Source organism: Heterodontus francisci, unplaced genomic scaffold, assembly GCF_036365525.1.
Source record: "Heterodontus francisci isolate sHetFra1 unplaced genomic scaffold, sHetFra1.hap1 HAP1_SCAFFOLD_571, whole genome shotgun sequence".
In the NCBI taxonomy this organism is placed as follows: domain Eukaryota; kingdom Metazoa; phylum Chordata; class Chondrichthyes; order Heterodontiformes; family Heterodontidae; genus Heterodontus; species Heterodontus francisci.
The window spans coordinates 371,397-443,485 of record NW_027141237.1 but is presented as its reverse complement, the minus strand read 5'-3'; the positions used below and the strand labels follow the sequence as shown (position 1 = coordinate 443,485).

Below are 72,089 nucleotides of genomic sequence, written 5' to 3'. Positions count from 1 at the left end.
TGTGATACTTAGAATAAATCCAGCTGGAGAAGATTTCCACAATGAATGGATAGGTCCCCTCATCACTCTTCCCAATATCCTTTATTTGGAGGGAGTAGTGCCCTTTTGCAAGGCTGCCCCTGAGCTCAGCTCGCCCACGATAGTTAGAGTGCTGTCTGGATGGGTCTTTCGTATCATAGATGTTGAAGCAACGGGGATTATCAGGACCAGGGTCCCTCATTAACCACCTTCCATGCAGGTTGATGACCTAATCTATATTATTAACCATACAGGGGATCTTTGCATCTGAACCCAACGCTGCCGACACAACTTCTGGCATCACCATAGAGAACTGAGCCCTGCACGTAACTGAGAGAGAGAACAAAAATACACAACCTGTAAGAATTCATTCAAAATCCACTGCAGCATTCTGAATAGCTATGACACATATTAAATTGACAAATAATTGCCCTTCACGATTGTAATTTATGTATCATTTAATGCATTTTCTGACCAAGTAAAATGTTCCTTTAATTGCAACCGCAACCATAGAAATGTTTATTGGAATACCTATTCGATCACTCTTTAGGGGCCAATTATATACATATATACTCCTCATCTACAAACAGAATTCGTGTTCACTGAAAAACAAGTGAATGTCCAATTAAAATCCTCCTTAAATATACATTAAAATTGCAGTTAATTAAAATGAACGTTAAATATCCATTGCTGCTCATTTGAATTACTCACTAGATATGAATTAGTATTTATAAATGTGAACTGCAATACTAATGAAATTTAATTTGAAAATCAATATTTAAATATCATTTGAAAAGGCAACAAAAGGCGATAAAACATGTGCAAATCATGCGTTAATCACTCATGTTATTCCTGCTCACCAGTTTTAAAATCAGTTACCACAATGACGCACTGTCCTGCTCAGTTCCCAAAGGATAGAAATCAAGTGTTTAGAAATTGCTAAAAACATAAAAAAATTGACCTTCTGTCATTGCCATGAGGGAAACAAACACGCAAATCCACATGGCTGGAAGCAATTGTTGATTTCCCTGTCAAAACGACGAGCTAGTTTTGTCATGCAGATCATTCAATTTCTGCATTCTTCTTTCCAGTCTCTTCTTGTATCCCTTTGTTAGACATCATCAGAGTCTGGGGGAAGTCAGGTATTCGGTACTGAGCTTACAGATGCTGCTTCTCTGGCTGGTGAGGTGGACTGCAGCATATTTTGCACATGCAACGTCTGTCACCGACTCTTAGTGATTATGACGTTGTGCTTTATATAATATTTGCAAAATAATATTTAACATAGAAATAGCGTGTATCTATCTATGTCAAACACATACACACAAAATGTGCCGCGATATATGAATATACCATAGTGGAAGGTGCATTAGTAGGGCACCCCCCACGCTTGCAGACAACTCTAACTCACATGTTACACATACTTAGCTTTCTGGCAGCTAATCCGAGATGAATGTTGTAGACTTGTGACCACAGTTAATTTGCTGAAGTTGGTAGCCGTGTGGTTTCAAGACCTTAGTTATTTTGTGCTCCAATACCCATTTATGACCTCAGAGATAGTAACAGCTTGACATTAACGGTTGACATTGTGGTAAACAGCATGTGTTCTCACTAATGTAACTCAATATATTCACAATTGAGCTCGCCACATTTTGTGAAATTAATCGAATTTTTACCTTATTTGCTACAGGGCTTCTTTTTCAAGTTTTGGTATGAAGTCAGGCATGTGTAAAATGGTTTACTGGACTAAGACCTGGAATGGGCGAGTTGTCTTATGAGGAAAGTTTGGACAGGCTGTCTCCTATCCCTTTCTACTGAATTATGTACATTCCGCACGAAATCTCAGTCTCAGAACAAATGGTCATTGAAATCCTTTTCTCGTGGAGTAGAAACCAAAGATCAATGAGAAAAGGTACATTCTACACAAATTCCATTTGGCCCATTGTTTGTCATCTTTAGAACTAAAGGTTATTTGAATGTCCAAAATGGAAAACATGTGAGATTTCATTAGAAAGAATATCAGTGTCATGTCAAATGTGATCTCCAGTTATTAATGCTGAAAATGACAGAAAACTCAAACACAACTGCTGCTGAAACAGAACTCAGCACGCAAGCTGCAGAAGCACACGGGGAGAAATTTGAAAAACCCCAATGAATTACATTTCAATTTCAAAACTAGCGAGGAGAAAAATAGAAGCCATCACTGTCATGGAGAACTTGGATTCTATTTGCATTTTATAAAGAAATTGACTGAATGAAACATTTTTGACATCTTCTACGTTGTTACGGTTCTAAACGCCTCAATTCCCAAACCAGAAGATCCTCAGACACGGTTGCATTGGTTTGTCACTTCCGTTTCAATTGAATGGATAAATCCAGAGGGTAACGAATGAAGTCCACCTCGTGACCTGCATCCTGGTGTTATACCGGACCCATTGTTCTCATCTTGACCAAACCAGCAAGGTCATTGGCAATAGTGCAGTTCATGATGAACGCAGGATGTCTGTATACTGTAGTGGGAAGGCTCCCTCTTTGTGTCAGTGACGGTTTACAATTACATAGAATTTGTGACACTCAAACTGGCCATTCTGCTCAACTGTGCTTTACCGGTGTTTTGTTCCCCCCATGAGCCTCTCCTGCTCCTTTTCATTTCATCAGATTAGCATAACCTTATATTCCTTTCACTACCGTGTACTTATGAAGCTTCCCTTTAAATGAATCGATACTCAGCGCCTCAAGTACTCTTTGTGCTAGCGAGTTTCACATTGTCATCACTCTCGGGGGAAAGAAGTTGATCCAGGGAAGATTTGTTGTGAATATTCCCTTTGGTCTCATCAAAGAACAAAGAACAGTTCAGCACAGGAACAGGCCATTCGGCCCTCCAAGCCAGCGCCGATCTTGATGCCTGCCTAAACTAAAACCTTCTGCACTTCCGGGGCCCATATCCCTCTTTTCCCATCCTATTCTTGCATTTTTCAAGATGTCTCTTAAACGTCGCTATCGTATCTACATCCACCACTTACCCTGGCAGCAAGTTCCAGGCACTCACCACCCTCTGTGTAAAAAGTATGCCTCGCACATCCCCTCTAAACTTTGCCCCTCGCACTTTAAACCTATGTCCCCTGGTAACTGACTCTTCCATCCTGGGAAAAAGCTTCTGACTATCCACTCTGTCCATGCCGCACATACCTTTGTAAAGCTCTATCATGTCGCCCCTCCAACCCGTCGTTCCAGTGAGAACAATCCGAGTTTTTCCAACCTCTCCTCATCGCTAATGCCCTCCAGACCAGGCAGCATCCTGATAAACCTTCTCTGTACCCTTTCCAAAGCCTCCATGTCCTTCTGGTAGTGTGGCGACCAGAATTGCATGCAATATTCTAAGTGTGGCCTAACTAAGGTTCTGTACAGCTGCAACATGACTTGCCAATTTTTATATTCTATGCCCCGACCGATGAAGGCAAGAATGCCGCATGCCTTCTTGACTATCTTATCCACCTGCGTTTCCACTTTCAGTGACCTGTGGAACTGTACGCCCAGATCCATCTGCCTGTCAATACTCCTAAGGGTTCTGCCATTTACTGTATACCCCACACCTGCATTAGACCTTCCAAAATGCATTACCTCACAGTTGTTCAGATTAAACTCCATCTGCCATTTCTCCGCCCAAGTCTCCAACCGATCTATATCCTGCTGTATCCTCTGACGATCCAGATCACTATCCGAAACTCCACCAACCTTTGTGTCATCCGCAAACTTACGAAACAGACCAGCTACATTTTCCTTCCAAATCATTTATATATACTACAAACAGCAAAGGTCCCAGCACTGATCTCTGCGGAACACCACTCCATTCAGAAAAACAGCCATCTACTGATGCCCTCTGTCTTCGATGACCGAGCCAGTTCTGTATCTATCTTGCCAGCTCACCTCTGATCCCATGTGACTTCACCTTTTGTACCAGTCTGCCATGCGGGAACTTGTCAAAGGCTTGATGGAAGTCCATACACATAACATCCAATGCCCTTACCTCATCAATCATCTTCGTCACTTCCTCAAAAAACTCAATCAAATTAGAAAGACACGACCTCCCCTTCATAAAACAATGCTGCCTCTCGCTAATAAGTTCGTTTGTTTCCGAATGGGAGTAAATCCTGTCTCGAATAATCCTCTCTAATAGTTTCCCTACCACTGGTGTAAGGCTCACCAGCCTATAATTTCCTGCATTATCCTGGCCACGCTTCTTAAACAAAGGAACAACATTGGCTAGTCTCCAGTCCTCTGGGACCTCACCTGTAGCCAATGAGGATGTAAAGATTTCTGTCAAGGCCCCAGTAATTTCTTCCCTTGCCTCCCTCAGTATTCTAGGGTAGATCCCATCAGGCCCTGGGGACTTATCTACCTTAATGCTTTGCAAGACACCCAACACCTCCTCCTTTTTGATAATGAGATGACTGAGACTATCTGCACTCCCTTCCCTTGGCTCATCATCCACCAAGTCCTTCTCTTTGGTAAGTGCTGATGCAAAGTACTCATTTAGCACCTCACCCATTTCCTCTGGCTCCACACATAGATTCCCATCTCTGTCCTTGAGTGGGCCAACCCTTTCCCTGGTTACCCTCTGGCTCTTTATATATGTATAAAAAGCCTTGGGATTTTCCTTAATCCTGTTTGCCAATTACTTTTCATGACCCCTTTTAGCCCTTCTTATTTTCCTTCCTACTGTCTTTATATTCCTCAAGTGCTTGCTTATTTTCCTTCCTACTGTCTTTATATTCCTCAAGTGCTTCATCTGTTCCTGGCCTTCCAGCCCTTACAAATGCTTCCTTTTTCTTTTTGACTAGGCTCACAACATCCCTTGTTATCCAAGCTTCCAGAAAGTTGCCAAACTTGCCTTTCTTCCTCACAGGAACATGCTGGGCCTGGATTCTGAGCAGATTGGGGTTGAGTACAATTCTGCTGCTGTTGATGGCCCACAGCGCTTCATGGACGCCGAGTTTTAAGTTGCTATATCTGCTTGAAATCTATCCCCCGTAACACGGTGGTATAGTCACACAACACTGTTGTGGGTATCCTCAATTTGAAGACAGGACTTCGTCTCCACAAGGATTGTGCGGTGCTGACACCGACGAATAATGCCATGGAAAGCTGCATTAGCGACGGACAGATTTATGAGGATGAGGTCAAGTCGTTTTTTTTCCTCTTGTTGGCTCCCTCACCACCTGCCAAAGGCCCCGTCTAGCAACTATGTCCTTTCAAACTCGGTCAGCTCGATGAGTAGTGATGCTAACGATGGTGATGGACATGAAAGTCCCCCACGCAGAGTACATTCTCCGCCCTTGCCACACTCAGTGCTTCTTCCAGTTCGTATTCAACATGGAGAATCACTGATTGGCGGGGCGCGGGGCTGGTGGGGGGCGGCGGTGGGTGGTAAGCAGAAGGATGTTTCATTTCCCATGTTTGGCCTGATGTTATGAGACTTAGTGGCTTCCCAGAACAACTCCTTGGCTGCTGTGCTGCTACCGCAGTGGGTCTGTCCTGCTTGTGCCTGGGTTGATGCTAGGTACTCTGTCTGGTTTCATTCATTTTCTTACACTTTATAACAGTTTAATACAACTGAGTGGCTTGCTAGGCCATTTCAGAGGGCAGTTAAGAGTCAACCACATTGCGGTGGGTCTGCAGTCACAAGGAGGCCAGACCAAGTAAGCACGGCAGATTTCCTTTTCTGAATTACATTAGAGACCCACATAGGCTTTTACAACAATCGACAAAGGTTTCAGGTCACTATTACACTAGAATTTAATTCCAGTTTTATTAATTGAATTCATATTTCTGCCATGGTGCCACCCCTAGGCATCCGGATTTAATGACATTACCACGATGCCACTGCTTCCCATCAGCTTCAAATCGAATAACCAAAATTATTTACATTTGATATTTCCTGACCACCCACCTCCTCCCCCCGCACTGTCGCAAAGATTGTAAAAAACATAACAGATTTACTCCTGTCAGTGTTATGAGAGAAACAAACATGCAACTCCATGTGGCTGGACACTGCTGCCCATTTCACTATCAGAATGAGGAACCACTTCATAATTAAGGCCATTCAGCTTTCTGCATTTTCTGGGCAGTCACATCTTGGATTTCTTTACTGGCTGGGATTTTGTGAGGGAGGGGTGGAGGTGGAATGTTCAACAGCGAACTGACTGCAACTTCTGAATGAAACGCATGCACAGATCAGCCAGAAGTCCTGAAGTTGGGGTTTGTCCTTCAGGAGTTCGCACCAAGTTCTGCTGTGATTATATTTTCCACTTTTATTTCCTTGTTGTGAAATCCCTTTCATATGATTGGCTGCTTGGACAGATTGATGCTATCACTCCAGCACCACGCTGAAAATGCCCAGTAAAGAATGGTGCAATCAGTTGCATTACCACTGCATGGAATCTGAGACAGAACAGCACCGCCCACGCATGTGGACGCTTCTGAATAACATTTCACACATACTTAGCTTTCTGGCAGCTAATATAAGATGCATGTTGAGAGTAGAAACTACACTTAGTTTAGGTTCTGCATATCTGTATACGGGTGACTATCAAACCTTAGACTTGCAATATGCATCGTTCGCGTCCGAGATCGACCCTGTCGCATAACAGCTTTTTTTCTCATTGACTTAACTCTTAACATTCACACTCAAGCACTCGGTGTTCTATTTTGTTCGAAGGTTAACCAATATGTTATCCATTTTTCAATATTTATTGTATGAGGTCGGGTATGTAAGAGACAAGAGACAGGTGCCTTAGTGGTAATGTTAATTGACTAGTAATTCAGAGGTTCAGACAAAAGCTCCGGAGACACGTGTTCACATCCCACCCATACAGCTGGTGGAATTTGAATTCAATTAATTAATAAAGAATGAGATATTAAAAAGAAACAATTCGTCTCAGTAATAGTGACCAGGAAACTAATGGATTGTCCTAACAACGCGCTGGTTCACTAATGTCCTTTCGGGAGTAAATATGGCGTCCTTAACCCCTCTGGCTTATTTGCGACGCCAGACCCACAGTAATCTAGTTGACTCTTAACTGTCTTCTGAAATGGCCTAGCAAGTCATTCAGTTGTGTCAAATTGCTACAGAAAAATCGAAGCAGAATAAAACAGACGGACACCTAGCATCGACCTGGACTCTGAAAATGACAAATCCACTCCCTGCCCGGTCGACACTGCAAAGTCCTCCTTACGAGCATCTGGGAACTTGTGCCAAAGTTGGGAGAGCTGTGACACAGCTTAGTCAATCAACAGCCTGACATAGTCATGCTCAATGGATCATATCTTACATGCAATCTCCAAGATACCACCATCATCATCCTTGAGAATCTCCTGTCAAAGCTGCAGGGCAGACCCACCAAAGGTGGCAACAGCTGAGAGGGAGTTGCAACATTGGCTCTGGACTTCAGGAAGTCTCATGGTGTCAAGCCAAACATGGGCAAGGAAACCTGCAGCTGATTAGCACCTATCCATCCCAAAACCCCCCGCCCCCCAGCCCTCCCCACCCCCCCCACCCCCCCACCCCCACCACTGCTCGCCCGCCCCCTCCTCCCACCTCTGGCTGATGAATATTTACTTCTCCATGTTGAACATTATTTTGGAGAAGCACCGACAGTAGTAAGGGCACAGAATGTACTATGCTTGGGGGAATTCAAATCCCATGACCACAGTGGCTTGGTAACACCACTATTGACCGTGCTGACCGAGTCCTGAAGGCAATATCTGCTAGACTGGGTCTTCTAGCAGGTGGTGAGAGTATCAACAAGAGTGAAAAAACTACTTGAACTCGCCCTCATCAATCTACCTGTGACAGATGCATTTGTACATAACAGTATTGGTGGGAATGACCACTGCACGGTCCTTGTGGAGGCGATGTCCCGTCTTCACATCCAGGATGCCCTTCATCGTGTTGCGTGGCACTATCACTGTGCTAAATGGGGTAGATTCAGAACAGATCAAGGATCTCAAAACTGGGTATCCATGAAGTGCGGTGGGCCATCAGCAGCAGAATGTGTACCACTGCAATCTGTAACTTGGCATATTCCTGTTGCCACGTGCTTGTGAGTATAGGAATAGGAGGACAGAGAAGATGAATGCGTGGCTGAAGAGATGGTTCAGGAGGGAGGGCTTTAGTTTCCTGGATCACTGTTTCTGTTTCAGGTGAAGGTGGGCACTGTACAAGTTGGATGGGTTGCACCTGAACCGGAATGGGACGAACATCCTTGCAAGGAGGTTTGCTAATGCTGTTGTGGGGGATGGGGGGTTAAACTAATTTGGCAGGGAAATGGGGTGGAGTGGAGGTACCGTAGAGAGTAATGAACAGTCAAATATAGAATACAAACTGAATCAGTCTGGAAGGCAGAGCAAATATAGACATGTTAAGGCACAAGCGAATAATGCAAGGCTGGATTGCAGTTATTTCAACGCAAGGAGTCTTATCAGTAAGGAAGATGAATTGAGGGCGTTGATTAGCTTACGGGCTTATGATATGATTGCTATCACAGAGACATATTTGAGGGAAGGGCAGGACTGGCAGCTCAATATTCCAGTGTATAGAATCTTCAGACGTGACAGGGAAGGTGTAAAAGAGGAGGTGGCATTGCATTGTTGATCAAGGAGTCAATTATGGCAGTAAGGAGGATGTTATCTTAGACGGTTCTTCAAATGAGGCCATATGGGTCGAACTTAAAAACGAAAAGGGGGCAATCACTTGGTTGAGAGTGAACTACAGGCCTCCAAATAGTCAGGGAGAGATAGAACAGCAGATATGTTGGCAAATCTAAGAGGGGTGTAAAAATAATTGGGTAAAAATAGGGGATTTCAACTTCCCCAATATTAACTGGGATAGTCTTAGGGCAAACGGCCTAAAGGGGACAGAACTGTTAAAGTGCATACAGGATAGCTTTTTGAGCCAGCGCATAGAAGGTGCTATAAGAAAATGGCCGCTCCTGGACCTAATCCTGGGGAATGAAGCCAGACAAGTGGTAGAAGTGTCAGTGGGGGAGCATTTCGGGATAGTGACCATAACTCTGTCAGATTTACGGTAATTGTGGAAAAGGACAAAGAAGGACCGGAAATACAGGTACTGGATTGGTGGAAGGCCGATTTCAATTTTATAAAACAGGATCTGGCCAAAGTGAATTGGGAGCAGGTACTTGTAAGAAAGTCTACATCAGACCAGTGGGAGTCATTCAAAAAGGAAATAATGACAGTTCAGGGCCAACATGATCCCGTAAAGGTGAAGGGTAAGACCAACAAGTGCAGGTAAGGATGGATGTCAAGGGATATAGAGGATTGGATAAGGAAAAAAAAAGAGGCTTATGGCAGATTCAAAGTGCTGAAAATAACCGAGGCCAGAGAGGAGTATAGAAAGTGTTGGGGGCTACTTAAAAAGTAACTCGGAGAGCAAAAAGGGGACATAGAAAACATTGGCGGGCAACGTAAAGGCAGATCCCAAGTCTATTAAGGGCAAGAGGATAATAGGGAAAAAGTAGGGCCCAATAGGGAACAGTGTGGCAGTCTGTGTGTTGAGGACATAGGTGAGGTTTTAAATGATTACTTTTCATCAGTGTTCACTATGGAGAAGGATGATACATGTCAGGGAGGGGGGTTGTGACATACTTGAACAAATTAGCATTGAAAGGGAGGAAGTGTTACTGTTTTATGGGGGCTGAGAAGTGGATAAATCCATGGACCCAGATGAGATGTGTCTCAGGCTGCTATGTCAGGCACGGAAAGAGATAGCAGGGGCTCTGACACAAATGATCAAATCCTCTCTGGCCACAGGAGACGTAACAGAGGACTGGAGGACAGCTATATGATACTATTATTCAAGAAGGGTAGTAGGGATAAAACAGGTAAATACAGGCCAGTGAGTCTAACATCAGTGGAGGGAAACGATTGGAAAAAAAATCTGAGAGCCAGGATTAATCTCCACTTGGAGAGGCAGGGATTAAACAGGGATAGTCAGCATGACTTTGTTCGGGGGAGATCGTGTCTAACAAACTTGATTGAATTTTTCGAGGAGGTGACCAGATGCGTAGTTGAGGGCAAGGCAGTTGATGTAGTCTAGATGGATTTCATCAAAACGCTTTTGATAAGGTCCCGCATGGGAGATTGGTCAAGAAGGTAAGAGCCCACGGGATCCAAAATTTGCTTAGTGGCAGGAGGTAGAGGGTGATGGTCGAGCATTGTTTTAGCAAGTGGAATCCTAGTACCAGTGGTGTACCGCAGTGGTGGGGGGAATAGTTTGGGGTGGAGTATTTGAGGGGAGGGGGGAGTATTTGCCGGAGGGAGTATTTGCAGGCGGGAATATTTGAGAGGGCGAGGTGAATATTTGTGGGCTAGGGGAGGGGTAAAAATCCAGAAAAAGAGAAAAAGCCGCAGAGAGAGAAAGCCAAATGAAGCTGCCTGTGGATATTGCAGGCCAATCATTTCAGCCCCACGACATTGCTGCAGGAGTTATTCAGAGCAGTTTCCTAGGCCAACAATCTTCAGCTGCTTCATCAATGAGTTCCCTCCATCATAAGTTCCTAAGTGGTGATGTTCACTAATAATTGCAGTTTTCAGTAGCATTCACAAGTCTTCAGATATCAAAACACTTTGTACCCACATGCAAGAAAAATATTCAGGCTTGGGCTAATAAGTGACAACTATCATTCGCACCATGCAGGTGCCTGGTTATGAACATCTCCAACAAGTGTGAATATAACCACCACCCCTTGACATTCAATAAAATTAATATGTTTGTATCATTCACCTTTAACATCCTTGGCGTCATCATTGACCAGAATTATAACCATACCAACCGCATAAATACTGTGGCTACCAGAGCAAGTCAGAGGCTTGGAATTCAGCAGGCAGTGACTCACCTCCTGATCCCAACGCCTGTCCACATGATATGATATTCTCCACTTACCTGGATGTGTGCAGTTCCAACAACACGCAGGAAGCTCGACACCATCAAGGACAATGCAACTCGCTTGATTCTGATCCCATTTACAAACATTCACTCCCTCCACCACGAACACACAGTAGCAACAGTGTGTACCATATACAAGATGCACAGCAGCAACTCACCAAGACTCCTTTGACAGCACCTTCCAAGCCCGCGACCGCTACCATGCAGAAGGGCACGGGCAGCAGGGGCATGTTTCCCTCCAAGCCACACACCATCCGGTCAGGTGATATCACCGTCCCTTCACTATTGCTGGGTCAGCATCCTGGAACTCCCTCCCTAACAACACTGTGGGTGTACCGACCCCACACGGTCTACAGTGGTTGAATAAGGCAACTCACCACCACCTTCTCAAGGGCAATTAGGCATGAGTAATAAATTCAGGCCTGGCTAGTGACACTCACAGCCTATGAAAGAATAAAACTAGTCAAAAGTAATGTTTCATGTCTGTGAACCTTCATCAGAACTAGCAAAAGTTAGAAAAGTTAAGCATTTGAAAGGGGGGTGCGGGGGTGGGGGGAGGCGGTGGAGAAGGACAAGAATGAAGGACTATGATAGGTCGTGGCGGGGGAGGGGGAGAGAATAAATGACAGAAGTCATGGAACAGAATGCAAATGGAGTGCTAAATAGTTGTAGCAAAAGACAAAGCATGAGTTCAGAGAGAGTGTTCATGGCTTTGTCCAAAAGCAAAAGCATGAATAATAAGTTCGAGACTAACGCATGGTAAAAACATAAATACATAAATAATAAACAAATAAACAATGGGGCTCTTGGTCTGAAATTATTGAACTCAGTATTGAGTCCAGTAGGCAGTAAAGTGCCTAATCAGAAGATGAGGTGCTGTTTCTCGAGCTTGTGTTGTTGTTCTCTGGAACATTGCAGCAGGCCAAGGACAAGAATATGGAATAAAAACAGGAAATGCTGGAAATACTCACAGGTCTGACAACATCTGTGGGGAGAGAATCAGACTTAACATTTCAGGTCAGTGACACTTCGACATGGGAACAAGGCAGATAATTAAAATGGTAATCAACCGGAAGCTCGGGATCATCCGACCCATTCCTTAAAATTCTGCCTCACTTCTTCCCCTCCCTCCCAGTACCGCTACAGGGTTCCTCTTGTCCTCACTTTCCATTCCACCAGCCTTCACATTCAAAACGATCATGCTCCGCCGTTTCTGCTACAACTATTTAGCCTCCATTTAAATTCTCTTGCCTGACCACAGCCATTTAATCTCCTCCCACCCCACCCGCACCCCAGTCCATCACAGTCTTCATTTTAGAGATACAGCACTGAAACAGGCTCTTCGGCCCACCGAGTCTGTGCCGACCATCAACCGCCCATTTATACTAATCCTACACTAATTCCATATTCCTAACACATCCCCACCTGTCCCTATATTTCCCGACCACCTACCTATACTAGGAGCAATTGCTAATGGCCAATTTACCTATCAACCTGCAAGTCTTTGGCATGTGGGAGGAAACCGGAGCAACTGGAGGAAACCCACGCAGACACAGGGAGAACTTGCAAACTCCACACAGGCAGTATCCAGAATTGAACCCGGGTCCCTGGAGCTGTGAGGCTGCGGTGCTAACCACTGCACCACTGTGCCGCCCTTTTGTTTTTGTCCTTCCATTTGTCCTTCTTCCCCTACCCCCTTTCATTTGCTCAAAGTCTGTTACATTTCTAACTTTTGCCAGTTCTGATGGCAGTTCACTGACCTGAAACATGAACTCTGTTTCTCTCTCCATCGATGCTACCAGACCTGCTGAGTATTTCTGGCACTTTCTGTTCTCAGTGCTGTTGGAATGTAGATGTTCGAAGGTGTTGGAAGAACCATGCCTTAGATCCCTGCTCAACATTGCTTAATGTAAACGTACCAATTATGAAAAGCGGAATAAAATCCTGTAATTCTGTTTAATGTGGATAAAACTCACCATCCACTGCCATGTGTTCAATATGTGGATAAACCATTTGAAAATCATTCAGTGTGGAAATGGAAAAGTAGATCTATAAAATGGAGAGCTACAACATTGCTTTTCTCAATTCTATCCATTCCTTGCGTTTATGTTTGAGACCATCGCTCACTAGAAGTCCAGCAATTGCCACTAACCAGTTCTCCTAATGATGTAAGACTGAAGGAACAAGAGATCCTTGAAAACCATAAATGCAGAGAAATTTTTGCAACCAGTACCCACTTAGCATCTGCAAAGGGCCGCAGACTGGATTTCACCTTTCGAGCATCATCAGGCCAGATGAATGGAAGTTAGGTGTTTTATCAAATTTGGAAACAAAAATAGAGAGACAGAGAAAGAAAGGCAGGGGAGATGAAGTAACAGATGCAACAATCACAGAAAGGGGTCGGTTCCATGACTTTCATGCAAATAGCTAAAAAATTATCAGGGAGATTGAGACACAGGAAGAGGGTGTAGCCCAACTGTGGGACAGAAAGGACAAAGCGGAGTCCCCACACCCTAAATTGTAAGAACGTAAGGAGGGACAAGCAGTTAATGGGGCAGAAATAATACTATCACGGTAATGCTCATAAATTGTTTAATCACTACGATTTTATAAGTTGCTATTCACAAAATCGCAAACGGATCCAAACCTTCTAATAAAAGGTGAGGAAATCCTATGAATCTTCCAAAGTTATTGTTCCTCAATTTAAAAATATGTTTGTTTCTATACGAGACAACATGTATGCCTGCTTGTTAAATGGTTTTGTCGCAGTTGTGGGTCAGACGTGCTGGAACAGCACCTCCCCTATAAAATGACTCACTGTCTGCCAAACGATGGAGGTGATCCCATCTAAAAATAAAATGACCAAAATATATGACAGCATATATTCTCTCTCTTTCCCGCCAAGCACTAACTATTGAAATACCCCAGGAGACTGGGGTTTATTTTCTGCTTGCCGGGTATAACGCAGTTCAAAGCCACTTTGATGCAGTTACATTTCATGGTCTGCTGAAATAACAAGGAAAGATGTTACTGACACAAGCAACTCAAAGCAAATATAAGCTTTACTGGACAGAAATCAAGAAGGGCAATAGATCAGCCACAAGATGAAGCACCAAAAAATAATTCTGTTATTTTATTAAAATACAAGTTGCTCACTCCGAGAAGCGCTTTCAATGCCTAGGGAAAACTATCAGCTATGGTTGCATATTGTGGCTGGCCCTATCTCCAGCGGTGTTCGGAAATGGCAGTTCGTAGATGGACCAGGCACTGTAAACTAAGTGTAACATGCATGCGGCTGCCAGTATCCGAACACCTTTGGCATTGCGTGTTGAATGCTCGGCTCACGCTGTCGTTGCTGGGGTCTGCAGACGTGTAGTGTGTTCTCTGCAGCCACCAGTGTGTGGGTGTTTGCCTCTGTTTTTCGGCGAGATGACCTTTGCTGTGCATGGCCCACCAGTTTCGATGAGGGCAGCAGTCTTATTGTAAATGTCACTGTCTCAGCTGAGGTGTGAAACCGCACAATGAGTAGAAATAAAACCGCAGGGCTGTTAAAAAAAATTGCTCTTGATGGATTGTGGCACATCTTTCTCTGCTTTCTCTCTGAAATTTGCAACGGTGCTGTTCGCACTTGCGGAATAGAGCAGAATTAAATCAACTTTGCAAAGAACTATTTGCTCTGAACTGCCATTACACCTCTTCCATTGAAGAATCGAAGACCGGTTTTCTCATTTTTAACATGACTTTATTGGCGTGGATTTCTTCCACATGCATTGCTCTTCTCTCTGGTAAGTTTGCACACAATTTTCTGTGTGATGTACTTATTTTAGAAGATACTTCTAACTTCTTACTTCAAGGTTCAAAATATAAGGGACGTCTCCTGTGTTCAACAGTCCTGAGGCTCCCAGTCATATCAAGCCGCTAGCATTATGGTAGAAGAATATATTCAATAAGTTGTAGTTCCCAGTATCTTTCTGCGCTGCCAAGACTCATTTGTGATTTAAAATGTCGCCAATAGCGAGGCAGAAATGTTGACAGGCAGAGAAAATGCCCAAGTATGTGATTGGCAGGTAGTTCACCATTTCAAACGGTTAGAAGTGATAAAAACATACATCATCCAGCATAGAAGGAAGTCATTCAACCTATCAGTTCTTTTATGAGTGTTCATCTCGTACCAGGGTCCTGCTCCTTCCTTTTAGAAGTTCCATTTTTCAAGTTTTTAACCAATTCCCTTTTGAAAGTTACTATTGAAACTGCTTCCACCACCCTTGCAGGCAGCACATTCCAGACCATCACAACACACTGCGTCAAAAAAGGAAAACTCCTCAAATTCCTCTCTGGTTCTTTTACCAATTATCTTAAATCTGTATCCATTGGTTACTGACCCTGCTGCCACTGAAAACAGTTTCTCCTCATTTACTCTATCAACATCCTTCATAATTTGGACACCTCGAATAAATTTCCTCTTAACCTTCATTGTTTTCGAACCAGAATTCTCACAGGTTCTCCAGTCTCTAACGTAATAAAAATCCATTCGGCTCTTGTACTCACTAGCTACACCCGCTCCATGGACTTGACAGACATCTTAAAGTCTGGTCCCAAACATGAACACAATACTACAGCTGAGACCTAACCAGTGATTTATAAAGGTTCAGTATAACGTGTTTGTTTTTGTACTAGATGTCTGCATTTATAAGGCATGTATCTATCTATCTATCTATCTATCTATCTATCTATCTATCTATCTATCTATCTATCTATCTTTCTATCTTTCCATCTATCCAAACATCCATCAACCTATCTATCTATCTATCGATCTATCTATCTATAATGAAATCTTAGAATCATATAGCACAATAGTTGGCCATTCAGCCCATTGTACCTGTACTTTCTCTTTGAATGGGCTTTCAATTCTCTTTCACCCTGGCCAAGTAATGTTTTCCTTTTCAAGTATAAAAATTTAGCTACTTTCCCCACCCTTCAGGAGCGCATTACAGATCTTAACAAATCACTATATAAAAGGAATTCTCCACATCTTCCCTGCTTGTTCTATTGCCGATGATCTTAAATCTGTTTCCTTTTATTATCGAGCATCCTGCCACTGCAAACAGCTTCTCCCGATATACTCTGAAACAAACAGTCAGCATTTGAACACTGCTATTCAGTTTCCCCTTAACCTTCGCTGTTGTGACGAGAATAACCCCAGCTTCTCTCGTCTCTCCACATTAACTGAAATTGCTTATCTCTGGTATTACACTAGTAAATTTCCTCCTCACCCTCTCCAAGGTCTTGACATCCTTCCCAAAATTTGGTGCCAAGAAGTGAACAGAATACTAAACCGAGGCTGAACCAATGAATTATGAAATTGTAGCGCAGCTTGTTGGCTTTTGTACACTGAAGATTTCCACTCATAAAGCAATAGGATCCCGTATGCTTTTAAATCAACCTTCTCAACTTCTCCTTCCACCTTACAAGATCTCTGTTTGGTAGGTTCTGGGTCTCCCGGTTCCTGCCACCCCTTTAAAATTGTACCAGTTGAGTTTGTATCTGATCTGCACATCTGCTTTTGACAGTTCAACATCGTTCACCTCTCTGTACTAAATTGTATCTGCCATATTCCTGCCAATTTCACCCGAGTGCCAATTTCAACTTGAAGTCTTTTGCCATCCTCATCATTGTTTCCTATTTGCCCGAGTTTTGTGCCAGCTGCAAACTTTGAAAATATGCCTCTTTATTCAAGTCTAGTCATTCCCATGTATCCAAAGGCGCAATTAACCTAATGAAGACCTGGGGGTCACTGCTGCACAGTTTCCACAACTCTGAAAGGCAACGGTTGACGACCACTATCTATTTTAGGCCTCTTAACCAAGATCGTCCCACAGTCCAAATACCCCATGGTATTTTAGGCGCTTTATGGAAATGTTTCTGCTTCCTCACTTCCTGTTTGTGAATTTAAGGGGCATCTCCGATCTTGAACAATCCGTGTCAGTCCCTCGCAAAACACTATGAATATACCATAGAAAAATATTTACTTTAAATAGATGGCAGTTCTTAACATTATTCCATGTTATCAAGGCTTACTTGTGACTGATAGATATCGCGAATGATGAGGCGGGAGTTGATTCACAGGTAAAGTGTTGAATCACCTCCGAACTGTGATTAACAGCCATTTAATACTTCAAAACCACCATAAATACTTTCAGCACGAATTAATCTTCTTTGCTTAAGGAGCGCGCCTCACAATATTGTTTTTTTCCGTCTGCCTGTGTGTCTGTATGCCTGCGCAATAGCTCCCTATCTATCTATAGATCAATCTATCGATGCATATTGTTGTGATCCAGGTGGAGATTGGCAAAATAATTTATCGAACGAACCCAACAGAAAAGCAAACGGACAAGATGAACATCAATAACTTTTACTTTATCAAACAATCCAAATTCAACATAAATTAAATACGAATTTACAGACAAATCGCAGTCTATTTATAGATCATTACAAATTACACCTTGGCTATTAAACAGAACAAAAGTAAGTCTCACGGATTTACTGGGCAGTCTGCTCGGCCGTTTTGGCACCAATTAGAGCGACAAAGTTCTTCAAAGCTCTGACCTTCCTCAGGTCGATCAGCAGCTTCTGTCTTTCGAAAAGCAGCCACAGATTCTCATCCGACAGCAGATCCCCTTCAACCCAAACTCCACCGGCATAAATACCCGAGCACAAGAAACAAGGGCAGAAGTAGAGATTAGGCAAGATTTAGGATGTGTAGGATGGGGAAGGAAACTGCAGGGGATGGGCACAAACGAAATGTGGAGCTTATTCAAGGAGCAGCTAATGCGTGTCATTGATAAGTATGTACCTGTCAGGCAGGGAGGAAGTTGTCGAGCGATGGAGCCGTGGTTTACTCAAGAAGTTGAAGCGCTTGTCAAGAGGAAGAGGGCGGCTTATGTTAGGATGAGACGTGAAGGCTCAGTTAGGGCGCTTGAGAGTTACAAGCTAGCCAGGAAGGATCTAAAGGGAGGGCTAAGAAGAGCAAGGAGAGGACACGAGAAGTCATTGGCGGATAGGATCAAAGAAAACCCTAAGGCTTTCTATAGGTATATCAGGAATAAACGAATGATAAGAGTTAGAACAGGGCCAATCAAGGATAGTAGTGGGAAGTTGTGTGCGGAATCAGAGGAGATAGGGGAAGCGTTAAATGAATATTTTTCGTCAGTATTTACAGTAGAGAAAGAAAATGTTGCCGAGGAGATTACTGAGATACAGCCTACTAGGCTAGATGGGATTGAGATTCACAAGGAGGAGGTGTTAGCAATTTTGGAAAGAGTGAAAATAGATAAGTCCCCTGGGCCAGATGGGATTTATCCTAGGATTCTCTGGGAAGCCAGGGAGGAGATTGCAGAGCCGTTGTTGTTGATCTTTAAGTCGTCATTGTCGACAGGAGTAGTGCCGGAGGACTGGAGGATAGCAAATGTTGTCCCCTTGTTCAAGAAGGGGAGTAGAGACAGCCCTGGTAATTATAGACCTGTGAGCCTTACTTCGGTTGTGGGTAAAATGTTGGAAAAGGTTATAAGAGACAGGATTTATAATCATCTTGAAAAGAATAAGTTCATTTGCGATAGTCAGCACGGTTTTGTGAAAGGTAGGTCGTGCCTCACAAACCTTATTGAGTTTTTCGAGAAGGTGACCAAACAGGTGGATGAGGGTAAAGCCGTGGATGTGGTGTATATGGATTTCAGTAAGGCGTTTGATAAGGTTCCCCACGGTAGGCTATTGCAGAAAATACGGAAGTATGGGGTTGAAGGTGATTTAGAGCTTTGGATCAGAAATTGGCTAGCTGAAAGAAGACAGAGGGTGGTGGTTGATGGCAAATGTTCATCCTGGAGTTTATTTACTAGTGGTGTACCGCAAGGTTCTGTTTTGGGGCCACTGCTGTTTGTCATTTTTATAAACGATTTGGATGAGGGTGTAGAAGGGTGGGTTAGTAAATTTGCGGATGACGCGAAGGTCGGTGGAGTTGTGGATAGTGTCGAAGGGTGTTGTCGGGTACAGAGGGACATAGATAGGCTGCAGAGCTGGGCTGAGAGATGGCAAATGGAGTTTAATGCGGAGAAGTGTGAGGTGAATCACTTTGGAAGGAGTAACAGCAATGCAGAGCACTGGGCTAATGGGAAGATTCTTGGTAGTGTAGATGAGCAGAGAGATCTTGGTATCCAGGTATATAAATCCCTGAAAGTTGCTACCCAGGTTAATAGGGCTGTTAAGAAGGCATATGGTGTGTTAGCCTTTATTAGTAGGGGGATCGAGTTTCGGAGCCACGAGGTCATGATGCAGCTGTACAAAACTCTGGTGAGGCCGCACCTGGAGTATTGCGTGCAGTTCTGGTCACCGCATTATAGGAAGGATGTCGAAGCTTTGGAAAGGGTGCAGAGGAGATTTACTAGGATGTTGCCTGGTATGGAAGGAAGGTCTTACGAGGAAAGGCTGAGGGACTAGGAGTTGTTTCGTTCGAGAGAAGGAGGAGGAGAGGTGACTTAATAGAGACATACAAGATAACCAGAGGGTTAGATAGGGTGGATAGTGAGAGTCTTTTTCCTCGGATGAGGATGGCAAACACGAGGGGACATAGCTTTAAGTTGAGGGGTGAAAGATATAGGACAGATGTCAGAGGTAGTTTCTTTATGCAGAGAGTAGTAGGGGCGTGGAACGCCCTGCCTGCAACAGTAGTAGACTCGCCAACTTTAAGGGCATTTAAGTGGTCATTGGATAGACATATGGATGTAAATGGAATAGTGTAGGTCAGATGATCGGCGCAACATCGAGGGCCGAAGGGCCTGCACTGCGCTGTAATATTCTAATATGGCCCTTCCAGCTTGCTCAGCCATTCAGTACGATCATGACTGAACCTGAGCTTCAATTTTACATGCCTGCCCACTCCCCATATCCCTTGATTCACTGTGAGACCAAAAATCTATCCATCCCTGCCTTAAATGTATTCAATGATGGAGCAGCCACAACTCTCTGGAGCAGAGAATTCCAAAGATTTAGAAGCCTTTGAGTGAAGTAATTTCGCCTCATCTCAGTCCTGAATGATTGGCCCGTATCCTGAGAGTGTGCCCCCACGTTCCAGATACCCCGACCTGTGGAAACAATCTCTCAGGTGCTACCCTACCAAGCCTTTTCAGAATCTTGTACGTCTCACTTGGATCGCCTCTCATTCTTCTAAACTCCAGTGAATATAGGCCCAATTTATTCAGCCTTTCATCATGGGACAACTCCATCAATCCAGGCACCAATATAATAAATCTTCACAGCACCGCCTCCAGTGCAAGTAAATCCTTTCTTAAATGTGGAGACGAAAACTGCCCGCAGTATTCCAAGTGCAGTCTCACCAAAGGCCTGTACACTTTTAGCAAGCCTTCTTTATTCCTGCACTCCAATCCACTTGCAATAAAGGCCAACATACCCATTTGCCTTCCTAATAGCTTGCCGCACCTGCATGTGAACTTTCTGCGTTCCTTGTACGAGTACCCCCAAATCTCCCTGAACATCAAAACTTATCAGTTTCACACCTTTTAAAAATATTCTGCTTTTCTAATTTTACGACCAAGGTGAACAACGTCACACTTCGCTGCATGACACCCCATTTGCCATCTTGTTGCCTACTGACTTAGCCTGTCTATATCTCTTTTCAGCCACTATATGTCCTCCCTGCAGGTTACCTTTGCACTGAGCTTTGTATCATCAGCAAACTTAGGTACATTACTTTGTCTCTTCATCCAAATCATTAATATAGAGTGTAAATAGCTGAGGGCCCAGCACTGATCCTTGCGGTACCCCACTATTCACTGGTTACTAACTTGAAAATGCCTCATTGTGCCCACTACCTGCGTCCTGTCTGTTAACCAATTCTCTATCCACACAAATATATTACCCCCAACACTATGAGCCATTATCTCACCTATTCATCTTTTATGTGGCACATTATCGAATGCCTTTTGTAAATACAGGTATAATACATCTACTGGTTCTCTTTTATCTATCTTACTAGTTACATCCTCAAAAACTCTAATAAATTTGCCAAACAGCATTTCCCTTTAGCAAAACCATGCTGACTTGTTCTAATCATGCAATGCTTTTCCATGTGCCATGTTAATACTTCTTTAACTATAGTTTCCATCATCTTCCCAGCAACTGATGTCAGGCTCACTGTCCTGTCCCTGTTTTTTCTCTACCTCCTGTCTTGAAAAGTGGTGGAACATTCGCCAACTTCCAATCTGTCTCAACCATTTCTGAATTTAAGGAATTCTGGTCAATCATGGCCAGTGCATCTGCTATCTCTGCTTCTATCCCATTTAATATCCAAGGGTGTAGGCCATCTGGCCCTGGGGACTTGTCAGATTTGACTCCCTCAAATTTCTTCAATACTTTTTCTCGGCTGATATCAATATCCTTTAGTTGATCACTCTTTTTATCCCCGAGGTTACTGCCTATTTCGAGGATGGAACTTGTGCTTTCGACTGTGAATACAGAAACAAAATATTTGTTCAATGCCTCTGAAATTTACTCATTCATGATGATGATTTCTCCTGTCTCTGCCTCTAAGAGACCAACGTCTACTTTAGCTCTTCTCATCCTCTTTTATTTATTTATTTTTGTTAGTTTGTGGGATGTGCGAGTCGCTGTCAAGGCCAGCATTTGCTGCCCATTCCTAATTGCCCTTGACAACTGATCGGCTTGCGAGGCAGTTTCAGAGGGCATTTTAAGAATCAATCACATTGCTGAGGATCTGGAGTCACATGTTGGCCAGACCAGGTAAGCATGGCAGATTTCCTTCCCAGAAGGACATTCGTGAACCAGATGAGCTTTTTACAATAATCGACATTGGTTTCATGTTCACCATTAGACTAGCTTTTAATTTTATACTTATTAATTGAATTCAAATTTCACCATCTGCCATGGTGGGATATGAACCCATGTCCTCAGAGCTTTAGCCTGGGCTCTGGATTATGTACTTATAAAAGCTCTTACAACCTGCTGTTATATTGTTGGCTAATTTACTCTCATGCTATTTTTTTCCTTTTTTTATTTATTTAATCGACTTTTTGGTGGCCTTTTGCTGGTTTTCAAAACACTCCCAATCTTCAGACTTGCTACTATATCTTGCAACATTGTAAGCCTCTTCTTTTAGCATAATACAACCTTTAACTTCGTACATGAACCATGGATGGGCCTTTCTTGACGAGTTTTTGTTTGTGAACGGAATGTTCTCTTGGCCAGTCTGGACATAGCAGTGGAAGCCTTACCCATGCGCTTGTTGACTTCTGCATCTAGAGACAGGTTACTGGTGATAGTTGAGCCTAGGTAGGGGAACTCTTGAACCTCTTCCAGAGCGTGGTCGCCAATATTGATGGATGGAGAATTTCTGACGTCCTGCCCCATGATGTTCGTTTTCTTGTGTACTTGTGTTAAACCCTTTGAATTGTTTCTTTAAATGTTTCCCACTGTTCATTTACCGCCATACCTCCAGCCTATTTACCAAATTAACCTTAGCCAGTCCGCCCCTCATACCATCGTAATTGGCTTTGTTTAAGTTTAAGATTCTTGTTTGTGATTCTTCTTTGGGCCTCCTTATCTCGAGAGACAATGGATACGCGCCAGGAGGTGGTCAGTGGTTTGTGAAGCAGCGCCTGGAGCGGCTATAAAGGCCAATTCTGGAGTGACAGGCTCTTCCACAGGTGCTGCAGAGAAATTTGTTTGTCGGGGCTGTTGCACAGTTGGCTCTCCCCTTGCGCCTCTGTCTTTTTTCCTGCCAACTACTAAGTCTCTTCGACTCGCCACAATTTAGCCCTGTCTTTATGGCTGCCCGCCAGCTCTCGCGAATGCTGGCAACTGACTCCCACGACTTGTGATCAATGTCACACGATTTCATGTCGCGTTTGCAGACGTCTTTATAGCGGAGACATGGACGGCCGGTGAGTCTGATACCAGTGGCGATCTCGCTGTACAATGTGTCTTTGGGGATCCTGCCATCTTCCATGCGGCTCACATGGCCAAGCCATCTCAAGCGCCACTGACTCAGTAGTGGGTACAAGCTGGGGATGTTGGCCACCTCGAGGAATTCTGTGTTGGAGATACGCTCCTGCCACCTGATGCCAAGTATTCTCCAGAGGCAGCGAAGATGGAATGAATTGAGACGTCGCTCTTGGCTGGCATACGTTGTCCAGGCCTCGCTGCCATAGAGCAAGGTACTGAGGACACAGGCCTGATACACTCGGACTTTTGTGTTCCGTGTCAGTGCGCCATTTTCCCACACTCACTTGGCCAGTCTGGACATAGCAGTGGAAGCCTTACCCATGCGCTTGCTGATTTCTGCATCTAGAGAAAGGTTACTGGTGATAGTTGAGCCTAGGTAGGTGAACTCTTGAACCACTTCCAGAGCGTGGTCGCCAATATTGATGGATGGAGCATTTCTGATGTCCTGCCCCATGATGTTCGTTTTCTTGAGGCTGATGGTTAGGCCAAATTCATTGCAGGCAGCCGCAAACCTGTCAATGAGACTCTACAGGCACTCTTCAGTGTGAGATGTTAAAGCAGCATCGTCAGCAAAGAGGACTTCTCTGATGAGGACTTTCCGTACTTTGGACTTCGCTCTTAGACGGGCAAGGGTGAACAACCTACCCCCTGATCTTGTGTGGAGGAAAATTCCTTCTTCAGAGGATTTGAACGCATGTGAAAGCAGCAGGGAGAAGAAAATCCCAAAAAGTGTGGGTGCGAGAACACAGCCCTGTTTCACACCACTCAGGATACGAAAGGGCTCTGATGATGAGCCACCATGTTGAATTGTGCCTTTCATATTGTCATGGAATGAGGTGATGATACTTAGTAGCTTTGGTGGACATCCAATCTTTTCTAGTAGTCTGAAGAGACCACGTCTGCTGACGAGGTCAAAGTCTTTGGTGAGATCAATGAAAGCAATGTAGAGGGGCATCTGTTGTTCATGGCATTTCTCCTGTATCTGACGGAGGGAGAACAGCATGTCAATGGTCGATCTCTCTGCACGAAAGCCACACTGTGCCTCAGGGTAGACGCGCTCGGCCAGCTTCTGGAGCCTGTTCAGAGCGACTCGAGCAAAGACTTTCCCCACTATGCTGAGCAGGGAGATTCCACGGTAGTTGTTGCAGTCACCGCGGTCACCTTAGTTTTTATAGAGGGTGATGATATTGGCATCGCGCATGTCCTGGGGTACTGCTCCCTCGTCCCAACACAGGCATAGCAGTTCATGTAGTGCTGAGAGTATAGCAGGCTAGGCACTCTTGATTATTTCAGGGGTAATGCTGTCCTTCCCAGGGGCTTTTCTGCTGGCTAGAGAATCAATGGCATCACTGAGTTCCGATTTGGTTGGCTGTATGTCCAGCTCATCCATGACTGGTAGAGGCTGGGCTGCATTGAGGGCAGTCTCAGTGACAGCATTCTCCCTGGAGTACAGTTCTAGGCAGTGCTCAACCCAGCGGTCCATTTGTTTGCGTTGGTCAGTGATTGAAATATGTCATTTTCAAGCTTAACATAAAAGTCAATGGTAATATCATCACTATTTCCAAGTGAATCTTTTACTGTGACATTGCTTATTAACCCTGCTTAATTATGCAGCGGGAGATCTAAAATCACTTTACCCTCGTCGGTTCTACAACGTATTGCTCCAAGAAACTGGCACGACAACATTCTACAAACTCATCTTCCTGACCACTTTTGCCAATTTGATTGTTCCAGTCGATATGCAGATCAAAGTCCCCCACAATTAATACATTTCCTTTTTTACATGCTCCACTAATTTCCCGTTTGATGTTTTGTTCAATAATATAACGACTGCTGGGGGGCCTGTAAATTACTCTCACCAGTTGTTTCCAGACTCCTGCTATTCCTAATTTCACCCAAACTGATTCCACTTCATGACCTTCTGATGCCAGGTTCCTTCTTATTAATGTTGTTATATCATTTTGTTGGTCTCTCCGAAATATTGTGTACCCTGTAATATTAATTTTCCAACCTTGATCTCCTTGTAACCATGTCTCGGTAATAGCAATTAGATCTAGATCATTTACCACCATTTGTGCTAATGGGCCATCTATACTGTTACAGATGCTTCGTGCATTCAGTTAAAGGAGCTTTACTTTCATTTTTTATCTCTATTGCCTGCAATGACCTTATTTACCGATGTACAATTTTTGTTCAACTCTCTGTCCCTTCTTGTCCTATCTTTTTGGGAGTTACCCGCATCACTATTCTGTTCCGATGCCCTGACTTCTCTCTTTGGATTTCAAAATGTTCCTGTATCCAAACCGTCCCCCCTCCCCTTGTTAGTGTTACGTCCTTTCCACAGCCCTACTTATGCGATTGGCCAGGACACTGGTTCCAGCCTGGTTCAAGTGAAGCCGATCCCAACGGAATAACTCCCTCTTCCTTGACTACTGATGCCATTGCCCCAAGAATAGAACCCCCTTTTTTCCCACACCACTCTAAGCCAGGCATTTAGTTCTCTAATCTGATTGACCCTGTGCCTGTTTGCATGTGGCTCAGATAACAACCCAGAGATGATTACCTATTATGTTCTGCGTTTTAGTTTGGACCCTAACTCCTCAAATTCTCTAATCAGAACACCATTTCTGCTTCTACCTATGCCATTGGTTCCCACATGGACCACCACAACTGGATCTTCCCGCTCCCACTCCAGGTTGCTCTCCAGCCACGAGGAGATGTCCTTAATCCTGGCACCTTGCAGGCAATACAGTCGTCAGAGCTCTCGGTCGCTGCTGCAGAGAACAGTATCTATCGCCCTGTCTATACTGTCTCCTATCACTGCCACATTTCTCTTCACTACCCCCCCCCCCCTTTGGTATGGCAACTTCCACCATAGTGCCATGGCCAGTCCGCTTATCCGTTTTGCAGTCCTTCTCTTCACAGGTATCAAAGACCTCGTATCTGAGGACAAGGTCGGGGGCTGTGGTTCCTTCATCACTACATGTTGAATCCCCCTACCTGCTTCACTCACAGTCGCATTCTCCTGTCCCTGATTAATGGCCATCTCTAATGATCTCTCTACTATAAGGGGTGTGACTGCTTCATGGAACAAAATGTCCAGATAACTCTTCCTCTCCCAGATGCTCCGCAATGTCTGCAACTCAGTCTCCAGCTCAGCAATTCTGAGCTGGCGTCGTGCAATCTGCAGACACAAACTGCAAACATGGTTATCAGGAATCGCAGTGCATTCCACACATGCTGCAGCTGCAGAACACTACCCATCTTGCCATCTCTGTGCAACCTTAGATTTAATTAGCCAATATGTTAATAATTCAAGGCTGAAGTAAAGGAAAGTTGCACTCACGTACCTTGGAGGCAAAGGAAGAAAACGCAGCAGCTGCTGGAGGCTGAAAATGATCGAGAAAGGAGCCCCACTTCCACCCACTGTCCCGAATTCCCACATGCAGCAACTTTCCAAATTCAGTCTGGATATGTCTCCCTCAGGAAAATACCTAATTTCACTCTGTTCCCTCACTGTAATCTATCTGCCATGCTTATGTGACCCTACTCCCCTTACCCAACAAAAGTCTATCCATCTCCATTGGTTACAAAAATTGGCAAATTGTCCAGTGTGTTTGAAGACATGAGTAGAAAGCCATCAAGGACCCTGGGCCGAAGTCTGAGTTATTTCGTGGACCACTTCATATATGCTCCATCTGGGACTGAGTTCTGTTGATGTCAATGGAGAGAAATATCAGGTGGAGAGTATAATGGGGGACCAATACAATACCGTACACTTTAGCATCAGTGACCAGCTTTTACTCCAGGTAGAGCCTAGTGCACTGTAGGCAGGTTATCGGGAAAGTGCAGCTGTATTTCCATGCTGGTTAAAAATATCTCTTCAGGACTTTATGTGTTATTAAAACTATGAACCTTTGATTTGGATTAGAAATATTTCAGCTTCCTTTATGTGTCCTAATCGTCTCAAACTATTGTTTTTCTTGTAGTTCCTTACAGTAAAAGTGCCACAGTTCGTGAGTCCTTCACTGTTGTTGTTGGGAATGAGGTGCTGCTTCCGTGTCAGATACTAACAAACAACACAAAGTTGACGCAGCTTTCCTGGAAAAAAGCGTCGGAGGAGAAGCCCTTTGTGGTATACAACCCTTGGTTGGGGATAAAATTCTCAAATGAATGGTACTCCAGACGCATAGTTTTCAGAAACCATTCTCTGAAGGACGGATCAATCATAATGAAGGCTTTGGATATACAGGATGAGGGAAATAATTCATGCCAGCTCATATTATACCCTCATGGAATACAAACTAAAATAATAAGTTTAACGGTTCTGGGTATGTATTACCTATGGTGCAGTGGTCATGTGAAGATTTATCTGTGGGAATGGAATATCCATGCGGAGAGGGAGTTGGGGTGAATCTTAGATTGTGTAGCTGGGTATGTTCCCCTGCAACTGCCATCAACAATAAGTGTTGCATATTCTCATTTATTTATCCTGCTCACATTCTAGCTCCTAATGCTTTTTAACACACAACGCATAGTTATTAATCAGATAATTAGTTATTGTTTGCTTTGTGGTTACGAGTTAACATTTAAAACATTCAGGCACATATACGTCGATACACAGTGGGTTGATAGATATATAGATATATAGATTGATAGATGGATAGATAGGTAGATAGATAGTAAGGTGCATCAAAGTCGCCCTCCACTATCATGATCGTGATATTATGCAATGTTTTTAGAGTTGTTGACTAATCGTAACAATCTATCTCTATCAATTAGTCTGCAATAGGCACAGAAATGAGATGAGGAAACCCCTGAGTGCTGTAGAGGTGTGGGGAACTATTGGTTCAAAAGCCACTGTTGATCCCAATCATGGTACACCTATCCCATGGAACAATCACTGTTATCAGCCGGTACAAAATGGCTCCGAGTAGCTCCAATAATGGTCAAAAGGTGGCATGCGTTATATCCCATTCAGCATTAAACATCACAGAGAATCTCACAGTAGAATTACCAATCCTCTGTATGTGCAGCATTCAAAGACAAATAATGATGTGATCCAATTCTAAGCGCAATATAATGGAGCAGCAAGGCAGTCAAACAAGACACGTATTGAAAATGGCTCATTGAGTGAGTTGAAATTTTCTAGATGTCTTTGATGACAGTATTTCTGGGCGATTTAATGTGACTGGTTTTGATTGCCATTCCTCTATTTGCGAACTCCAACTGAATACATATAATAAGTCCTAAATCACTATATTCTTTGGTGCTTCAGTTTTAAGGAAGCTTACATTCTTTTAATAATGTGAACATTAAATGACTTGTGTACGGTAATTCTGAATCATTTTAACTTTGAATGATAACCCTGCTTGGGACGTGAAAGTTGCTATATAAATGCAACCTGTTGTTGCCTTGCAAAATTGACGCCATCGCATGAGCATGAACGGCTATAAACTGAGAGAGGGGAATATGCAACGAGGCCTGGTGTCACTGAAGGTAAGCATAAAGGTGCAATAGTGGTAAAAAAGGCAAATGGTATGTTGGCCTTCATAGCGAGAGGATTCGAGTACAGGAGCAGGGATGTCTTGCTGCAATTATACAGGGCCTTGGTGAGGCCATACCTGGAATATTGTGTGCAGTTTTGGTCTGCTTATCTGAGGAAGGATGTTCTTTCTATAGAGGGAGTGCAGCAAAGGTTTACCAGAATGATTCCTGGGATGGCGGGACTGACGTATGAGGACAGATTGAGTGTGGTTAGGATTATATATGCCGGAGTTCGGAAGAGTGAGGGGGGCATCTCATAGAAACATATACAATTCTAACAGGACTTGACAGGGTAAATGCAGGAAGAATACTCCCGATGGCGGGGGAGTCCAGAACTAGGGGTCATAGTCTAAGGGTATGGCATAAACATTTCAGTACTGTGATGCGGAGAAATTACTTCACACAAAGAGTGTTGAGCCTGTGGAATTTGCTACCACAGAAAGCAGTTGAGGCCAAAAAATGTTATGTTTTCCAGAAGGAGTTTGATATAGCTCTTGGGATGAAAGGGATCAAAGGGTATGGGGCAAAAGCAGGAACCGGTTACTGAGTTGGATGATCAGCCATGATCATAATGAATGGTGGAGTAGGCTCGAAGGGCCGAATGGCTACTCGTGCTTCTATTTTCTATGTTTCTACGTTTCGATGATCAAAGTTACAATTATCAGGACTAGTGTGAAAATAATGAATTAGGAATTGAATCTTGAATTAATTATATCTCTGTTGTACATCCACATGAATTCCTTCCTGATTGAGGTTCCCTTGTTGAATGCAAATTACATCTGCCACCAAGAATGACAATTAACCTTGGGAGAGACGCGGTGACACAACAATTTATGCTCACACTAGATTTAACGAACTTACTACATAACATATCCCTGTGCTTAGATTCCTGTTTTGAATTACAATGTACGTATTTTTTTCAAATGTATTTCCCCAGATGATCCTGAAGATGTAAACAAGATCCATATCATCATAATAGTTGCTGTTATTATATGTGTTGTTGTAATTGTGTTGACCCTGACGTTAACGTGGAGGAAGAGACGAATTGAAATGAAACAGTCCAGAAACTAACTCTATATATTGCATAGGAAGACAAGTAACTCGAATACAATTTTTAACCGGCGTTAGTGCATTGGCCTCCTGTCACAGGCGGACTTTGATAGACCTTGGCTCCAGGCTGGGTCAGCTGTGGCTCAGTTAGTAGCACGATCACCTCTGAATCACCGGATTTCAGGTTCATGTCCTACTCTAGGGGCTTGAGCACAGAAATCGAGGCTCGACACTCCAGTACTGAGGGAGCACTGCACTGCCAGAGTTGGTGTCTTTGTGATGAAACAATAAACAGAGGCACCCTCTGCCTGCTTGAGTGGGTGTAAAAGATCCCAAGGTACTATTTTGAAAAGCAGCGACGTGCTCCCTGGTGTACTGGTCATTATTTATCCCTTAAACAGCATCACAAAAAAGCAGCTTGTCTGGTCATTAACACATTAGTGTTGGGGGAGCTTGCTGTGCACACACTGGCTGCCGCCTTTCCGGCTTTATAACAGTGACATTTCTAAAAAAGTACAGTAAAGCGCTTTGAGAATTTTGGTGGTCGTGAAAGGCACCACATAAGTGCAAGTGTTCCCCTTGTTTCAATGGAATTGATTATCAGGCAGTGTGCATAGTTAATGGTCAATCTGATACCCCTAGTTTGCAGCTCGCCTGGGATAAATGTCTACCCTGTATATCTGCAGGATTGTGAAATCTTGGTGACTTTGACAGGGAATGAATGGTATCCATTCACAGAAACATTAGTTATTAAGTAAACCACATTTATCAAAGAGGGAATGGGGATAAAAGAGAGATTCGACACAAAGCACAATCGTATGAAATGTGAATATTTTGACTGTATCCGTTCGAAAATTTTAGATTAATCATAACAACGTATTCTCTTCATCCAAATTCACAGAAATTGATGTTCACCAAGATGCCAACAACTCCCAAACTCAGGTAAGTTAAATGCAAAGTTTATGTTGCCAGTTCAATTCTCGTCTATTGTCCCATTTGATTGGAACTTTTTGGTGTAGATTGTTATCATAATTCCTGGATATTTAGCATTGACTGGAAAGAGGGCAGAAATGAAAACCAGACGTGGATTACATGGGATTTTCTTTTGCCTAAATTCAATGGAGGGAATAGCAGAAGGTTCTTTTACAGGGTTGTCATGGGCCCAAACAGTTTTTTCTCTGTGCTCTTATACAGACGATGCTTCACACTCAAGTGCAAACGTCCAAAATATACCCGGGTTCAACATAAAATTTCATACATATGCACCTTGTAGGGTTAGAACGCGAATCTTTAATTATAAACGATGAGAAATGAGTTATGTCGCTCAAACTTTGTGCTGAGGGAAAATGCGATTGATTGATTCTAATAGGACAATTAATATGATTTCCCATTTCTCTTGTGCCCCCTTGGGTTCCTGCATTTAGATCTCGGGCTGAATTTTGCCGGCACTCCGACATCGGGGCTCGTGACGGGGAATGGGTAGGGGTGCAGAAAATACTTCCGTGAGAGGCCCGCCATGGGCCTCGACGCCGGGAAAGCCCCACCCCGTTTTGCCGGGGAGTGACAGGACAAATAATTATTTACTTATTTATTTATAGATACAGCACTGAAACAGGCCCTTTGGCCCAACGAGTCTGTGCCAACATGAAAGGATTGTTTTTTGGGAGTGGGCAAATGGGATTGGAACTGTGTATAAAATGTTATTTTGATTTCTTCGTGAACCCGCCGCTTTAAAAATGTAAACGCAAGTGAAGGGCTTGAAGACATTTAAAAATGGCGCTGGCGCTTGAGTAGTGGGGCCAGACGCCATTGCCGTGGTTAGTACGCCCGTCCTCTGTTCGTCATTGAGGATGGGTTGTCCACCCGCTGCATCTTAATCAGCCGCTGGGGAAATATCGCGGCAGCGGCAGAGTGCACGTCTCGCGCGTGCGCAGTGTATTTTTTGATGCAAGCTGCCTTTGCAGGGCGATCAGTTATTAAAATTCAATCCCGAGTCTAAAATCGAAGGTCGAGATTTTCCCAACGGAAGGCTTGTTGGGAAACTGAGTCCATTTATGTCAATGGATGGAAAGTCGCTGACAGCAGTTTTCCGATAAGCCACACGAAGTTCAGAAAGTCCAGTTCATAACAAGATAATGGCATGGACAGCACATCAGTCCAATGAACAGAATATCGAGCGCTCCTGGGTGACTGTGCCTGTTTTGAGCTGGCGCCAAGATGAATTGCTGGCCGGTTATTTGTCTCTTTCAAGCACTTGACCGATGCCATGTGGGTTTCTGACAATTTGTGCTGTTATTTCAAGTGACCTGTGCCCTTACTGGTCTGAAATATAAGTTTGAAAACTTACTTTCTCTCCCCACAGAAGGAACAAACGATTGATTATGCTTCGCTCCATTTTAATGTACCGGTGAACCATATTTCTGGCCAAAGAGAAGACAGAACGGTATACGCAGATGTCAAGTACAGCCAGATTTAACTAGATTTAATTTCGCTCCATTTCCTCAAATGGAATCGACTTGAAAATGCTGTGCAACGCATGTGCAGTAATGTCAAACCACCATGTGTTTTCATGTTAATACTTGAGCATGCGATAAATCCAGTATCAACTCGGCTTGTTCATTCCGGCTCCTGTGCCTCAGGCTACTGGATCACATGGGAAAAATGCAGTAAAGTAGGGTGAGACTGAGCGCACCTCCTGATAGACTTCGCAAACCATGGACCAGAAATCAACCCAAATTCACTTCGTGTTTGTCCTCTCTCCGTCCATTTCTAGTTCATACAAATATAGTTCCACTGACAAGCACATGAGCAAGAAAATGCCCCCTGCATGTGAGTTAATGCGATCTCAATAAATACATTGAGCGGCCTTGCATCCGCTGCATCTTCCAATCTAAACCTCAGGCGCTGGTTTTGATGCTTGGTGTATGAAGCTGCTGGACAAAATGTAAAATACATGATGTATTTTTACAAATTCCAGAGCGCTTTTTATATTCTCACATTTCCAAGGTCGGGGGGAGGGTGTATCCTAAAACAGGTGCAAGTGAAGGGACAGCAGTCAACACTCTGTCCATTACTAATTCCTGTTGAATTGGCTCCCTCTCAGGAGGAATTTCAGATGATTATCTTTTAATCCAAAAGAGTCTTATTGAAAATAAAATAAAGTTTTTGTGTTGGTGTGTTGTGGGATGACCTTAAGAGCAGATCACCTTAAGAAGCTGTAAGTGAAGGTCACCAGAGATAGTGATGTCGTGTCACACATGACCAGAGAGCTGTTGGTGTCGCCCGGCAAAGTGTGATATGTTTACATTGGCTGGTGCTGTAACTGCTGGTATATATGTGTATATATACAAACAGTTACTGCACCAGCCAATCTAAACATTTTTGTTTAAGGGTAGCACAGTGGCGCAGTGGTTCGCACTGCAGCCTGATAGTTCTAGGGACCCGGGTTCGATTCTGGGTACTGCCTTTGCGGAGTCTGCAAGTTCTCCCTGTAACCACGTGGGTTTTTGTCGCATGCTCCGGTTTCATCCCACCACCAAAGACTTGCAGGTGGTAGGTAAATTGGCTGTTGTAAATTGCCCCTAGTGTAGGTAGGTGGTAGGGAATATGGGGTGACTGGAGGGTTAGTATAAATCGGTGTTTGTTGGTCGGCACAGACTTGGTGGGCCGAAGGGCCTGTTTAAGTGCTGTATCTCTAAGTAATAAAATTAACTCTCTCTTTTATATATATATACAGATATGTGTGTACGTGTGTTCTAGTTAAGTTAGAATTTTTAAAAACAGCATTTTCTTTGGCTGTTACTTGTAGTCTCGTGGCTTTAACATAGATCACACACCAAAGGCACAGCAATATTACATGGTCCAGCTTTGATAGGTGTGCTATACCTTTGCTGAGATAGCGTTGTTCGAGTTCAGTAAGGCAGTTGTATTTTGTGAATGCAATAATGATGCTGGCAGTTCTAACCTGCATTAAAATTTTTAGCAGCCAGTATCAAATTCTGAATGTATGATTCCCAGGATCAATGTTGACATTGTTTCGTTTTAGTTTAGAGATACAGCACTGAAACAGGCCCTTCGGCCCACAGAGTCTGTACCGACCATCAACCACCCATTTATACTAATCCTACACTAATCCCATATTCCCTACCACATCCCCACCTGTCCCTATATTTCCCTACCACCTACCTATACTCGGGGCAATTTATAATGGCCAATTTACCTACCAACCTGCAAGTCTTTTGGCTTGTGGGAGGAAACCGGAGCACCCAGAGAAAACCCACGCAGACACAGGGAGAACTTGCAAACTCCACACAGGCAATACCCAGAATTGAACCCGGGTGCTGGAGCTGTGTGGCTGCAGTGCTAACCACTGCGCCACTGTGCAGTGTAATTTAAATTTGTGTAATTGCAGTGAGACAGGGGCACCAGCTGATGGAGATCATAGAATCATGGAATCATAGAACGTTTACAGGACAGAAAGAGACCACTTGGCCCATCAAGTCTGTGCCAGCCGGAGAACGAGCCACCCAGCCTCATCCCACCTTTCAGTATTTGGTCCGTAGCCCTGCAGGTTACGGCACTTGAGATGCGTATGCAGACACCTGTTAAATAAGTTGAGTATTTCTAACTCTACTACCCTTTCAGGCAATTAGTTCCAGACCCCCACGTGAAAAGATTTTTCCTCACCTCCCCTCTAATATTTCTACCAATCACTTTAAATCTTTGACCCCTAGTCACTGACCTCTCTGCTAAGGTAAATAGGCCTTTCACATCCACTCTATCCCGGTCGCTCACAATTTTGTACATTTCAATCAAATCTTCCCTCCACTTTCGCTGTTCCAAGGAAAATAACTCCAACCTATCCAATATTTCCTCATATCTGCATTTTCCAGTCCTAGAAACATCCTCGTAAATCTGCTCTGTATCCTCTATAGTGCAATTACATCCTTTCTGTGATGAGGTGACCAGAAGTGCACACAGTAATCAAGTTGTGACCTAACCAATGATTCATACTGTTCCAGAATTACCTCCATGCTCTTTCATTCTATACCTCAGCCAAACAAGGAAAGGATTCTATAAGCATTCTTAACCACATTATCGACCCGTCCTGTTAACTTCAAGGATCTGTAGACATTCAGTCGAAGACCGCTCACTTCCTCTACACTTCTCAGTATTGTCTGCAAACGTCTTGATCATACCCCTAAATTTACGTCCAAATGGTTAATATATACCACAGAAAGCAGGGGATCCAGTACTGAGCCCTGTGGAACCCCAATGGAAATATTTTTCCAGTCGCAATAAACAGCTGCCAACAATTACCTTTTGTTTCCTTCTATTGATCAAATTTTATATCGACCTTACTACATGTCCCTGAATCCTATGGGCTTTTATTTTTTAACCAGTCTGCCCTGTGCGACGTTGTAAAAGCCTTACTAAAATCCATGTAGACCACATCAACTGCACTACCCTCATCAATGTTCTTTGTTACTTCTTTTCAAAAAATTCAGTCAATTTAGTCAGACAAGATCTTCCTTTAACAAATCCATGCTGAATATCCTTGATTAATCCGTGCCCTTGTAAGCGACAGTTTTACCTGTAATTATTTAGTGTATCCCTAGCTCCCTTTTTGAACAAAGATACAATGTTAGCAGTTCTCCAATCCTTCGGCACCACACCTGTATCCAGTGAGATGTGGAAAATTATGGTCAGAACTTCCACTATTTCCTGTCTGTTTTCTTTTAACAGCCTGGGGTACATTTCATCCGGCCCTGGTGATTTACCCACTTTCAAGGATGCTAATTCCATTAATACTTCCTCCCTCCCTATGTTTATCACAACCAATACTTTACACCCCTCTTCCTTGACTACAATATCTGCTGCCCCGACACATAGGTTACCTGTTCGGTATTTTATGGGCCCTACTTGTTCCTTAGTTATCCTCTTACTCCTAAGGTATTGATAAAACATCTTTGGGTTCACCTTGATTTTGCTTGCCAATATTCTTTCATGCCCTCTCTCTGTTTTCCTATTTCCCTTTTTGATTTCACCCCTCCACTTTCTATAATTGTCTTGGCTTTCTGTTTTACTGAATCCTCGGTGTCAGACAAAAGCTTTCCTTTTCTGCCTGATCTTACACTGTAAGCCCCTTGACATCCATTGGGGCTCTAACGCTCGCCGTCTCACCCTTTTGTTTTGTGGGAATATGTTTACTCTGAACACCGCGAATCACCCCTTTGAATGGCCCACTGCTCTGACACCGATTTACCTTCAAATAGCTGTTTCCAATCCTCTTTCGCTAAATCACACCTCAGCTGAGCAAACTTAGCCTTGTCCAAATTGAAAACTCTAAACTCCTGTTCTACCTCTGCCCTTTTCCATAATTATATTAAAACTGACTGCATTATGATCACTATCACCAAAATGTTCTCCCACTGCCACTCCTTCCACCTCCCAGATTCATTTTCTAAAACTAAGTCTAAAACAGTGCCCTCTTTTGTTGGGCTTGCTACATACTGGCCAAAAATGTTCTCCTAAATGCACCTCAAGACTTCTGCTCACTCACACGAAAACGATCCCAGTTAATATTGAGGTAGTTACAATTTTCTATTATTTCTGTCCCATTTTTCTCGCATGTTTCAGAGATTTTCCTACATAGCTGCTCTTCTGTCTCCCTCTGACTGTTTTGGGGTCTATTGTACACTCCCAGCAGTGTGATTGCACCTTTTCTGTTCCTTAGCTCGCCCCATATGGCCTGATTTGATGAACCTTCCAACATATCATCCCTCCTCAATGCTCTCAGTGTTTTCTTGCCTAAGATTTCCAGTCCACCTCATTTCTTATCGCCCTATCGCATCTGCAAACCCTGTAGCCAGGTATGTTGAGCCGTCATTCTGTCCCTCATTAAGCCATGTTTCTGTAATAGCTGTAATAACATACTGCCACGTGTCTATCTGTTCCCTCAGATCATCTGCTTTGTTTGCTTTACACCTTGCATTGAAGTACATACATTTGAGCACTCCCGAACACTTTTTGTTTCCTTACCTTTGTTACCTCTGTCTTCCAGTCTCACCCACTAATTTTCTGTCTCCCATTTTCACTTTTGATTTTGTCCCAACTGAGTCGACTCTCAGGTCCCCACCCCCTGCCAATCTAGGTTAATCCCTCCCCAACAGCACGACGACATGTATTTCAAGGAGCACAGTCCCACATCGATTCAGGTTCAACCCGTCCAGCCTGTAGAGGTCCCATCCCCGCCAGAGCCGCTCCCAATGTCCCAAGAATCGAAAGCCCTCCCTCCTGCACCAACTTCCCAGCCACGCATTCATCTGTTTTATCCTTCTATTCCTGTACTTTAATATTTCTACAGTGTAACTACCTGCTGAGACCTTAAGACATGCATGTGCCCTATTAATAGCACATCAGAAGTTAGTGGTGTCTTAATGGAGACATTGTTAAGGCTCCTTCTACTGACCGTGCATGTGGAAATTAGTTACGGTCCGGCTTTGGGCTTTCGCAAGCGGGTTTGTATAAATAAAGGGATGATGGTCTGCTGAGGCACTGGCCTGGAAGCTTAAGCAAAATTCCAACAGATTTACCAGTTGGAAGCACACCAGTGCAAACTGCAGCACAATTAAACAGGTGTGGTTTGCGCCAGACTTACGCCCTTCAAACTGACCACTTCTCTTGGGGCCTTTAACCCATCTGTGTGTTGGGGGGTGGAAAGCACCTCACTCATCCAGTGGGCCATCTCCGCCAGGACAAACAGAGTAGTGTCTGATGAGATAAGGGCTCTATTGGCAGCAGCGGCTCCTGGCATTGTCCAGGTCTATGCAGCCATTACCTGCGCCCAGCAGTGTTTCCTTTAAGATGGCCACGGTGTCTGTCAGTGGTCATCAGTATCCCCTTTAAGAGGATCAGCGTCTGTCAGTGGCCAGCAATATCCCCTTTAAGAGGCTCGCAGTGTCTGTCAGTGCCAGCAGAGCGCACAATATTACTGCTCTCACAGGGTGAGTTCCCAATGAATTGCGATGGAGAGATAGCATGTTAATTATAGGGATGGACAATAAATTCTGGGCTTGCCAGGGACGCCCACATCCCATGAACGAATACAATGAAATAGGCACAGGAACCAATTTGGCAAGTGATCAGCGCACTGTATGCACAGTAATGGGCTACACTTCATAGCTGGCAGCCAGAAATTTCTCCCCCATCGTTCCAAGCATGTAACTGCTTCAGTGGCCATATCACCGTGACTCCCGTTTATACTTAAGATCAAGTCCCTGACCATCACTTCATTCAGTTTACTATATTCAAAAAGAAAAACAGACTTGCATTTGTATCGCAGCTTTCACAACCACCAGAAGTCTCAAAAGTGCTTTAGAGCCAATGAAGTACTTTTAGAAGTGTAGCTACTGTTGTAGGAAACACAGCAGCCAGTATTTCCACAGCGCGATCCCACAAACCGCATTGTGATATTGACCAGATAACCTGTTTTGTGATGTTGATTTTTGGACAACTATTAAACAGGACACTGGGGAGAACTCCTTGCTCTTCTTCAAAATTTTAACAACGGATATTTTACATCCAACCCAGCAAGTAGTTGTGGCCTCAGTTTAACGTCCCATCTGAAAGACGCTGCCTCCGAGAGTGCAGACCTCCCTCAGTACTGACTCTCCGACAGTGCAGACCTCCCAACATTGCAGCACTTCCCTCAGTATTGCACTGAAGCGTCAGCCTCGTTTTTAAAGCTCCAGCCTTGGAGTGGGATTTGAACCCAGAACTCAACAGCGTGAGTATTACAAACTGAGCCACAGCTGACACACTCAGGCAGCATTGTTACATTGCCAAATAAAAGACTCGCACCTTTAACAACCTGCGGACGTCCCAAAGTCCTTCGCTGCTAATGAAAAACACCCATCAAGTAGGAAACGTAGCCGCTTACCTGTGCACAGCAAGATGTCACCAACAATGATACGATAACCAACAGATCAGCTGCATGAGGGAATTTGGTAGAGGGATACACAGTGGCTCTGTGCACTGGGGAGAATATCCCTGCTCACAAAGGACAAGCAATCCCGAGGCAGCAGGCAGAGTCTCAGTTCAACACCTGGTCTCGAAGACCGCAGCTCCAACAAGATAGCAATGGGCAGCCTGGTGGCGCAGTGGCTAGCGCCGCAGCCTCACAGCTCCAGTGACCCGGGCTCGATTCTGGATACTACCTTGGCGGTGTTTGCAAGTTCTCCCTGCAACTGCGTGGGTTTCTGATGGATGCTCCGGTCTCCTCCCATCGCTAAAGAATTGCAGAATGATAGGTAAATTTGTCATTGTCAATTGCCCCTAGTGTAGGTCGGTGGTAGGAGAATTGTGGAGATGTGATAGGGAATTTGGGATTAATGTCGGATTAGTATAAAATGGGTGGTTGATGGTCAGTACAGACACGGTGGGCCGAAGGGCCTGTTTTAGTGCTATATCTCTAAATATATAAAAGGTAGTACTGCCGTGGAAGCATAAACTTGAAAGTTGTGCTCAAGTCTCCAGAGTGAGGCTTAAACATTCAACCTTCTGACTAAGAGACCATCGGACTGCTTCAGAGCCACTTTGCCAAAAAAATAACCTGGGAGCCACACCTGCAAATACTTCGCTGCATTTTGTTTACATCTGGAAACTGCAGTGTGTGATTTTGTCAGCCCAAGAGTTAAGTCACTCTGGTGACATTTAAAAAAAAAAATCCAAGCAAGCATGCACTCTTATTGTTTAAAGTCATTTTTATTGTCATAAGCAGCACTTTTTTAATCAGGGTTATTTTTTTATTTGTTCTTAAAACCACTTCTCTTTCTGATCCTCTTGTCTGTTCGCTGCTAAGTTTCGTTCTTAATAAAATCTTATACAGTTCAAAGACCAGCTTCCCTTTCAGGGTTTTGATTTAATTATATGCAGAGCATCAACTTACAAGGCAAAGCTTGTAAATTTGTATTATTAAAAACTTTCCAATAAGTATTTTGTGCGACAGGAGCATCGTTGGCTATCCCTCATAGGGCTCAGAAGGTGATGCTGGGATTTTCTTTTATAACCACGGGATAGGAAATAAAACTGACTAGATTAGTGGACAATTCTGAGGGCAGTTCACAGTCATTCATGTTGGTGTGAGACAGGAGTCACATGTGGGCCAGGCCGGGAAAGGATATAAGGGAATAAGTTAATTTTTAGGACAATCTGGCAGCTTTGTGGTTACTCTTACTTTTCATTTCCCGATTCCTTTTCAAAAAGTGAATTCAAATTCTTAAACTGTAATGTTAGGACATAAACGCACGTTATTCGGAGGTTATTAGCCCACGCACATCACCGCTACGCCTCTCTCCCCAAGTCTCCCTTAACTTTAAGCATTCCATTTCGAAAAACCTCAATCCATTTTCTCCCACCTTGCGATGTTTGCGGTAACGGGGTTCCGGTCGATCTTCTGGCGAACACTACCCAGCAAGTTCCCAGCGGTTACTTAGAGAATTGCACATGCAAAAATCCAAACAAGGGAGTTCTATGGAGTTAAGTATATTCATCATATGAATTAGTTGCCGGATGTCATAGTTAATTGACACCTACATGGAGACGGACACTATGATTCCTTTCAACAAAGAACAAAGAACAAAGAAAATTACAGAACAGGAACAGGCCCTTCGGCCCTCCAAGCCTACGCCGATCCAAATCCTCTATCTAAACCTGTCGCCTATTTTCTAAGGGTCTGTATCTCTTTACTTCCTGCCCATTCATGTATCTGTCTAGATACATCTTAAAAGACGCTATCGTGCCCGCGTCTACCACCTCCGCTGGCAATGCGTTCCATGCACCCACCACCCGCTGCGTAAAGAACATTCCACGCATATCCCCCCTAAACTTTTCCCCTTTCACTTTGAACTCGTGTCCCCTTGTAATTGAATCCCCCACTCTGGGAAAAAGCTTCTTGCTATCCACACTGTCTAGACCTCTCATGATTTTGTACACCTCAATCAGGTCCCCCCTCAACCTCCGTCTTTCTAATGAAAATAATTCTAATCTACTCAACCTCTCTTCATAGCTAGCGCCCTCCATACCAGGCAACATCCTGGTGAACCTCCTCTGCACCCTCTCCAAAGCATCCACATCCTTTTGGTAATGTGGCGACCAGAACTGCACGCAGTATTCCAAATGTGGCCGAACCAAAGTCCTATACAACTGTAACATGACCTTCCAACTCTTGTACTCAATACCCCGTCCGATGAAGGAAAGCATGCCGTATGCCTTCTTGACCACTCTATTGACCTGCGTTGCCACCTTCAGGGAACAATGGACCTGAACACCCAAATCTCTCTGTACATCAATTTTCCCCAGGACTTTTCCATTTACTGTATAGTTCACTCTTGAATTGGATCTTCCAAAATGCATCACCTCGCATTTGCCCGGATTGAACTCCATCTGCCATTTCTCTGCCCAACTCTCCACTCTATCTATATTCTGCTGTATTCTCTGACAGTCCCCTTCAGTATCTGCTACTCCAGCAATCTTAGTGTCGTCTGCACACTTGCTAATCAGACCACCTATACTTTCCTCCAAATAATTTATGTATAATCACAAACAACAGTGGTCCCAGCACGGATCCCTGTGGAACACCACTGGTCACACCTCTCCATTTTGAGAAACTCCCTTCCACTGCTACTCTCTGTCTCCTGTTGTCCAGTCAGTTCTTTATCCATCTAGCTAGTACACCTTGGACCCCATGCGCCTTCACTTTCTCCATCAGCCTACCATGGGGAACCTTATCAAACGCCTTACTGAAGTCCATGTATATGACATCTACAGCCCTTCCCTCATCAATCAACTTTGTCACTTCCTCAAAGAGTTATATTAAGTTGGTAAGACATGACCTTCCCTGCACAAAACCATGTTGCCTATCACTGATAAGCCCATTTTCTTCCAGTTGGGAATAGATCCTATCCCTCAGTATCATCTCCAGCAGCTTCCCTACCACTGACCTCAGGCTCACCGGTCTATAATTACCTGGATTTTCCCTGATACCCTTCTTAAGCAAGGGGACAACATTAGCAATTCTCCAGTCCTCCGGGACCTCACCCTGTTTAAGGATGCTGCAAAGATATCTGTTAAGGCCCCAACTATTTCCTCTCTCGCTTCCCACAGTAACCTGGGATAGATCCCATCCGGACCAGGGGACTTGTCCACCTTAATGCCTTTTAGAATACCCAACACTTCCTCCCTCCTTATGCCGACTTGACCTCGAGGACAATGAGATTTTAAAATCTTCAGCTGATTTCCAGTCCCTATGTCGGTGCTAACCAATGTTAATCTATGTACAAATATTCAACTATATGAACTCATGAATTAGGGGCAGGAGTAGGCCACTCAGCCCCTCGAGCCTGCTCTGGCATTCAGTAAGGCTGAACTAATTTCGCTACATTACCACCTACCTCCGATAACCTTGCACCCCTTGCTTATCATGGACCTATCCACCTCTGCCTTCAACATATTCAAAGATTCTGCTTTCACCACCTTTTGAGGAAGAGAGTTCCAAAAGCTCACGACCCTCTGAGAGAAAAAAAAATCTCCTCATCTCTGTCTTAAATGGGCGACCCCTTATTTTGAAACAGTGACCCCACCCCCCCCCCCCCCCCCCCCGGTTCTAGATTCTAAGAAGAGGTGTGATATTTTGCAAGGCTAATTGTTGGCGAACCAATACTGCTATTGATCAATATTGTGATATCTCCACTCCCTATCGTGGTTGTGAATTTATATGTTTATCTACATATGTGTGTGTTGGTTTATATTTATAAATCGTGGTAAAATGTACTGTTCGTAATTTGGGCCTTGGTTACGTTCCTCACAAGTTGTATTGCACTCAATGCTGAAGGAGTCCTGCCAATGAATGGATGATATCCTGGACTGTGCAGTCACAGTTCTCTGATGGAGTGATTGCTGCAGGTCAAGCCACGCCTTAGTGGTTAAAATGAGTCAAATCGTTTCAGTGCACAAGCAGCTCTCAAGAAAACTACTAGGCTCCTGGTGCCACACGGTCAAATTTTGACCATTGTGTGTGATACGTTACCACCCAGATTTGAACCAATTGACAAATACGGCAAAGTCATTCATCCAAATGGAGGTCTACATTAATGATATGCTTGAGGGAGCTTTGAAGACAACTGTTCTGAGCCTGTTCCACACCGTTTATTGCAACCTTCCTCTTTGCAGACGATACTGCTTCTTGGCCTACTCACCTAGGGATCAGGAGGACTGCACCAACCTCCTCAACAGTTCGCTAGCCAATGTATCTCAAGTACCTTATCATGGTTTTGCAAGGCCCAGGGGAATACCTCAAAGACACTGATTGGTAATTGTTAATACTTCTGAATTATATCGGTACAGGGTGTCATCGGCAGATGCCACGTTTCTACATAATACTAGTGACGAATGTTCAGACAACAGTGCATTGGGCCTTAAGCGTTTTGGGGCTACCCAAAACTGTAGACGGCACTACATCAACGCAAATCTTTCTATCTATCTGTTTATCTATCTATCCATCTTTCCTTCAGCTTTAGTCACCGCAGTCAACTAATTCCATGTGGAGGCAGATGCAAAGGGCACTTGGGACATTCTTGTCTTTCTTCAATGTCAGCAAGATCCCAATAACATTGTGCTATGTAACATATGTGTCCAGTTGCTCTGCATACTGCATTTCAACTCTTCAACGAGCCATGGATGGGGTTCCTCCCGCCCAAATGTGCGATGTAAGGCCAGGCTGTGAGGCAGATGTACACCAGATGTGAAGCAGCTGCAGAGGAGGAGGTTTCTAACCTGCCATTTCAATATCCTGAAAGGACATTCAGCCTCATGGTTTGTGGTTTTGTAAAAGCCCCTATCGTTGAGAGGCTGGATTAAGCTGCTGTTGCGATCACTTTGTGGCACAGGACACAGCTGTTTAGAGCTTCATTGTGGCTGGCATGGTCCAAGCGGCCTTGTGTTGGTTCGGTTCACTGAGCTGAAAATGGATATCCCTCATGAAGTGGGAATGTACTGAGATTTGGGACGAATCCGACTAGATTGTGCTCCTTGAAATCCCAGTTACGGGACCATGCTCCACAGTCCCATGTCCAGCATGGTTGGCAGGGTGGAGTTGTAGGCAGTTATGGTTGAAGCTTTGCCTCTCCAACTATTAGAATAGCGGTGCAGGGGATATGGTGTAGGTCCACGCCAAGCTCAAGAACATTTGGGACTGCACTAACATGTCGGATGATGCGTTATTTGTTTCTCATGACACTGGGGAAGATCTCCTGACATTAGTAATCTACCTATTAGGGTGAAAGCTTGCACTTGTCAAATGGCCAACAAGCTGCAGCAATCAGCATTTCATGGGTGGTGGAGTGGGGGGTGGGGTAATATTTGCTACCCATTCACAGGTAACGCCATAAGTGAACACCTTAATAGATAGGGTTGTGATGGAAGCAAAAACATTCTGAAGCTTAGCAGCGTTATGCATTTGCAAACTACCACTTGTTCATGGGGCAAATCCCATCAGAATGACCTGCCTCCCTTCTGAACTGACATCTCGGCACGACTGAATTCTCATCCGAACACGGTTCATCACAGAGTCACTTGCTCCTCTTGTCCTAGTCCTACAGTCGTGTTAATGCAGAAGTTTAAATTCGACAGTTTTGTAAACGGGAACGTCGGAGAAATACTGATGCTGCCCTGCCATTTTTTCAACAATAACTCCAACCTCACACTCGTTCAAGTGACCTGGTTGAAGAAAACTGAGCCAATGAATGAAAACCTGGCAGTGTACAACCCGTACTTTGGGACAAGTTACCCCGCAACAACCGGTATGTGACAACACATAGTATGATCCGACAAACTGCAATAATACAACAAACAGATAATCTGCTTTTATGATACTGATTGTGGGATAAATATTGGCGGAGGAATGGTGGAGACATGTCACCCTAGATACTTCAGCCCAAGTCAGTGCAACTCAGAGACGGGAGTGCTGCCAACTGAGCCATACCTGGCACTGAGATTGTAGAGTTTGATAGTTAATGATCTGTGCCTTACCCCAATTCTCTTATTTTCAGGCTCAACTGTAACTTGGTATAATGGGGGTTTCTTGAGCTAATTTTGCATTGAAGCAGAGAATTACTATTATACGTTGCAGCATGGAATTGAAACTTTCACTCTTCAGGTGCAATTCTCTGGTCCTCAGCCAAGCCCATGAATGGTGCAGTCGCAGTCCCAGCAGAGGCTGGCTTGTCAGAGATGCCAATCGCCAATTGCGCAGCAGTGAATGGGGAACTTGTAGCTGACGTAACAAGGGTTGCAAAGGTTCCTGGAAAAATCACGTCAACTCAGACTGAAAATCCAAATCGCACAGTCACCATCATCAGCCAATACAGAATTGTACCCACCAGTAAGGACGCTGGTGATAATGTGACATGCGCCATTTCCCACAAAGTGTTAACAGACCCTTCCTTACCAGTGATATTATCAGTCCGATGTAAGTATTACAGGAGGAAGCTGAACTAAACAACAAATCAAGTGAAATGCATAATTAATGTATTAACTGCGTTTATTGAACCATTGGATAGAGCACAGTCCCACAGTGTATATGACGAGAGGCAATTTTTGGCACCATCTTTACTATTATCACATTAATCACCATCAGTCCATTTAACATATACACATTCTACCCTTCCAAATGCTTGGAATACTCAAAGGAAGCAATGGTGCCCAAGAGTCGTAGAGAGAAATGGAGTTATTATAGCAAAGAATGAGGTCCTTGGCCCATTAAATCTCTGTATAGCCATTCAATTAGTGTCATTCCTTGCTTTCTTCCCACAACCCTGCAAGTTTATTTCCCTCCAGTGCTCATCCAATTTCCTTTTGCAATAATTAATCATCTCCACTTCCGCCCCCTTGTGGAAAGTGAGTTCTAAGTCATTACCACTCGCTGCTTAAAAAGGATCTTCCACAAATCCCCCCTGCATCTCTTGCCCAAAACTTTCAATCTGTATCCCCGACTCCTTGTACCATCAGCTAATGAGAACAGTTTTGCTTTGTCTATCTTATCTAAACCTGTTATAACGTGTGCACATTTATCGAAGATCCCTAAAGCACCTTTGCTGGTCGTCACTTCAAACGAAATTAGCAACCCATTACTGCATTCAATTTTCGGCGAGAAATATCAAACATAGGTAATGCTTTTTTCAGCGACCAGTGCAATTGCTTCTCCCAGGAGCTTAGGAGCTATACTCACAATATCCAATAGTGATTATATGTTGGCGTGAATGCGTAGATACTTTCCTAGATTCGCCATTTCTAACGAAATCACCTTTCAAGAAAATGGGTGGACAGTTTAAATAGACACAATGGGTGAGAGAATCTGTCCTTCTCACCATTCCCAATTAAGAAATTTCTGCTTTGAAATTAAGCTAAACTATTAATGGACTTCACTAAACTAGTGCATTATTCAGTTGGTCATTTCAACATGACTTTGGTGGAGCAGGCTTCCCATCTGGTTTAGTATCTGGTTGAATAAAGAAGTTGAATAGAATTAGTGACAGCTCTTTCCCCTCACTGACTTTCATTTTTCTATGTGCGTGTGTGACTGCCTCATTCTTATATTTAGTTACTGCTGTTAAGGCCATGTGGTATGACGTGGGTGTTTCGCCCGTTCAACTCCCACCTGACCACAGCAAGAGTATTTGTATTAGAGTTTAGCCCCGTTATGTTTTATTTCTCAAATAAACAGAGAATGACAGTTTTCTTGTAGGTTTTAAAAACAATTGTCGCAATCACATTGCACGCATACGGGCGCACATGCATGTACACACACAAGAAAAGACAGAACGAGAGGGAAGAGGAAGATATTTCTAGTTGGGGGGTGAGTAGGTTATGATAAACACGTTGAATTCTCTTGAATCAAGTTATAGATTGATATAGGCCTGAGGTGATTGTAGATTTCTCTCTTGATTGAAGATTTTGTTAAAGATGGTGGGTTACCTCTAGCTCTCACTGCTGTGTACTGTAGATGTTGGATTTTCTTTTTCAGACGTGCACTGTGCTTCCTGGCTTGACTGGAACTCAAGCTGTTACAAGTAGCTTCACCTTCTGGGTCAGTCGCTCTCTCTCATTTTGTCTTTCTCGGGCTGTCTTTGTTAATGTAAAACCGTGTCACCTGTCAGCTCCTGGTAGGAGACCTCCTCCTCTCTTCCACATGGTGATTACACAATTTCACAGGACGTGTCTACTTCACACAGCCTTTGCTTCAGAAGAAGACATTCAATTCGTGAATGCGAGAATTCTAGGATTGGTGTAAGATGGGTTTCATTAACATACTTTGGCTCTGACGTTTTGTCCTTTGTCTTCGTCATACAGTTTGAATACACAAAAGGCAAATACATTTATTCTTCGGTGGCCATTTTGGACCATTATTCACGTTTTTTTTAAATGTAGGTTCATTGTTTTTAAAGCCAGTCCATTTCATCATGACTCTTCAGAGTTAGTCATTGATGCATCCTTGCACTTCGAATGTGCGTGACACTGTTCATAGCCTGTTGTCGCGATTTATCATTCATTTATAGATCAGAAAAATAGACTTGCACTTCTGTAGCGCCTTTCATGACCTCAGGACGTCCCAAAGCGATTTACAGCCAATGAAGTACTTTTGAAGTGTCCTCACTGTTGCTGAAGGAAACACTGCAGCCAATTCGCGCACACCAACAACAACATATATTTATATAGCGACTTTAATGGAATAAAATGTCCCAAGGCTTTTAATAGGAGCGATTATCAAACAAAGTATGGCACTGAGTCACAAAAGGAGCTAGCAGGTCAGATGACCAAAGCCTTGGAGAAAAGAGATAGGTTTTAAGGAGTTTCCCAAAGGAGGGAAGCGAGGGTATTCCATGGTACTTTTCTGTGTAATTGCAGGAGATGCAACAGATGCCTTTTCACCTCCCTTCTCACTGTGCAGGGCCCCAAGCACTCCTTTCCAGCGCAACAGTGATTTGCATGTACTTCTTTCTATTTTGTATACTGTATTCGCAGCTCAGATTGCCATCCCCTCCAAGCTGGGGAGAACAAAAGCAAATCGTTAAGTGCTTTTCAGAACAACTCCATTCAGTCAGCAAACAAGGCCCTGAGCTTCCAGTCGCCTGTGATTTTAGTTCTCCATCATGCTCCCACTCTGACCCTTTCTATCTTCGGCCTGCTGCAGAGTTCCAATGCGAGCTTCACACAAGCTCAGAGAACAGGACCTCATCTTTCGATTCTACATTTTAAAGCCTTCTGGACTCAAGCTGGAGTATAACAATTTCAGATCACAACAAGCACTTCCATTTTTCAGACAGTTTGTGATGTTACCGCTGTTGCCTTTTCCACTGACCCGAAAACTGTCTTTTGTTTCTTTTCTTGACGCATTAGCATCTTTTTCTGCCTTATGCCATCATCCCTGTGTTATGTAATATCTCCTTCCTTCCACCCTATCGCACCCATTCCCTCTCGTTCCTCCACCCTGTTCCCCCTTTCTCTCCTTATAAGGGTATTTGCTTAAACCCTGTTGCATGGCTAACCTTTTGCAGTTCTGATAAATCGTCAATAACCTGCAACATTAACTCTGTTAGGGATGCAGCAAGGCTTGTGGTGGACTTAGAACTGGGAGGGAAGGCTGGATGGAATGCGTATCGCCTTCTCGACTCTGTCCGATCAGTCAGAGGTGGAAAAGGTCGTGGATCGCTTTCCCGTCATAGACCAATTGAGGCCCTTAGGTGGCCCTCCACAAAGTGTGGAGAATGTCCAGTAAAAGCTGACAGCATTCCTGCAGACTTGGGGGTATGGACCACCCTATTGACCACCTCATTTCGCATGGAGCGAATGCCCGGTGGCAAGGGCCACCCCCCACCCCTCCCGAAAACACGGCCGACTTTACCAAAGACACCCTCCATGTCTTGCTCCATTTTGCTGGTCCTTGCTGGCTGATGTTCCAGCAAAGGCCAGTGATTCACATGGCGCTGCATGGACTGAAGGGCCTTGCCATTGTTCGGTAGCTTTTGGAGGCGGGATTTCAGCCCTTAAAGGGGATAGAGCCACCTAAACCAGGAAGTTAATTGCATGAATGGCGCAGAATCGCATCAAGGCTCCTGGAAACAGCCACGGCGCAGTTGCCCACCAGCTTTATGGCCTGCTATTGGGGCCAGTGCTGCCGGAATTAAATTCAAACTCATGTGCCAGCGTTGTACAGTTGGTAACAGAAGGTTCAAGTCCCACCCCAGGTCTTTTGAAAATCAAGGCTGACAATGTCGGAGGTGCCATATTTCTAATGACACTGAGGGCCCATCTCGGCAGGTCATTATTTCCACGAAGAGCAGGGGAGTTCTTCCTTTTGTCCAGGCCAATATTTATCCCTCAATAAACATCACAAAAACAGGTGATCGGAGTAAGTATCACGTTGCTGTTTGTGGGAGCTTGCTGTGCACATACTGGCTGTTGCCTTTCCGACATTACAATCAAGCGGCACTTGCTTAGCAAAAACATGCTCGGTGATGCTCAGTTTGGTTTCCGCCAGGGCCACCCAGCTCCTGACCTCATTACAGGCTTGATTCAAACGTGGACAAAAGAGCTGATCTATAAGGTCAGGTGAGAGTGACTGTCCTTGACATCAAGGCAGCATTTGACCGAGTATGGCATCAAGGAGCCCGAGCAAAGTTGAGGTCAATGGGAATTAAAGAACAAAGAACAACGTACAGTACAGCACAGGAACAGGCCATTGGGCCCTCCAAGCCTGCGCCGATCTTGGTGCCTGCCTAAACTAACACCTTCTGCACTTCCGGGGCCCATATCCCTCTCTTCCCTTCCAATTCATATATTTGTCAAGACGTCTCTTAAACGTCACTACCGTATTTGCTTCCACCACCTCCCTTGGCAGCAAGTTCCAGGCACTCACCACCCTCTGTGTAAAATATTTGCCTCGCACATCCCGTCTAAACGTTGCCCCTCGCACCTTAAGCCTATGTCCCCTAGTAACTGACTCTTCCACCCTGGGAAAACGCTTCTGACTATCCACTCTGTCCATGCCGCTTATAACTTTGTAAACCTCTATCATGTCGCCCCTCCACGTCCGTCGTTCCAGTGAAAACAATCCGGGTTTTTCCAAACTCTCCTCATAGCTAATGCCCTCCAGACCAGGCAACATCCTGGTAAACCTCCTCTGTTCCCTCTCCAAAGCCTCCAAGTCCTTCTGGTAGTGTGGCAACCAGAATTGCACGCAATATTCTAAGTGTGGCCTAACTAAGGATCTGTACAGCTGCAACATGACTTGTCAATTTTTATACTCTATGCCCCGACCAATGAACGGAAGCATGCCGTATGCATTTTTGACAACCTCATCCACCTGCATTGCCACTTGCAGTGACCTGTGGACCTGCACGCCCAGATCCCTCTGCCTGTCAATAATCCTAAGTGCTCTGCCATTTGCTGTATACCTCCCACCTGTAATAGACCTTCCAAAATGCATTACCTCACATTTGTCCGGATTTAGCTCCATCTGCCATTTCTCCGCCCAACTCTCCAACCGATTTAAATCCTGCTGTTTCCCCTGACAAGCCTCATCATTATCCACAACTCCACCAACCTTTGTGTCGTCCACAAACTTACTAATCAGACCAACTGCATTTTCCTTCAAATCAATTATATATACTACAAACAGCAAAGGTCCCAGCACTGATCCCTGCGGAACACCACTAGTCACATCCTTCCATTCAGAAAAACACCCATCCACTGTTGCCCTCTGCCTTCTATGACCGAGCCAGTTCTGTATCTACCTTGCCAGCTCACCTCTGATCCCATGTGACTTCACCTTTTGTACCAGTCTGCCATGCGGGACCTTGTCAAAGGCTTTACTAAAGACCATATAGACTACATCCACCGGCCGTCCCTCATTAATCAACTTCGTCACTTCCTCCAAAAACTCAATCAAATTAGTAAGACACGACTTCCCCTTCAGAAAACCATGCTGTCTCTCACTAATTAGTTCGTTTTTTCCCAAATGGGAGTAAATCCAGATCCGAATAAACCTCTCTAATAGTTTCCCTACCACTGACGTAAGGCTCACCGGCCTATAATTTCCTGGATTATCCTTGCACCCTTCTTAAACAAAGGCACAACATTGTCTATTCTCCAGTCCTCTGGGACCTCACCTGCAGCCAATGAGGATGCAAAGATTTCTGTCAAGGCCCCAGCAATTTCTTCCCTTGCCTCCCTCAGTATTCTAGGGTAGATCCCATCAGGCCCTGGCGACTTATCTACCTTAATGCTTTGCAAGACACCCAACACCTCCTCCTTTTTGATAATGAGATGACTGAGACTATCTGCACTCCCTTCCCTAGGCTCATCATCCACCAAGTCCTTCTCTTTGGTGAATACTGATGCAAAGTACTCATTTAGTGCCTTGCCCATTTCCTCTGGCTCCACACATACATTCCCATCTCTGTCCTTGTGGGCCAACCCTTTCCCTGGTTACCCTCTTGCTCTTTATATATGTACAAAAAGCCTTGGGATTTCCCTTAATCCTGTTTGCCAATGACTTTTCATGACCCCTTTTAGCTCTCCTAACTCCTTGCTTAAGTTCCTTCCTACAGTCTTTATATTCCTCAAGTGCTTCATCTGTTCCTAGCCTTCCAGCCCTTTCAAATGCTTCCTTTTTCTTTTTGACTAGGCTCACAATATCCCGTGTTATCCAAGCTTCCCGAAACTTGCCAAACTTGTCTTTCTTCCTCACAGGAACATGCTGGTCCTGGATTCTAATCAGCTGACGTTTGAAAGACTCCCACATGTCAGATGTTGATTTACCCTCAAACAGCCGCCCCCAAATCTAACTTCTTCAGTTCCTGCCGAAAATTGTTATAATTAGCCTTCCCCCAATTTACCATCTTCACCCGAGGACTACTCTTATCCTTATCCACAAGTACCATTCGTGACTCCTCAGAAAGTGAAGCAGTCCGTGTGGAAATGCAGCAAGACCTCGACAATATCCAGGCTTAAGCTGATAAGTGGCAAATAATATTCGTGCCACACAAGTAACAGCCAACGACCATCTCCAACAACAGAGCATCTAACCATCTCCCCTTGACATTCAACGGCATTGCGATCCCTAAGTCCCCCACTATCAACATCCTGGGGGTAACCATTGAACAGAAACTGAAGTAGCCATATAAATACCATGGCTATAAGAGCAAGTCAGAGGCCATGACCTCTTGTGGTGAGTAACTCCTGACTCCCCAAAGCCTGTCCACCAGCGACAAGGCATAGGTCAGGAGTGTGATGGAAACCTCTCCACTTGACTGGATCGATGTAGCTCCAACAAAACTCAAGAAGCTCGATACCATCCAGGACAATGCTGCCCGCCTGATTGTCACCCCATCCACAAACGTTCACTCCCTCCACCACTGACGCGCAGTGGCAGCAGTGTGTACCTTTATAAAAAGGTAGCCATGGACATTAAACCATATATTTCTGATATGTTCTCCAATGTATTGCCATTCTGTTCGGCGGATGCAAACAGCTACATGTATATCAACCTGCCTCAATTAAATTCCTCCCTGGCATCTTAAGCTCAGGCTAAATGTGTGCACACTTGAACGTTCTGTTTCAACTGGAGATCAACTTCGTCTCAGCTGGAGGATCTTATTGGGAAGGATTCTCACACAAGAACTCAATATAAAGGGTATGTGATATAGTTTGGGAAAAAATTCGCATGTCCGAACGGTTTTACTCGGCTCTTGAAGTAATCTGATACTATCTCTCTCTCTCTGATTCACACACACGGACATGCATACACAGACGTATACACATATACTTAAATACTTATATATATTTGTTGATATGGTTGCATAGCTGAATAAATCATGACAGCACCTGTCGTTGTTTATTAAAATAACTGCAACTCATGTCTCTTATGATTAGCTAATTGTGTCACACGAGGCTTCACTCAAGTGTATATGGGAGAGTCTGCAAATGATTCATGAGGACTTATCAGAGACTGTGCAGTCAGCACGAACTGAGGTTATCAAATCTGACAGAAAATGCATGAACCACCAAATGGCCTGGTGTATGCTATTTGCTATCCTATTCTTGCAGTGATTGGTATTCCAGGTCAGTGATTATATTAAGAGATTCCTCATTGCACAACCTGAGGTTTAATTAATGATTGATCTTGTGAACTATCTTTTGTGAGAAACTTAACTCTTTTGCTATTCCTTTTGTTTAAACGTTACAATCTTCCATTGTTTTGCTCAATCAACAAAACATTGTAACAAAATACAGTTATTTTAAGTAATCGATTTGATGAGGTTTGTTGTTCATCTAATGTTGACAAATGTCTCCGGCTTAGTCTGCTACACCCAGTCATTTGCAATGTTTTTATTCCAATAATTACATTTGCCCAGTTGTAAATAATGATAATTATGTTGACTATGATGGGTGTAAATTATAACGTCTGTGAAACGCAGTCTGTTGCTAAGGAATTGCATTCAAGAAGTTTCCATTATGAAATGGTTGCAGTTATCTTTTAAAATATATTTGCATGCCTGAGTAAATTGATTTGTATTTGACAATTAAACCAAAGGACATTATTGCTATGGAATATAATGCAATCATGTTTTAAATCAATGGAATCAGGTCCAGATAGCTCTGCTTCTTGGATTGACTACAGGGTAACCTTAAAATAACGTTAACAACAAACCCCCTTTGCGCCAGCTTCTTTTGATAGAGACGCATGCACTTACGCACTTCAGGCTTTAACCGTTTCCTTGAAGGAAGCGAGAGTGGTTATTGACATGAACATCTAAACAAATTGTTCAGAGGAGGGGACAATCCAGTTCCTGGAACTTAATCAGTTATTTAATCAGATCACAACTCCTCTGTTCCTCGAAACCACGTAGCTGCCATTGTTCCACATGCTATCCTTTACCTAAAATAAATCAAGCTTTCAGACCTACCTGCTGTGCTTTGTTAGAAGAGATTATAACTGATGACAACATGTACGGAAATGAAAGCGCAATCTATGAAAACGGTTTTTTAACCATTTTTTTATATCTAAATATCAGACTATGCCTTATGGTGGATGAGTTTTCCCCCGATTCCCATTGAGTCGCGTTTTTCTCGGGCTCCTTGATGTCATACTCGTTCAAATGCTGCCTCGATGTCACGAGCAATAATTCTCACCTCACCTCTGGAGTTCAGTTATTTTGTCCATGTTTGGACCAAGACTCTAGTGAGGTCAGGAGTTGAGTGACCCTGGCAGAACCCAAACTGAGCGTCAATGAGCAGGTTATTGCCGAGCAAGTGTCACTTGATGGCACTGTTGACAACCCATTCCATCACTTTGCTGATGATTAGTAGTAGACTGATGGGGTGGTAATTTGGAAGGTTGCATTTGTCCTGCTTTTTTGTGTACAGAACATACCTGGGCATTTTTGCACATTGTCAGGTAGATGCCAGTGTTCTGGCTGCACTGGAACAGTTTGGCTAGGGGTGCAGCTAGTCCTGGAGCACAATTTTTCAGTACTATTGCCGGAATGTTTTCAGGATCCATTCCCTTTTCAGTATCCAGTGCCTTCAGCCGTTTCTTGATGTCACATGGAGTGAATTGGTTAGGCAGAAGACTGGCATCTGTGAGGCTGGGGATCTTAGGAGGAGGCCAAGGTGCGTTATCCACTCAGCACTTCTGGCTGAAGATGGATGTAAATGCTTCAACCTTAACTTTTGCACTGATGTGCTGGGCTCTTCCATCGTAGACGATGGGCATGCTTGTGGAGCCTCCTCCAGCGCCTGTCAGTTATTTAATTGTCCACCACCATTCACGACTGGATGAGGAGGACTGCACTGCTTAGATCTGATCCACTGGTTATGGGATCGCTTAGCCTTTTTATTGCATGCTGCTTACGCTGTTTTGCATACAAGTAGTCCTGTGTTGTAGTTTCACCAGGCTAACACCTCACTTTCAGTATGCCTGGTACTGCTCCTCGCCTGCCCTCCTGCACTCTTCATTGAACCATGATTGTTCCCTGGTGATGGTAGAGTGGGGGATATGCTGGGCCATGAGGTTATAGATTGTGGTTGAACACAATTCTGCTGCTGATAGCCCACAGTGCCTCACGGATTCCCAGTTTTGAGTTGCAAGAACTGTTCAAAATCGATCCCATTTAGCACAGTGGCAGTGCCACACAACACGGTGGTGGGTATAAACAGTGTGAAGATGGAACTTTGTCTCCACAAGGACAGTGCAGTGGTCATGGACAGATGCATCGGTAACAGGTAGATTGGTGATGATGAGAAATACAGGTTTCCCCGTCTTGTTGATTCACAGACCCAGTCTAGCAGCTATGTCCTTTAGAAATTGGTCAACAGTTGTGCAACTGAACCATTCTTGGTGGTGAACATTGAAGTCCCCCATCCAGAGTGTATTTTGCGTCCTTGCTACCCTCAGTGAGTCTTCTAATTGGTGTTCAGTATGGAAAAGCATTGAATCATGAGCTGGTGGCGGCGGGTGTGTGTGTGGGGTGGTCGTGGGGGAGGTGGTAATCAGCCGGTGGATTCCTTGACCTTCTTTAATCAGATGCCATGAAGCTCGGAGTCAATGTTAAGGACTACGAGCGCAGCTCCCGACCGACTGTGCCGCCACCTCTGCTGGATCTCTCCTGCCAGTGGGGTAGGAGACGCGCAAGGGTGGTGATGGTGTTTGGGACATTATCTGCATGGTGTGATTCCGTGAATACGACGATGTCAGGCTCTTGCTTGACTAGTGTTTGGGATAGCTCTCACAGTTTTGGTACATGTCCCCTAATGTTAGTAAGGAGGAGTTGCAGGGTCGAGGAGGCTGGGTTTGCCATTCCCTTTCCGGTGCCTGTGTCGATGCTAGGTGGTCCATCCCATTTTATTCCTTCTGTTAGACTCGTAGCGATTTAATTCGACTGAGTGGCTTGCTTGGCCATTTCAGAGCCAGTCTGGAGTCACATGTCACATGACGACACAATTTCCTTCTGTAAAGGAAGTGAAATGGATTTGTTTTAAAAAGCAATCGACACTGTTTTTAAGATCACCATTCGATTAGCTTTTGATTGAAATTTCACCGCCTGCAGTGAGGAAATTCGAGACCTATTGTTAGAGGATCGGCCTTAATACTTCTGTGATATTACCACTGCACCACCGGCACTCTTTTAGCCATGTGTCTTTATATTCGCTGCTACTATTCGGTAACTGTATCGACATTCTGTGCCATGTTCGATTTTAGTACTTTATTGATATCTCGTCATTATGCATTGCCTACTGTATATGTTTTTAATATGTAACAGATTCGGTTTCATTTTGATAGAGAGACTGCATCATACACTGTTTCAAAATATGTCTTAACAACTCTCATGTTTTTTGTCGAATTCCACTTGTACTTTAAATAATTTCAGTGCTTTTCTCCTTAGCATTATGATTCATTTTTAATTCATATTCCTCATTCGCCTCTGATGTTTCGTTATTTTAACTATTGCCATTCCATTTTATAGCTGGATGTCACGAGGAAACACGGATAAGCGCACATAAATAATATAGATTGTGGAATATAGATACAGTTCTTGGCGCTGATATTCTCCAACGTGCGATTGTACGGACTTTCCGCCCCCGGCCGCATCGTCTGTTCGACAGTGTTTGAGATTGAATTGAATATCAGGCGGGGCAATAAACATACGGGTCATGCGAGACAGATTGCAAATAACGGATTTCAGCCTCTTAAATTCGCACAACATCTGACAATTTTTTTTTCTGTTCTTCCGTCGGCTTACTTACATGATATTTTCTTTCCTTTGACAGGTAACACAATGGCGATTGTGATTCTATCCCAAGGGAAGTGTGGTCTCTCCAAATGCATCACTTGCTACCTGGTGGCGATGGCTGTCGCGGATCTAGTAGCCGTTTTCACGAGTGTTTTGTTAAGCCGAATAATCACTGTTTGTTTTCCAGACAGCTTTCTGTCCATTACTCCAGTGTGCTCTGTGAAAACTGCACTGGTTTATGCCGCCCAAGACTGTTCGGTCTGGTTAACGGTCGCTTTCACCTTTGATCGATATGTGGCTATTTGCTGCCAGAAGCTGAAAAACAAATATTGCACCAAACAAACGGCACGTGGCATTGTGGGAACGGTGTTTGCACTGAGCTATTTACGAAACATCCCTCGGTGCTTTTCATTCGATCCTGTGTATATTATTAACAATGTACCCTGGTACTGCAAATTCAAACCTAATTTGTACATAGCGCTTCCGTGGATAACATTTTCGTACCTGTCCCATGTTTTAACCCCACTTGTACCGTTAGTTTTAATTGTGTTGTTGAATACACTCACTGTGAGGTCTATTGTAGTGTCCAATAGAGTCCGTAATGTGGTGAAGATGAGAATGATTCCGAGATGAAGAATCGAAGAAAATCTATCATTTTGCTTTTCACTATATCGGGAAGTTTCGTCATCTTGTGGATGACGTTTACTGTACATTATTTATATTTCCAAATTACAAACTCTTACAGTTACACAGGATACAATGATTCTGCATACATCCTTCAAGAAGCCGGGTATCTACTTCTCCTTTTGAGTTGTTGCACAAACACGTGCATTTATGCATTGATCCAGAACAAGTTTAGAGAGGAGTTGAAACATTCATTAAAATATCCTTTAACAGTCCTTCTGAAACTGATTAAATTATAACATTCCTTGTTTTCCGGTTAAGCAATGACTTCATTTTAAAATTCTCATACTTGTTATCCAATCCCTCCCAGTCCTCACCTGTCTCTGTCTTTGTAATTTCCTGGGCCCTGACAATTCCTGTGCTCCTCTTAGTCTGGCCTCTTGCTCACGCCTGATAATAATTGATCCAAGATTTGTGGCCCTGTTTTCAGTTGCCATGATCTTGATTTCGGGAATTCTCTCCCTAACCCTCTCCACCGCTCTACCTCTCTTTCCTCCTTTAAGACTCTCCTTCTACTTTGACCAAGCTTTTGGCCATCTTAATGTCATCCCGAATAAAAATAAGAAATGCTGGAAATACTCAGCAGGTCTGGCAGTATCTGTGGAGAGCGAAGCAGAGTTAACGTTTCAGGTCAGTGACCTTTCATCAGAACATCTTAATGTCGTCCCACATTGCTGGCTGTCAGTATTAACTTCATAACGTTCCTTTGAGGCGCCATGTGATGTTTTCTCACGTTAAAGGCGCTACATAAATACAAGTTGCACTTCTTGTGTTTGGAATTCAGAACCTCACATTTTTGAGAAAATGCTTTTGTATGATCGTGACTGGGCATCTCCCTTTTACACTTGGTGGTACTCTGCCAATGTTCTGTGCAGATGATACTGCAGTTTCGGAGTGGCCTGTGTGTCCTTACGGCTGAAATGCATCGTCCCTTGGTCAGCACACGTTAGTTTGATTTACTTAATATACCACTCTTTGGCCAAATTCCTGGAACTCAATGAACAAAGAAAAAAAAATAAAAGAAAATTACAGCACAGGAATCGGCCCTTCGGCCCTCCAAGCCTACGCCGATCCAGATCCTCTATCTAAACCGGTCGCCTATTTTCTAAGGGTCTGTATCTCTTTGCTTCCTGCCCATTCATGTATCTGTCTAGATACATCTTAAAAGAAGCTATCGTGCCCGCGTCTACCACCTCTGCTGGCAATGCATTCCAGGCACCCACCACCCTCTGCAGAAAGAACTTTCCACGCATAGCCCCCCTAAACTTTTCCCCTTTCACTTTGAACTCGTGTCCCCTTGTAATTGAATCCCCCACTCTGGGAAAAAAGCTTCTTGCTATCCACCCTGTCTATACCTCTCATGATTTTGTACACCTCAACCTCCGTCTTTCTAATGAAAATAATCCTAATCTAATCAAGCTCTCTTCATAGCTAGCGCCCTCCATATCAGGCAACATCCTGGTGAACCTCCTCTGCACCCTCTCCAAAGCATCCACATCCTTTTGGTAATGTGGCGACCAGAACTACACGCAGTATTCCAAATGTGGCCGAACCAAAGCCCTATACAACTGTAACATGACCTGCCAACTCTTCTACTCAATTCCCCGTCCGATGAAGGAAAGCATGCCGCATGCCCTCTTGACCACTCTATTGACCTGCGATGCCACCTTCAGGGAACAATGGACCTGAACACCCAAATCTCTCTGTACATCAATTTTCCCCAGGACTTTTCCATTTACTGTATAGTTCACTCTTGAATTGGATCTTCCAAAATGCATCACCTCGTATTTGCCCTGATTGAACTCCATCTGCCATTTCTCTGCCCAACTCTCCAATCTATCTATATTCTGCTGTATTCTCTGACAGTCCCCTTCACTATCTGCTACTCCACCAATCTTAGTGTCGTCTGCAAACTTGCTAATCAGACCACCTTATACTTTCCTCCAAATCATTTATGCACATCACAAGCAACAGTGGTCCCAGCACGGATCCCTGTGGAACACCACTGGTCACACGTCTCCATTTTGAGAAACTCCCTTCCACTGCTACACTCTGTCTCCTGTTGCCCAGCCAGTTCTTTATCCATCTAGCTAGTACACCTTGGACCCCATGCGACTTCACATTCTCCATCAGCCTGCCATGGGGAACCTTATCAAACGCCTTACTGAAGTCCATGTATACGACATCTACAGCCCTTCCTTCATCAATCAACTTTGTCACTTCCTCAAAGAATTGTATTAAGTTGGTAAGACATGACCTTCCCTGCACAAAACCATGTTGCCTGTCACTGATAAGCCCATTTTCTTCCAAATGGGAATAGATCCTATCCCTCAGTATCATCTCCAGCAGCTTCCCTACCACTGACGTCAGGCTCACCGGTCTATAATTACCTGGATTTTTCCTGCTACCCTTCTTAAACAAGGGGACAACATTAGCAATTCTCCAATCCTCCGGGACCTCGCCCGTGTTTAAGGATGCTGCAAATATATCTGTCAAGTCCCCAACCATTTCCTCTCTCGCTTTCCTCAGTAACCTGGGATAGATCCCATCCGGACCTGGGGACTTGTCCACCTTAATGCCTTTTAGAATACGCAACACTTCCTCCCTCCTTATGCCAACTTGACCGAGAGTAATCAACCATCTGTCCCTAACCTCAACATCCATCATGTCCCTCTCCTCGGTGAATACTGATGCAAAGTACTCGTTTACAATCTCACCCATTTTCTCTGACTCCACGCATAACTTTCCTCCTTTGTCCTTGAGTGGGCCAATCCTTTCTCTAGTTACCCTCTTGCTCCTTATATCTGAATAAAAGGCTTTGGGATTTTCCTTAACCCTGTTTGCTAAAGATATTTCATGCCCCCTTTTAGCCCTCTTAATTCCTCATTTCAGATTGCGCCTACAATCCCGATATTCTTTCAGAGCTTCGTCTTTCTTCAGCTGCCTAGACCTTATGTATGCTTCCTTTTTCCTCGAAGCTAGTCTCACAATTTCACCTGTCAACCATGGTTCCCTAATCTTGCCATTTCTACCCCTCATTTTCACAGGAACATGTCTCTCCTGCACGCTAATCAACCTCTCTTTAAAAGCCTCCCACATAGCAATGTGGATTTACCTTCAAATAGCTGCTCCCAATCTACATTCCCCAGCTCCTGCCGAATTTTTGTATAGTTGGCCTTCCCCCAATTTAGCGCTCTTCCTTTAGGACCACTCTCGTCTTTGTCCATGAGTATTCTAAAACTTACGGAATTGTGATCACTATTCCCAAAGTAGTCCCCTACTGAAACTTCAACCACCTGGCCCGGCTCATGCCCCAACAACAGGTCCAGTATGGCCCCTTCCCGAGTTGGACTATTTACATACTGCTCTAGAAAACCCTCCTGGATGCTCCTTACAAATTCTGCTCCATCTAGACCTCTAACACTAAGTGAATGCCAGTCAATGTTGGGAAAATTAAAATCTCCTATCACCACGACCCTGTTGCTCCCACAGCTTTTCATAATCTGTTTACATATTTGTACCTCTATCTCACGCTCGCTGTTGGGAGGCCTGTAGTACAGCCCCAACATTGTTACCGCAGCCTTCCTATTTCTGAGTTCTGCCCATAATTGCCTCACAGCTCGAGTCCTCCATAGTGCCTTCCTTCAGCACAGCTGTGATATCCTCTTTGACCAGTAATGCAACTCCTCCACCCCTTTTACCTCCCTCTCTATCCCGCCTGAAGCATCGGTATCCTGGGATATTTAGTTGCCTATCATGCCCTTCCCTTAACCAAGTCACAGTAATAGCAATAACATCATACTCCCAGGTACTAATCCAAGCCCTAAGTTCATCTGCCTTACCTACTACACTTCTTGCATTAAAACAAATACACCGCAGACCACCAGTCCCTTTGCTTTCATCGTCTGCTCCCTGCCTACTCTTTCCCTTAGTCACGCTGACTTCATTATCTAGTTCCTTACAGGCTTTAGTTACTACCTCCTTACTCTCCACTGACCTCATTTGGTTCCCATCCCCCTGCCACATTAGTTTAAACCCTCCCCAACAGCGTTAGCAAAAGCACCCCCAAGGACATTGGTTCCAGTCCGGCCCAGCTGTAGACCGTCCAATTTGTAATAGTCCCACCTCCCCCAGAACCGGTCCCAATGTCCCAAAATCTGAACCACACCCTCCTGCACCATCACCGTCAAGCCACGCATTCACCCTGACTATTCTTTCATTTCTACTCTGACTATCACGTGGCACTGGTAGCAATCCTGAGATTACTATCTCTGAGGTCCTACTTTTTAACTTGGCTTCTAACTCCCTAAATTCTGCTTGTAGGACCTCATCCCGTTTTTTACCTATATCATTGGTGCCTATGTGCACAACGACAACTGGCTGTTCACCCTCCCCCTTCAGAATGTTCTGCAGCCGATCTGAGACATCCCTGCCCGTGCACCTGGGAGGCAACATACCATTCGGGAGTCTCGTTTTCGACCACAGAACCGCCTATCTACTCCCCTTCCAATGGAATCCCCTATGACTATAGCCCTTCCACTCTTTTTCCCGCCGTTCTGAACAGCAGAGCCAGACACGGTGCCATGAACCTGGCTACTGCTGCCTTCCCCTGGTGAGCCACCTCCCTCAACAGTATCCAAAACGGTACACCTGTTGTGGAGGGAGATGACCGCAGGGGACACCTGCGCTGCCTTCCTGCTCTTTCTCTGCCTTTTAGTCACCTATTCCCTTTCTCAGAAACTGCCTAAATATATAGGGTTTTTCTTACCCAGCAGCCCCCTGGTCTCCGCCAAAAACAAAAAGAAATTAAGTTTACTTTAAACTGACCTTCCCAGCTGCTCACTCGCTCACACTATCTGCTCCCGTAAAAGCTGCTGCAATGAAAGGCAAGTTATTTTAAATGTCCCACATATATAGTCTTTTACTTACCCAGCATCCCCCTGGTCTCCACCGAAAACAAAAGAAATTAAGTTTACTTTAAACTGACCTTCCCAGCTGCTCACTCGCTCGCACTCTCTGCTCCCGGAAAAAGCTGCTGCAATGAAAGGCAACTTATTTTAAATGGCCCACATATATAGGATTTTACTTACCCAGCATCCCCCTGGTCTCCGCCGAAAACAAAAAGAAATTAAGTTTACTTTAAAGTGACCTTCCCAGCTGCTCACTCGCTCGCACTCTCTGCTCCCGGAAAAAGCTGCTGCAACTCCCTGCTTAACAGCACTGTGCATGTGCTTACGTCGACTGCAGCTGTTCAAGAATGTGGTTCAGTATCACGTTCTCAAGGACAATTAAGGATGGGCAATAAATATTGGCTTTTTCAGTGATGGTCACATTCAACTGGCGGATAATCGTTAAAAAGAAAACCTTCCGATAAGTCCTTAGCTTTAAGGTTAACAACAGCTGGTATTAACTAACCAAGCTTTATTTTAACAAGATAGTGTCGAAAGGCATTGGATTGCGTGATACACCCTTCCTGATATTCAAAACAATTGAGTGGAATGGAATACAGTATTGGACGCAGGGTATAATGGGTCAGTACTGGTTGCGACCCAGTCCAGGCATGATTATCTACTGTGCAGAAACATCGTGCTTGAAAACAAGGAGATGGAATGGGTTAAACTGGACCTTTGAGATACGAACATTTACTTCACCGTATCACCATGGTATAAATAATTACAGTGACATTTTATAATGCTCATGTGGCGCCTGCGGGATGCGCATCGAGCATTAGCTTAGAACAAAGTTTGGGTTTCAAACTGTCTGTTCTGAAATTGATTTCATAAATTACTGAAATAAATTAGTTGTTTGGTAAACGTGCACTCAGCTTATTTCCTGAAGCTGAAACTCCAATAACGCATAGTTTCTTAACTCTCAGCACTGCAACCATAAAATAGGTAGTACATATTCCAACAACATTGAAGTTCTGATCTTAAATTCTTGTTTGGATTTCCAGTATTGAAAAAGGCCATTCGGTCCAATTGATCTTTATTGGTGTTTGTCCACATTATGAGCACCTGCGCATCCGTCTTCACCTCATCCTATCAGCATAACCTTCTATCCTTCTTCCTCATATACTAATATTGATCCCTCTAACATGCATCTATGCTATTCACCCCCACACGGTAGGAAACCACTCTCTGGTTAGAAAGGTCCCTTCTGCATTCGTTAATTGATTAAGTAATGACTACCTTATATAACAATATGGGAACACTATGGGAAATGTATTCGAGCTATGGGAGCGAATGAGGGGAAGCTTTCTTCTACCTTCGAACACTGAGAATTGTCTCCTAGAAAAAGGGTAAAGATGCTCACAGCGCAATTGTTTAGAGAGTAAGGAATTTCACACAACACCTGCTGTTGATGAATAAATTCAAAGAAAAAACGTGGCAAATTGGCGAGAATATTGATTCAAATCGTAACTCAATGAACAGAACATGCTTCTGCCGCTGTATTTCTGTAATTCTTTTAGCTTGTTTTGTTTTTTTCCCCTTTCTCCGCGAGTATTCTCTTGTGTTGCATTTCCAACCTATGTATATTGTGAAACTGCCACAATCAATTTGATGTCAATTGAAATTGCAGAGGTCTCATGATCCAATAAACTAAAGGTTTAATTTGCCCAATTGAGCTCATAAATGGACACATGCATTCAGCCGAATGGACTGTTTGGATTGCAATAGCATAGTGGCGCTGTTACTGGGATAATATTCCAATTGCTGGAGTTTTAAGCCAAGAAACATTTATCCAAATCTCAATATGGTGGTTTGTAACTCTGTATTGCGTATTAAAACTGGTTGAACCACCAATAAAAGTGGCCTTGACGCTGTTAGATTTCTGTAAAAGGTGACCCCTTAGGAAAGGAAGCCTGCCGTTCTCAGCCATTCAGGTCGATATGTTATTCCTGTTCCACACCAATACAGTATACTCGTAACAGCTGATTAAACCACTTCACTACATCAAACTACGAGAAAGGAAGCTAGTTGCTATGTGGTACAATAGCAGAGTGCTTTGTTACTGGATTAGTAACCAAAGAGGCCTGTACTAATAGTCCAGGGAGGTGAGTTAATATCCCACCATGGCAGTTGAGGAACTTAAAAATTAAAAACTTAAAAAGTGAATGAAAGTCCATATCAGCAATGATGACAGAGACAGTATGTTGTAAATACCCAACTGGTTCACTCATGCCCTTTAGGGAAGGACACCAACCGTCCTGACCGGAGTTCACTTAGATGTGACTCCAGATCCACAGCAGTGTGGCTCACAAGTTAACTGCACTCTGAAATATACCAACAAGCAACTCTGTTGTCAGCACCTCATTTGCAAGGGTGATTAGGGATGGGCAATCGATGTTGGTCTCCCCAGCGATGCCCGCATCCCATAAATGGATAAATTGTAAAATTCATTGGAACAAATGGACCACTAAGCTGTGACCTAGCCAATGAATAAGGACACGAGAAAGGCACATTCAGCCCAGGCGACTCCGCAATGTTTTCCTAATTAACATGTGTGAGGGACCAGATGCAAAGATCAGAGAGCTGTCCGAAAAAGTCAAGTAACAGCCTGATAGTTATACTAACATAATTGTTTCCATTAGTCAACATCACAGAGCGTTGCATCTGCATACCTATGTCGACCCTACCCAAGAAGAAGGACAAAACTGCCAGAGGTAGCGTAACAGTCGAGAGGGAGTGGCCCTGGGAGCCCTCAATATTGACTCAATACTCTGTGAGGTATTGTCCAGGTTAAAATAGGCAAGGAAACCTCCTGCTCATTACCACCTACAGCAATTCAACAACTGATGAAATACTATCCCTCCATGATCAACACCACTCGATGGAGGCAATAAAATAGTAAAGGCAGAGCTCGTATTCTGAGCTCATATTGTAGATGTTACATACTGTGTCACTGTTTTCCTGCGGAGGAGGGCGTGAATGTTTAAGGTGGCAAGCTATGCCAATCAAGCTGGCTCGAAGGGCCGAATAGCCCCCTCCGGCTCCTATTTTCTATGTTTCGATGAAACTAGATTCAAGTTAATGATGCAGCCAAGAGAACTTTAACAACGGGTGATATTTCACACAGCAATTCTGACCCATATGGACATTTATATTTGGCAATGATCTTTTGCACTTTATTTGATGCTGATGTATTTGTGCATTAGCCAGTAATCATTCGAAAAATAAACTTTCTTAACATTTGCCACTTTAATGCTAGACGGGTTTACGAAGCTGAAAAATGGCCACTTAACATAAATTGTACTAAAGATCTTCCAATTTTCCCCATCCAGTTTATATAACGTTCAGCGATAAAGACCTCCACATTCTGACAAAGAGTTTTTGTGGCTGCAATAAAGTATCACTTGTTTCCCTTTGATTCCTGACTGTTTCTTTCCTCTGCTCTCCTGGGGGATTCAGAGTAATTTTTGTTCATCGCTTGTCCAAATTCAGGAGTTTCCAGCTCCTCTGCAGCTGCTGTTCTGGAGAGATTAATTGTATTCGCAATCTTTTCCTCAGTTTGGAGACATGAGTAGAGATTGTTTACACTAGGACAGCGGAGAAACAAATAGGCAGGGAGTTGTTATGATCTGGAATTCACTCTCTGACAGGTTTATGAAAGCAGATTAAATATTCAATTTCAAAAGACAATTGGATCAAAATTTCGGTTACTCTTAGTTATAGTAGAGAAGATACCAGCATTGAAAGAGATGTGTGTTTGAGATAGAGAGATGCCATAACGTTACTGATGAAGAACTCAACACAACTTATTTAGAACTTCTTTATTTGAAAATGTTTGTTTGAGTACAATTTTATTCTGTTGTTTTATTTATGCATTACCTTTAATCATTCAAAATAATTTCCCAAACAGGAGCCAGTTTAATGTTACAAGTGTTTGCATAGTTGGTAAATAGCCATTTAACACAGATTGCATTGAAATTATTTTATTCAGCATATCAAGTTTCCAGGAAGTAAATTCATCAACTTTGGAAACTGAAAACTCCCAGTTCGCACAGAATCTCTCACCAGCAATGGCTCGGCATCGCCATCTGTTGGTATCCCTGTCTCACTACAGTCACTTTTCCCCCTGTCACGATCTCCATCTGCTGGTCGCTCTGTGTCACTGCAGCTACTGTCCGCCTCACCATCGCCATCTTCTGGCGTCCCTGTTTCACGCAGTTAATACCGCCTCTCACCAGCGCCATCTGCTGGTCTCCCTGCCTCATTGCAGTTACTGTTCCCTCTCACCATCCTGATAGATGTTCTGATCATTACCCAATTCCTTTAGTTAAAACATTCGGTTATGACGACGCCGACTGACCAACATTAAACTCTCACGTAAATGACGAGCATCTCGAAGAGAAGTTCAATGGGATCTCTTTTTCAGGGTGTATCATGTGTTAAATAATGAATACAATTGAAGTCGGTTGAGGGGCGATATTCACCCAAAATCACCAACCCTGCCTTTTAGAAGCTTTTATAATTTCGCTAAAATGGGCGAAGATAACAAAACTCCTGTAAGGTATTCTAGATCCTTCTTTTGTTTCTTGACCTGCCCCATTGCCATCTTTTGTCTTGCACCACCATTCCTTGTGACATTTAATTTCTCCTCCTTCCACCCTGTTACAGACCTTTGCTTTTCTTCATGCCTCACTTACTCCTTTCCCTGCCTCTCCAGTTGCCTTAAACCTGTTACACCTCTACATTTTTCCAGTTGTGATGAAAGGTCATGGGTCTGAAATTTTTTTTAGATTAGATTAGATTAGAGATACAGCACTGAAACAGGCCCTTCGGCCCACCGAGTCTGTGCCGAACATCAACCACCCATTTATACTAATCCTACACTAATCCCATATTCCTACCAAACATCCCCACCTGTCCCTATATTTCCCTACCACCTACCTATACTGGTGACAATTTATAATGGCCAATTTACCTATCAATCTGCAAGTCTTTTGGCTTGTGGGAGGAAACCGGAGCACCCGGAGAAAACCCACGCAGACACAGGGAGAACTTGCAAACTCCACACAGGCAGTACCCAGAATCGAACCCGGGTCCCTGGAGCTGTGAGGCTGCGGTGCTAACCACTGCACCACTGTGCCGCCCTTATGTTAGCTCTGCTTCTCTCTCCACAGATGCTACCTGACTGATTACTGGCCGATAACACCCAAATTCAGGTCTACCGCTACCAAAGTTGCATGGAATTTCAAATGCTCTGTCGGTCAGCTCCTTCCTGGTTTTAACGTGGAGCACATGCTTCCTCCGTTACGAAAGGCATTTTGCTCGAATATAGGCATCGTGAAATGCTTACTGCAGTTGCCGAATTTCACAAAAGCGTTGTTCAGTCAGAGGCGTCATGGTGATTGCAATTGGAGTTCATTTCATTTGAGAAGAAGAACAGAACCGTTCCGAGGTATTTCCCTGGCCTCCTTCTCCCACCCCAACCCCATTGAAGCAAGAAGTGACTGAAGGTGAAATCTTGCGTATATTTAGTTCCCTTTGTTTCTGATTCAATGTTGAGAGGTGTCAGATTGAGTTTGAGCAAGTTGCATTGTGTTGCAATTGTTATTTGCTTGGTGGTGGATTGCTCACCTGCAGTTATGCTTCTGTTATATTCCCGTTTTACTGCACCGCTTCTGCAGTTTGGGGTTTACGGTTCATATTGGCAAGAGTTGCTCAGCTTGAGAATTAACCACTTACTGTAGTTGCTGAGAGTGAATACATTGTACACCTGAGATTATGTTGTAAAAACCCATCTGGTTCACTAATATCCTTTAGGGAAGGAAATCTGCCGCCCTCGCCTGGTGTACCTACACATGACTCTAGACACACAGCAATGTGGTTGACTCGTAATTGCCCTCCGAAATGGCCTGGCAAGCCACTGAAGGGCAATTAGGGATTGGCAATAAACGCTGGCCGAGCGAGCCACACTCACATCCCAGAAACCAATATGAGAAAAATCATAAAAGCAAAGTGTCGTGAAAATGTTGTGAATGCGCTTTCGCCCAAATTGATAAATGATAGACCATCCAGACGACAGAAATATCTCAGTCCCTGAATTGCTGGCTGGGAAAATGTGCTGATCCCGGCTGACGTTATTTGCTGGACACTTTTTTTTTGGGGGGGGGCAATTGGAAAGCCAAATTGCAAGCATCTCAAATGTGAGCGGCAGGAGGTGTGAGAGATCCTGAGGAGTGCGTGCTGTGTGACGGTAAAGCAACTGCACGTGCAGTGTCCTGCAGCCAGACTGAGTCAGGGTAAGGCGCCCGTGTAACCTGAAGGGATTGAGAGCGAGGACGTGAATTTCCATGATGGATGCTCAGCAGCTTGGATTATCGGTCATGTGAAAACAAAAATCCAAGCCCTCTCCCTGCTACCGCAATTCTAATATAACTTCACTGCTCTACTCCCCTTCAGGTTAAATTCCACCCCTCTTTCTTTGCTGTGGTCCCCGCATTCAGGGCATTAATGTTAGTTGTGAAAATAGTGGAGATCACTATGGTGCAATTCTCACTCAAAGGAAGATTCACCACGAGAAAAAAAGCACTGTACGACATGAGATGACAGCGTTGCCATAATGATGGAGAGAGTGAGGGATAGGAGGACGTTGCCACTTAGAATGATTAAGGGCATAGATATGGGCAATTCATTTAATTGTAGGAAACCAACACCATAGTTTTGAATGCCGTGATCATGTGGTTGAAGTAGAACACGCTGTTGAAACTCTTGTTTGAAAAGGGAAGCATCATTCTCATCATCTAAACAGTGATTACTTTTTAGTTTTAGTTTCCTCTTGTAATGTGAGCGATATTGGATGCCTCTAATTATGTGACAAGGTCTTCCTACACACTCTGACAAGTACTATCAGGAAAGATTAAATAGGCTGAAGTTTTTTTCTTCAAAGAAGTGAAGGCTGGGGGTCTACATATTCACGGTTTTAGAACATTATGAAGGCCTTTGATAGGACACAGAAGATGTATAGGGGAGTCCAAAACTCCTGGCCACAGATATTGGGTAGGCACGAAAACATCCAATAAAGGATTCAGGAGAAATGTCTTTACGCAGAGAGTGGTCAGAAGGTGGAACCTGTCACACATGACGGAGCTGGAGCGAATATCATAATGTATTTGTGAGTAAGCTGGACACATACACGAGGGGGGAAGCATTACAGTGATATTCACGTAGCGTTAACTGAAGCAAGGTAAGAGAAGGCTGATCTGAAGCAACAACCACTGATACAGACCAACTGGACCGAATATCCTGCTCCTTTGCTGTACATTCTATATCTTCTTTTTCCGTAATGTGCAACACCGGGAAATACATACTATTCAATAGGGGTTGGTTGCTGCGTGGTACCAGACATATAATTTTAAAACAAAGCAATAACAGCTTTGCATTCCGCTCCAGTCTTAACGCTTAGATGAAATAATTGACACGTTTACAGACGGTTCCTTGGTGACCAATCATTCTTCAGTGCATGCTCTAAATTTTCTTCATTTATATATAGCCTCCCGGAGTTAGAGCTGGAACGCAATTTGGCGATCGGGAGATCAGTGTCAAGGCTCATCATAATCCAAAAGTATATCCATGTGCTCCTCTCCCCACATGGGCCCAGAGACACACATGCTGGCCTGCAGAATCCTGAGGGAGCTTCAATTCCCCTACCATCACGCTGCTAATGTAATACAGTCATAGAATCATTACAGCACAGTAGGAGGCCATTCAGCCCATCGAATACATGCCACCTCTCTGTCGAGCAACCCAGTCAGTAAGAGTGTTCATATAGTTGTAGTGCCAAAACATTGTTGGTGATGATGAGTTGCATAAAATTCCTTGGATTAATTTGTCGGTTTTTCTCACCGAGTTTAATTCTGGATTTGTGTTTAGATTTTCAGAGGTCAGGAACAATGTGGAAGAGGGAAGGGTTGTGTATAAAATCAGAAACACGCATCCTAAGAACACAAAATCACTCTCTGACTCTCTTATTTCAAACCTGAAGTAACCTTACAGCCTTGCCCTATCCCCTAAGTCAGCATCAAAACAATTCAGATATTTATCATTACATTTACAATGCTGCACTAATATATTTCACAGAATCGTCAATGGGTTGGCATCTTGCAGTATTGTGCGGGGGAATCAAGGTCATGACAAATGTCTCTGATCATTTGTTGCAAAATTTGGTTTATATATTTCATATGCAGTTAAATTGCAACACCAAGATTAAATTGGGAACTGCAGCTAGATTTTTTGCATTGAATCACTTTGCTCAGGACCAGTGAATTTCCCAAAATGTCATAGAAAAGAAAATGCAACCTGAATACCAATCTGTAGTGATCCTGATTTGAACTCACGCAAAACCTCTCCATTTGCACAGAGTTCAAATGGGACCACAGTCTCGAACGAGAGTGCCTCACATTCCCGATTTCAAAAACCGCCATGTAATTGCTGGATTCTAATATTGGGAAGGCTGCTAGTTTTCTCAATATTTAATAAATTTAACAATCTGTGCTGGTGGATATGTCAACGAATTTTTCAACTCTTCTCTGAATTTATGTTGAGTTTCTGCATAAATACATGTGTTTGTGCAGCAGCTCAGAAGCAGGAGCATATATCCAACCTCCTGCAGGATAAAGACAGGATCGTCATAACCTGTGTAAGAATAAGTATTGGTGATTCGATAATACAAGAAATGTATAATAAAAGTCATCCACAGCAGTATAAAACTGCTGGATATGGAGAAAAGTAAAATGATGGATTTTTTTCGGTTCGCCAATTCAGGGTCACTGGAATTTTCCTGCTTGCTGTTGTGGTGGAGAGCTTCACGCGCTCTGTTGGTCACTACAATGTATCTTACAGTCACTCCATTAAGCAGCAAAATCAGAAAGAACGGGAGGAATGGGGTTGCGATGCAAATGAAGGATGACAATATGACCCACAAATGTGCAGTATAGAAGCTTGATTTCGTGTGGCAATACCGGAGCACATCGTTAATGATGTAGAGGGCTTCAAACGTAAAGTACCAGGGGATGTTTTGCAAACAGCTCAAAACAGACACCGTCCACACCACTGTGGCCACCGTTTCCTTCGTGCAATATTTCGTCTTCAGCCTCTGACACAAATGGCCACAAATCGATCAAAGGTGAAAGCCACCGTTAACCAGACGGAAATGTCCCTGGATGCATAAATCAGGACGATTTTGAGACTGCATATCGGAGTAATTGACATATAGCTGGCTGGGAAGTGAATACCGACAATCCGGTTTAGAATCATCCCGGTTATAACGACCAGTAGATCCGATTCTGCCATGCCCACGAGGTAGTAGGTGATGCATTTGGAGAGGCCGCACTTGCCCCGGGGCAGGATCACAATCGCCATTACATTAGTTGGAAAAACGTTTTTAAAAGGTGAAATTTCCCATCTATTCCTTGTGTTAACTGTGCCTGTCTGCTGAGAATCTGATGGATAAATTGCAATAGGAGAAGTCATTTGACTTTGTCCAGGGAAATAGACCCAGAGAATTGGCTTGCAGTTAAAGCAGGGCAAATTCCACAACATTATTTCAGTGAGCCAGTGATCAGTCTATGGAACAGGTTCATTATCGCGATGTCAGCAGAACAAAAAGTGAAATTGCACATGTATTGTTAACACAAAGCTCGGTAACAAAGTCAGCTGTTAGGAGGACGCAAAGCGGCTGCAAACGGATACAGAGCGGTTAAATATTTGGGCAATCAGGTGGAAAATTGAATATAATGTAGAGAAGTCTGGAAGTATCCAGTGCGTTAGGAACAGTGGAAAATCTAGCATTTTTATAAGATGAGAGCCCAGTAAATCGTGAATTTAGAGGGATTTAGGCATCCTTGTACACGAATCACAGCAAGTTAACATGCAGGTACAGCAATTTAGAGGAAAGGCAAATAATATGTTAGCCTTCAGTGCAAGGAGTTTGGTGTTTATGAGTGA

The 72,089-nt window shown here is 43.8% G+C and overlaps 1 protein-coding gene across 1 annotated transcript; it reads left to right on the top strand.

Moving 5' to 3' along the window:
• The first annotated feature begins 21,752 nt into the window (after nucleotides 1-21,752).
• LOC137362520 (nectin-1-like) lies at nucleotides 21,753-32,093 on the top strand. The gene is made up of 4 exons (XM_068026908.1): nucleotides 21,753-21,790; nucleotides 27,001-27,342; nucleotides 30,510-30,550; nucleotides 31,971-32,093. Exons 1-4 carry the CDS (start codon nucleotides 21,775-21,777, stop codon nucleotides 32,082-32,084), a joined length of 513 nt encoding a protein of 170 aa, XP_067883009.1. The 5' UTR covers nucleotides 21,753-21,774; the 3' UTR covers nucleotides 32,085-32,093.
• Nucleotides 32,094-72,089: the final 39,996 nt, after the last annotated feature.

Coding starts and splice junctions, on each gene's coding strand:
- LOC137362520 (XM_068026908.1), top strand. Junction 27,343..30,509: donor AATAAGTTTAACGGTTCTGG/GTATGTATTACC, acceptor CCAAATTCACAG/AAATTGATGTTCACCAAGAT. Junction 30,551..31,970: donor CCAACAACTCCCAAACTCAG/GTAAGTTAAATG, acceptor CTCTCCCCACAG/AAGGAACAAACGATTGATTA.